Consider the following 69,655-nt stretch of genomic DNA (forward strand, 5'->3'; position numbering starts at 1 on the left):
TACCCCGGATAAGCCGGAGGACACAGCCAAGAAGCCCGAGGCTACCTCAGCGAAACCAAAGGAGCCCAAATCACCGAAGGAAAAGCCGGGCAAAGAGAAGAAACCGGTGAAGAGGCGGGAAAAGAAGCAACCCGACACACCGGCCCCGGCCGCAGCAACCAGCAATCAGGATGAACCCCCGGCTCCAAAACGGAAGACCAGATCGGCCAAGAAGCCAATGTTAACGGCTCAAGAAGTGCTCGAAGAGGCTCAAGTAGCCGAGGATGAAGCCCATAAAGATATCCTCGACAGAATTACCGAAGGACGGGCTGAGCTAACTTCAAAGCTAAAAAGCCAAAGGCTCGGAAGACACCCACTTCGGTGGGTGAGCGGCCATAAGCCAACTGAAACGCAGACCACCGTAGCCGGACCCCAAAAGGGACACGGCTCAGCACGGGCCCGGTGAACCTCAAAAACCCTCAAATCCCTGATGATTAATGACTTACCGGTAGCTGGACCCCAATAGGGTTAGGCCCGGTCAAATGGACGTGACGACGTCTTCAATATACGTTGACCTCCGGACAGAATTGAACCCCCGGACAGAAAAGCCGTAAATCGTCGGCTAACCATTTCGCAGCTCTAACCACGACTGGCTGTCAAGTAGGACGTAATGACGTCTCCAATAGAGACGCAGACGGACCCTCGGATAGGACTTAGAGGATAAAGACCGTCGGTTAACTACCAACCGGACTCTCAATAAGGGATACGGAGGTAGACTCACCAGACCGCGTTAACCACATCCGCTACCTTAACCGGACCCTCAATAAGGGAAACGGTGGTGGAATGGATACAGCGCCGTAGATCGCCCTAATAACCATGATCGGCTACCTGACCGGACCCTCAATAAGGGATACGGCGGTAGACCGACCTTGTTTTACGCCCAATGGCCCGGAACGGAACGTTCGCCCAATCAACATTTTCAAAACCGCAGATCGCGACCAACCACATTCTGCTACCAGGAGCAAGTCACAGTATCAGGCGCAAGTTCCAGAGAAGCCTCGGCTTGGAAAACGGAGAAAGAAGCGGACTTAACCGGACCTTACCTCCGCAAAATGCCGGACAGCCACCTTGTGAACCTTATAGGTTCTGAGGCAGTAGGCCCCAACAGGGATACCCCAACGTCAGACCCCCGGACCGGACGGTTCGAACTCCTTTGCAGACTGCGGGCCAGTCTTTTCACGGACCGAAACGGCTTCTATTAAAAGCCTCCGTCCCGACCAAAAGGCAAAATGGACCGGCTTACATCGTCGGCAACCGCGGCCAAAGAAGCCCAGACCAAAGGAGCCCGAATCATCGGAGCCGGACTCGGACTCCTGCCCGGAGGCTCAACCTCGGACACCAAGGCTACCCCCACCCAACCTCACTCGCCCGGCAACAACCCTCAAAAAGTTGCCCAATAGGCGACAGGAGACGAATTTAAGGGTGTTGTCCGGACAAAACCCCGAGGATCCAGTGTGGTCGACCTCTTAACCGAGGATACCCCGGATGTCACCGAGGCTACCTCGGACATAGAAGATAGCCCGGATCGAAACCTCGAATTCCGGCAATAACCCTTCCTTCGTTGCCCAATAGGCGACAGGAGACGAAACCAAGGGTTTTGCCCAGACGGAACACCGGGAATTCGACGTAGCAGGGTGCCTAACCAAGGCCACCCCGGCCACCGAGGCTACCCCGGATACGGAGCCTGCCTCGGACATGGACCTCGTTTAACCGGCAAGACCTCGTCAGTGTTGCCCAATAGGCGACAAACGACGATATTAACGGGTTTCGCTCGGATGGAACAGCCACCAGATCGCTCATCACCACTCCAACCGAGGCTACTTCGGATACCGAGGTTGCCCCGGTCCAACCTTCAAAGTCCAACAATACCCTCTCAACGTTGCCCAATAGGCAACAGGAGACAAAACTAAGGGTTCTGCCCGAAAGAACCTCCGAGGATCCAGCTTAACCGACGGCCTGACCGAGGCTACCTCAGTCACCGAAGCTAGCTCAGACAGAGAGGGCACCCGGGATCGAGGCCTCCAACCTCGGCGATAACTCTCTCCTTGTTGCCCAACGGGCGACGGGAGATAAAAATAATGGCTTGCCCGGATGGAAAATCGGAAATCCGACTCGTCAGGATGCGTAACCGAGGCTACCCCGGATACGGAGGCTACCTCGGACATGAACCTTATTTATTTGGCATCGACCCTCTCCATGTTACCCAATAGGCGACGGGAGACGTTAAAAAAGGGCTTTGCCCGGGCAGAACGCCCTAGGACCAGCCTTACGAGATGCTGACTACCTCACCACCGAGGCTACCCCGGAAACGGAGGCTGCCCCGGGTAGCGACTTCATCTTATCGGTAAGACCCTCGGTACAGTTGCCCAATAGGCGACCTACACCGCGAATAAGGGTTTCGCCGATATGGAACGATCATCGGACTGTCAACCGCCAGTAACCGAGGCTCGGAACCTCGGATACCGAGGCTCGGACCCCGGATACCGAGGCTCGGACCCTCGGATACCGAGGCTCGGACCCTCGGATACCGAGGCTAACTGACCCTCGGACCTCAACTTTTAAAGTCTGGAACCATCTTTTCCGAGTCACCCAATAGGTGACAGGAGGCGGATTTGAGGATTTCAACCGGACGGAACACCCAGCATATCGCGGAACTACGACCTACCAGTACAGCCGAGGGTACATCGGGACTTTAACTCGAGTACCGAGGCTGCCTCGACCCTTCGAACCCTGGAGATCATCCTCCCCGGGTTACCCAATAGGTGACAGGGGACGAACTTAGGATTTTCGGCCGAGAGGAACATCACCACATCCGTTTGCCAGTGCAGCCGAGGATACCACCCGGACTCTAACTCGAGTACCGAGGCTGCAAATGGACTTAGACTCAGCGACCGAGGCTGAGCTTGGACTCTGACTTTGCAACCGGAGCTGACCCTCGGTCACCGAGGCTACCATCGGACTTCAGAACCTTGAAGTCAACCGGATACAGGGTCGGACCCCCGCACAGAGACCATACCACCATTCGGACCGGAATGGAGACCAGGCATTAACCGGTCCTTGTTGCCCAATAGGCGATTGGACACAACATTACGGTTCTGCCCGGATCAAACCTTGGATCACCGGACTTTCCCGGAGGATCCACTGATCAATAGACCCAATAGGTCTTATCCTGCACCCAGAGAGGGTACCTTATGGTATTCGCGAATGCGACAGTGCCTCTCCATCACCCTTACACGATGAACCTCGGCTGGACGTAAGTACGAGCTGTCTTACCTGGCTACAAAGGTCTCAATCAAGCCTTTACCGGAGGATCCCAGTCGAACAGTGTGTTCCACGCCCGTTTCACACCCGACAATGGAGATCCATACCCTTTACCCGAAGTCAATGGGGTCGAACCTCTGACCCTCGGGGGTCGAACCTCCGACCCTCGGTGAATTGAACCGGTACCATTGGGTATCCCGAGAACCGATGCCTCGGACCTAGATGACCGGACTTCCAGTGGACTGGAGCCTCCGTGAGCGGACGAGCTCTAGTCGGAATAAGCACCCGGCCCAAAGCCCCGGACCAAAGACTTTGAGTTTACTTTTCTAATCTCGGAATGATGTTCTTATTTTATTGATCTTTCAACCTGCTCACCAGGAATTGTTATGTTTATTTTTACTAGAGAGACAGAGATGGAATAATACTTTATTTTTTTTCTTTTTTTCTATTTTTCGCCGTTACGGATATCATCAACAGACGCCTACACCGGTCCAACAACACAACCGACCGACCTTCGGATTTCGGCCATGAGTTGTATCGCCACCACGGGTCCGGAGGAGAACGCGGCACCGAGATACCCCCATCATCGGACACCTCCGAGGCGCAGCCACCGACCCCAATAGGGTCGTGTGCGGAGCGGGCACTGGAGCGGTATGAGGCCGGTCCTTCGCAGGGGCTCGGACTCCCGCCCAGAGGCATGTTGGGCCAGTCGCTATGGCAGCCTACGAGCAGGCAGCCAGCGACAGTCTCGCTTCCGGTGTGCTGACTCACACCGAGTCGCACTCGCCGTCGAACGCCAGATCGGCCTCGACTCGGGCAGCTATCCGCCCAGCCTTACGTCTCGGCCAACCACCGGCCTCGATGTAGGCGGAGCCACGCCTCCTTTCCACATCTCGGCCTATCAGCGTTCGTTCGCTCGTGTTGGATCTGCCCAGTGCCGCATTAGGCTTTTTCCCATGTTATGGCTCGATGTGCCGTTCATTCTTATTCACTAGCACACATTCGGGGGTTTCGAGATTTTCCAGCTCACATCGAGCTTTTGTGTTTGGGTTTTCTGTACTTTATTGCTAGACACAATAAAGCCTCATGCACTCACTATCGTGAGCCCTCTGTGTTGTGCTGCTGATAGTCTTTACCATCCAAAAATTTAATAAGAACAATTATTATTTAATCGACGTAACAAGCAACGATGTTGAAAATAAGTACTGTTAGCAGTAACTAGCTATAGTAAGCGTAAATGACATCACAGTCACTATAGAGAAAACACCACTGCAGCGAAAAAGCTAGCGTTTGTGCGCGGAACGTAAGAATATAAAAATACTAATTTAATATTTCTCAGATTTAAATATTCAACAGTGCTCACAAAATGAGGCTGTAATAAGAAAGAGGCAAAGCTTTTATTTACGGAACATCCGGCAATGTGCAGGCCCAAGGTTTGCGCTTCGGGCAGACTCCAAAACTGCCGCTATGGACAGTTGCCGGAGTTGCTCAATGCGGAAACGCTGGAGCTAACATTTATTAGTAACAAGTTATGTATCGTACAATGCATGATTCCGGTGCTTTAAATAGGAAACGTCTAAACTGTCATCCACGTCCTAGTACAAACATTATAAAATAGTTATATACTCACATATAGAATAAACCAGATACTTATAAACAATCGCCGGCTTGTCATATTTCACAGTCTCTGCAGAAAATCCTTTAACGGTATCTCTGGAAGGTAAGAAAATGACATCGAGTCGGACATCCTTAAAGTTCGAAGATGTGTTCTCACAGAATTAACCAACGACAAGCCGTTTCTTGAACCAGTTGGTACCTCTGCCGAGTTTTTAATCATTATTTACACTGAGTCAGATCATTATCGTACCCTCACCAAGCAGTAAAGAAGGCAGAAATTGTTACGTTAGCGGTGCCGGCATCATGCTTCCAGCAATCAATATATTTCAGGGCGCCAAAGTATCGGAAAAGTTGTAAGATTTGATAAAAGAATCAGTAAAAGCATTTCCCCAGACAGTCAATGGCAGCTCACAATCGGCTTGGTGGACTGAAGGTTTGGACCACAGCTTGTGCCGACAATGCATTCTTTACTTATGGTCCGGAAAACCGAAAAACGGGAAGATCGCCTTTTAGCGGAGCTATTAAGTGTTTACCCTTTAGAAATGGCCGACCGGTGTTCTGTTTGAGACGTGGCAGTAAGTAATTTCTATGGCACTGAGAGCTTATATTAAAACAGATTACGAGAAGCGTTACTGTGAGTAATATCCAGAAAACTGCACAAAGTCCGGCTATCTTAAGAAGTCGAGCCAAAATTTTATCGACATGATTTCCCATGCAGCACGCACGAGATTACTCTCAGTGCCGGCATGTGTTCGCTGCACGCAACCGGACAAATATAATTTTTTAATGGAAGCAGGTTTAAAACGAATTATTTAATGTAGGATTATTTAAAACGAATTATGTGAAACCGTCCTATCATGAAATAGTAACAGAAATCCGTGATTCCGCTTTCAAAGACAACCACAACTGGTGACAGCGATGACGACGGCATTAAGTAGGAGCCGAAACCGATGCCTTCGTGGGAACTCGCGTTTATTTCTCAGTGAACGCACATTCCACAACATCAATGCCTAAACCGTTATGGACGGAGTCAGGCAGCAGGGTCATGCTGAAACGAAACCTCTGATCGTCAAATGGGCTTGTTAATGGAGCGTTGGGACATGTCAGGGACATCGTGTATGAACCAAGAACATCGTCGTCCGATTCCCTGACGCACGCAACTTTTGTGGAATTTACAGCCCTGCTAAGTTGGGACAGTTGCACAAAATAAATTATAAAATATTTGTATTCATCGTTTTACTTGTATCCTTTAACATTACTAGTGTAACTTTTTATTACAAATCCAGAACTGTTAAAACCATCAAGTTCGGGTCTGCCAGTGGCGAGCCAAGCGGTTATTTAGGGGGCGGGGTGGTGATCTGTTTTAGAGCTCTTATAATTTCCCATTTAAAAAATTCACCGATCGATATTTTCTCGAGGACTTTTTTGAAATCTATTGACAGACCCAAAAGGTGTCCATCGCAAGTTGGCAAAAGAATTGTGCTCAATCAATGCTCGCGGTCGGTACGAAATTAAGGGACGTTCCGGTAGACAGCTATGTTATAACCAATCATCGGGAGAACTGGGTTGCCTAGCACACATAGTGTTGTATCCTCGAACTGATATTTTACAAGGATGACACAGGGATAACGGCATTCAAATTTAATATTTTGAGTGACATCTATTGCACAGAGGGGAAGAGGGTTGGTCCGAAAGAGGGAACAAAATATCAACAAAGCTGCAGATAGAAAACGATATAGTTGCTGTCTGAACTCTCTTTGACGGAATACCCCGGGCTTATTGTGCGGATAGCGAGAATTAAATTGACACTATAAACTTCCTGAACGAGATTTTACCAAAACAGTTTACATTCGGCACCTTGCGACTTTATGGCGAGCATGCAGAGAAAGTCATCCTCCAGTTTTCGGGCACGTGCAGTCAGACCGCAAAGGTCACTCACACCTGGCTGAAATTGACTAGCATACTGAACAGGTTGCAAGAGTACTGCATCGCGAACAATCTAGAGTTACCACTTTAAGACTATCACACCAAAAGAATTTTTAAACAAATTCTAAATGGGAACTGTCCAATCAGATCGATGGATCAAGTCATATTTTCCAATTAGTCTGCTCTAGTTTTAATCTCATTATAATTCGAAACAAGGTTCCAGCATAAAAACCTCAAATGCAGAAGATGTTGGACAAACATAGGGATCATGTGAACATTTGATTAGTTTTAATATGGTGTAGGCTGATTCATGAGAATTTTTGAGAAAAACTGTCCCAACTTGGCGTAGCAGGGCTGTAATAAGTGCAATTGGCCAACATTTGCAAATAATTGCGTGCTTATAACGCTCATAACTACAGCCTGTACCTAGTGGACGGAAAAGTCTCATAGCTGTTCCACAACACAATTCCCATTAACACTGGCTTGGGCCATTACAATTCATAAAGGTCAAGGGATAATATGCGACAAAGTCGTGGTGCATATCGGAAAACGCGAATTTGCGTCGGAACTCATTTACGTCGGATTTTCACGCGTTAAAACGTGGAGCGGTTTGGCCATTGAACCAACCTTTGCATTTTTCTGTTACAGTCATTAAAACAGAAGAAGGCCACTCAACAAAGAAAGCGAGAATCAGAGCGGCTAAAACGCATGTCCTAAAACTGAACTAGCCAATCTGTGTGTTTACGCATAATCAAATCCATTTCATTTTGGCCACTCTTAACTGTGCACGTTAATACAAATCCTTATGCAATAAATTTACTGCAAAAGTTCTGGGATGAAAATGATGTCTAGCTTCGCTTCGGTCTTTTGCTAGCCTTCAGCGGTGCACTTTCCTAGTTATGTTTTCTCTGCGAAATCCAACCGTGTAAGAATATTCTGCCTCCCGCTGAGACAGATATCGATCAGGGAAACGGATATTATTGATTTTACTGTGTGCTTCGTTTGTCCTATCTGTAACGCTAGTAGCGCGGCTGGGTTTCAATCAGCACGTAATCGAGCGGATGGTACGATTTGTGATAGTCGAGCGAATGGGACGGTCTACGAGACATATTCAGTTAGAAGCGGTTGTACTTGCAACCCCAGCTCAACCTATCCCATCCAACCATCTGCTGTCAATCCGCTCCGTTGGTTCACCAACTCAGCCAGCAATCCCACCTGTCCACGCCGCTGTCCTCACCACGTCCTCCCACACTGACATCCTACTTCCTCCTTCTACGAAGGGTCAGCCCGCCGATCCGTATGTTGTGGCAACTGACTCACCGTTGGTTCAACCCGCACACCGGTCGGTATGAGCAGTCGGAGTGGTGGACTGCTTGCAGTCATAGCCCCTCCTCCTGCGGAACCTGATCCGGTATAACTGACTCACCGTTGGTCTGCCGGACGGGACAACTGCGTAAAGTACGTAACTGACTGAAAACTAGAGCGATGAGTACGTCGAAATTATCGGGTAACAGTAACGAGACATCGTTTGGACAAACCGCAACAAGAAGGTCAGTGGGGTACAGGAACTGCTACAATTTATGGTAAATCTGTTCAACCCGGAAACAATGGAGTAGGAATACGGAAGAAACGATTAAAGAACCATCTTTTCCTCAAAACGGTCCGGGATTATATGCAGCCGACCTTCCTTGTTGATACGAATAGCGACGAAGCCATTTGAACTGCTATGCAAGATGTGCAAACCAAAGGATCCAGCGGGGAATCCCGTAGTAAAATTGCATAAGAAACTGGACGCAATTTACAGTGCGCCGAGTTACTGGATCGCGCAGGGAGCGGGCTTTTTCGGTCTGCGGAAGAGGTCGGATGAGTCATAAGACCAGTTCGCTTGCAACTTAAGAAGCAAACTGGAAGAGTGCGGACATCGACTGTGAAGTGGAGAAAAACCTCACTGCAGCATTTGTGATGGGACTAAAACTGACGCGACCCGGGATACTACCTCATAAGTGCGAAAGTACATGTACAACGTGGAGCACTGTACTGTACTGTATGAACTGCACAATTATATTGCAATATGAGATGACTGCAAATACAGAGATACCGTAATTATATTATTTATATCGTATCTAACCGTTAACGCGGGGCCAATATTATGCCACAGCAAAGGTGGCTACAGCTGATATCTACGTAAAGCCCGCAATTAACGGTTCTTTGACAATATCGGTTTTCTTCGTCATCTCGTACTAAAAGATGTCAAATACTTCTCACTGATGACCCGGATGAAAATGACCATGAGAGTGAATATCTACGCATAGGACAGCTTTGCCACCTTTGCAATTCCGAATTAAACTAATAAAAGGAGACCTTCATAGTTTTTCCAAACTCATCGCTTGGGAAAGTTACTGTTTTTCTGAGCTCGTTGCCTGGAAAAGCTATCAGCAGCCGATCACCGATCTGTAGTACAAAAATTAATACAAATCTGCAGTACCAGTGTAACGCGGCTGGATATTCCCGTTGCAGACTACAAATTCTAGCTGTCGAACGATACATGTCCAATCTCTCTGTAATGGATGAACTCTACCAGTCCTTCAAATGAATTTTCACCGAGGTTTACCAGTCCTTCATTCAAATACACAAATTGCCCTTACTCACTCCGTTGGTGTCGTCTTTGCCCCATAATACGATATCCAATAAAACAAGTCACAAATCCTGTCACTCTTTCTCAATGGTGGAGATATCCAACTAACAAATCAAGTTCTGTCGCTGTTTATTTCTTTAAATTCCGCGTTCTCATCGAACCCCTTGCTGGTTCATCAGGAAGATAATCTATGTATTGAGTTTTTACTTTTTATGTTTATTACCGCGATTAGGATACTTGTGGTTGGCCGTTTCTGCAGAGCAGTCTCTAGTGAAGTGGTTACCACAGTATTTCCTACATGTCGGAGCGGTTGCTTGGTATTCTTTCGTCTTATGACCATATTGATGACATTTGCGACAAGCGTAGGGCACACCAACACAACCACACCAATTGCGTTCCCAAAGGTCCCGGCCACGGGCTTTGAAAGAACATAACTATGACAAGGAGCGCTCGAAAAACCTGTGGGAACTATACCCGAAAAACCGCACACTGTCGAAGTCCGACTTAAGAGCACGTGACTACACAGAAAAAAGAACACGGCATTCCATGATGAAGGTATTTCAAAAATATCAGAACAGAGTCGACTAGTAGTAGATTTTCGGGGTGCTTGCTGCTTATACTGGAATGACACAGGCCTAGCGAATGTTCAAAAACAGGAGGTCAGACTGAAAACTGGAAAAAGTGTAATCATCAAAGAAATTCATAATATTGGTACTAGAAAAGATGTCGAAGAAATAAGCGTGGTAGTGCGAGTGTGGCAGCTGTCCTTGCCATGGACAACCATAACCCACCGCCGTTTCGTCCATATAATCGCCATACGCCCCACCGCCGCCTCCCTACACCGTACTGTATACCGCCGCACCGGTGGCGAGCGAAGGGATAAAGGCGACGTAAGTTTTGGAGCTATTTTTATTCTTGTGGTACTTTTTATGCGATTTTGCTTTTATTTAGCGGGCAATGGAGCGGTGCAGATTAGATCTACCATGCTTGCACCATTGCTGTTTGCATATATCGCCATTACGCGTGATCTGTCCGTGCCTCGTAAGCTTTTTGTTTGGTTTGAGTACGATCGACGTTTCCGAAAAAAAAACGGCCTATTCCAATACAGCATGGTTCTGTGAAGATTCCGACGATCATGGCAGACGTGATCCGCATCGTTCCATTGCCCGATATTCACAGCAGCAACTCTCCGGTTCCTTCATCCGCTACTTCATCCGGCATTCCGCTACAGGGCTGTTACATCTGCCAAGATCCATACCATTATGCAAACGGTATGGATCTTGGCTCCACCATGCGGACACGAGCTACACCACGCTACTCTGCAAACTCCAGCGTTTCAGTTGCTGCTACACCGCGGCAGCGGGTGTCGGGGGGCTGTTACAGCAACCTCAACGAAATCCACGCATTACGATTTGCCGCGACTACAGCAACGGCCGATGTAAACACTCGTTCTCCTCAGCGTCGGATTCATGCCACAATGCCACATATACATGCGACCAATGCCGCGTTGGATTCGATACCACACATACATGTGTGGCATCGAAGAAATTTTATAATTAAAACATTATGCAAATTTGCACCTGCGGTATTTGTGTTGTGTTTTTGCTCTCATTTGCTCTCATTTAGCGTACGCCCACCTTCTGTGCTGACCGACCTTGACACCGACAAGCACCGCGCCTTGCTAATATGTAAACAGTTTGTACACGAAGGCCCTACAGCTCTTAGTTTCCATGTGCAAACCTAAGATGCCGTCCGACTTCACATTGGGTGAACTGGTCACGAAGCTGGAAACTGCCTACGTACAAGAACCAAATAACCGAATGGGCACTATTCTTCAGTCTTCGACAGGACGAAAAAGAGAGCCTGGTGGACTTCGCGACGCGGTCACGAGACGAAACGATCCCCTGTGATTTTTCGGCAACAGTGCTGGAGAAGAATTTAAGTGCTGGTCTCGTCGCAGGCGTCAAAAGCGCAATGATGCTACCTAATGCTGCAACACCTGAAGACGTTCGAGCGCCGCCCTACAAATCGCTATCAAATATGAAAGAGCGGAGAAAAACTAATGTAGAAGAGAACGTGGTAGCAAGAATTGCAAAGCGCGAAACAAAAGGGAAAAGAGATAAAAAGAGCAGCAAGAAGAATGAAGAGAATGAGGACCAAAGCGGAAGTGACGAAGAGACGCAGTCCCGGCGTAAATGCAAAAGATGTGGATCCTGGCGGCATTCGCCAGAAGAAGGCTGGTATAAGAGCACCAGATGCAAAAACTGCGGTATAAAGGGACATACAGAAAGAGCGTGTCAACAAAGGGATAAGAAGAAGGATATGGCAGATGACGATATTACGTTGTAGCAATAAGCAACCGGTTGGCGGTTTGCATGCTGTGCTATCTTAAACAAATACGACTATAATACCAATTATACGGACAAAAAGAACATAAACTGCTACAATTATAGCAAAGCAAGCAACAAGTAGTGCGAGAAAACATTTCAGAAAATAATAGCACCGTCCGGTGTGCTGCAAGCGTGGTTGCTCGACTTTGGCGTGGAAAAGCAGAAATGCAAACTTTTGAAGTAAGCAAAAGCGTAAACATTTTTCGTTTAAAAAAATGCGTTTGTTTCAGAATTATTATGCATATACAGTAATCGAATGATCTTTTGAATTTGAGTAAGCGTCAAAATCTTTGAGGCTGGTCCACCAAAGTGAAGTATGCGGAGCACTTACTTGCAGGGTCATTGGGGTGGTGCGCAGTACATCAGGATAATTTGTCGCGAACTTTCTAAAGTTCCAGCGTTATTTCGCACTATGCACGTATTTTACAAGTCCGTGTTGTACAGTAATCGTACGTAGAAAAATAAGTCTCTCCATTTTTACGGTGTATGCCGTTAAAACTGAATTTTAACAGAGCAGATCATCAAGATATACCTTCACAATAATCACTCATGCAGTAATATTTACCTAACAATTAGGTAAATGCACATAGATATACAGAACCTAAATAGAATAATTACGAAGATGCATTCTTTCAAAGATTACTGAGTACTCATTACTTTAAAGCACCTGATAAATTACTGTACTGATTAATTCTTTATCGGGAGCCTCCAGACAGGGGCGGCTGGAGCTTCCCGGTTTGGGGTGGGCCAGCACTATTGGCTTTGGGGTGGGCCAGGCCCATAGACTACTATGTTAAAAAATTTTTTTTGGAGGGGGCCATGGCCCCCTGGCCGAGGGGTTCCAGCCGCCTATGCCTCCAGATAATGCCACGCACTGTCTAACAATCTTATGCAGTCGGTTGCTATGGCAATCGATGAGCTCCAACTAGCAAATGCAATATAATTGATTACAAGCCCAGCGCGGATGAATAATGTCTGATGATTTTGAACATGTAAAAAGGTTAACCGCATAATAATAAATATTTAAATAATTGCTGTTTGCTGCGAAATAAATAATTGCTGTTTGAGTTGATTGGCACGATGTTTATTACATTAAGTTGAATTTTTGGAAGATGTTAACAGAGTGGCTTCTGTGCCCATAGTAAGTTACAATCTGGGGATTTACAAAAAGCCCATGTTAAGCTAATGGCCACCATGGTAACAAGCTTTTGAGTGACCACTGGACTGTTGGGATTGAGCTTTCCAGAAAATTTATGATGCAGGAATACTCTCGACACTGAGAGGATTCTCTAGCACTTTAGAGCGTGCAGATTGGATGTGTGGAACGGGAGAACATAGAGTAGAACGGCAAAGTGTCGAGGACCCTTGTTACTTAGTTAGTATTCATATAATTAAGTAAATATCGCAGCGGAGTTCGAAATTCGAATTAACATCAGCTGGTAAATGGCAGTAGTATGTACTTAGTACATAAAAAACAAAATGTTACGTAGCAGTCATTCACGGGAATGCGCGCCGATTGTATCACCGTTTTGCGTTGGAGTGCGCCGTTGCGTTGTGAACCGGTCAACATGACCTTAGTAGGTTATAATTTGCATCGAGCGCAGCGAGATGCTGCTATTAAGCTACCTATAAGCCTTCGTCGTGAGCATTAAATTTGTCTGACGCCACAAAGAGCGTACGTCACACTTTTCCAGTTCCACGAATTCAGTATTATCATTTTGCTGTGGTACTGAAGCTCGCGCTCGTGCAATATTATGTGGTTAACAACCACCACTTGTTTACTGGTATTGGTCCCTAGCTTTTTTTCAGTAGTTTGTTGTATGTAACGTGTTAATGTGATTTGAATGATGCTGCAAGTACGGGCGGGTTCAAAATAAGCACTGTAACTATTTGTACATGGCGGCATTGAATAGTATACTGAACAGTGGTACAAAGTAGCAGATTAGTATGGCGCCGCTGACAGAGAACTCCTCCGGTGTACATCGGTTTGATAGTTTTCCATAACTGTTGGTTGTTAGTGGCTTAGTGCTGCTGCTAACGGCTACGTGGAATTACCGAAAAACTTAATTTTCTCGTTTGCGTTCACGAGTCCACTTTGCAGAGCAGCGGAACATTTAATTATGTAAATACTGAATAAAACCTGGTATTGTTTTATTGTGCGTGGACACGGTAAATTATCAATTTAAAAACAATATGTAAATGAGACTCTGTATAACACTGTGTGATTAACTGCAACATTTGGACTGTAGTGCAAAATTTACAATTTAGGTTACGTGATGATACAGCATCCAGATAGCTGTTAGCATTTTCCGTTGTTTTAAGTCTTCTTTCTTAATAGCTAAGCGGCCACCAAAATACTACTTATTTTTCGGTTAAGAAGAAAAAATTAATTCTTTCCGCTTCCAACAGTAAAGTTCAGTAATGCGTGTGCGGTGCGCCGTGTGGTGTGCTTCCAGTACGTCAGGATTCGGCAAGCATATGGCTGTATCCCATAATATTTTTTCAAAATTAATTTGTTCATTTTTATATCAGCATTCTGTATTTGCAGTGCATTCTGTATTCGTTCATTCATTTTTTATATCAGCATTCTGTATTTGCAGTGCAAAAATATAGTATGTACGATGTCGGATGTGCAGTAGTACTGTACAATCTGACTAAATGAGGAGGCTACGGTCTATGTTAAAAAGCCAGCGAACAGCCTTTTTTGCCCGCTGAGGCTGGTTGATCAATGCAGCCTCTCTCTGTTGTGACTATAAATAGACTGAAGACAGCGCATTCCGGTGCTGCCAAAAAAGCGCAAGCGGAGTGCTGCCTTGCTGTATCGATCGATCGCGCACATGTGTGTGTGAGTGGGTAAATCCGCTCGCATTCACTTACACACGTATGAGTGTGGCTGTCTGTGCGCGTACTAGCTGTACAAACCGGTTTTCGCTGTCTTCGCTACAACGCATACCCTAAACCCGTAGCTTCCTTTCTTGCTCGCATTGTATGTATCGCATGTGTTTATGAGGGAGTTTATAGCGGTTGCTACAACTTTGTGGCTACGTGCTATCCCCTCCCACGATGCACAAATGCTAGTCTGTTCGCATAAACTCGTCGCCAGCTTGCTACCCTTCTAGCTGATAGCAAGAAAGTAGCCAGTTCACAGCGGCTTGCTACGACTAGACGGCACCCGCCCGGTGTGACCGTAGAAGGCAACCGCCCACAGTAACGGCAGGTAGCAACAGCAGCGCCCGCCCACCGCTACGGCAGCGGACAACCTCTTACGGTGGCGGGTTACTTGACTATGGCAAGCCGATATTAGGCTTATGGCAAGCCGACATTAGGTATATGGCAAGCCGACATTAATTACATTATGGCAAGCCGATATTAGGCGTACTCGTAATATTGCTATCTTCTGGAAATTATTTTAATCCGCTTTTAACTTTTTAATTTATTTTACATGTGAAACATTTTTTCTTTATTTGATTTGTTTCAAGATTTCATCTTCAAAATCTAAATTGAAATCTTTGAAAATTTTAATTTTAAAATTTCAAGTTTAGTTGTAAGTTGAAATTTTAAAAAAAATTTAAGTTACTACTTGAACTTGAATTTTAAAAAAAATACAGTTTAACTTTCAAATTTTATTTAAAAGTTTAAAAAGTTGAATTTTAAATTTAAAAAGTTTCATTACATGGTCGTGTTTGTTAAGTCGAACTTGGTTTCAGACTTTTTAATGGTTATTGTGTACTGTATCGAATTTTTCCGCATTATCTGCGAAGTTGGTATATGGATTAGCAACCTCAAGAGGTTACTACATGGCTTAACCATTGTCCTTTCGAGCTAGCAATCTAGTCACGACTACCAATAGCATCGTCTGTTTATGCAGACATTTGCGCTACATAGTCGGTGCTACATAGCCAGCTATGTAGCAGTAGTCAGCCAGCATAAACTCATTTTGTGGAACTACTTGCTACCAAAACGGCTACGGGAGACCACGCCTCCGAAAATGGTAGCAAGTAGCAAGTAGTCAGGTCCGATAAACTGCCTCTATATTCGACTGTCAAGTGTCAACACGACTGCAGCGTTCGCTCGCTGTCGAGTAGCTCCTCTGGAATGTCAACTAAGGAAGTATACGAATTAAACCGGCAAAAAACTAAGCCGATGTTGCATTGCAGTATGAATTTCTTATCTCGACTACGTGAAAACATGCAAAACAACTCTAGTCTGTACTGCATGCACCACGATTGCTGTAATCGTGATAATAAAAACTGCTATAATATTAGTGGTAATCAGACCTGGCTAAACATTTGGCAGATGTTTTGGCTGAAGTAGGGCACAACGCTCCGTTGCGCGCCCGTGAAAGATAACGCGAGTTAGTCACCACAACATTCTCAAGCCGAAAGCTAACGGCTGCGCTTATTGGTCCGCTACGTGATCCACAGATGAATTACAAAACGCAGCTTCGAAGCTGCGTTTTCTGTTTCACATACACTTTCACCTCCGTTGTTCAGTATAGCCAACAGAGCTTTACACAGTGGTCACCCGTAACATGATGAAGCGTTTTAATTTTATTAGCTAATAAAAATTGATGTGATTGAGTATTAATCTGTATTAGTGATTAGCCCCAGTAGCTAAAAGTTGCTATTAGTACTAGGCTAATTGCTAATTTAGTAATTACGATTATTAATTAAAGTAATTATTACTAGTGTTTCTTATTAGGATTAATATTACTAAATTATATCAACAGTGTTGTTTAGGTTGCTTTACTGCGTAATTAAATCTAATTACTTTAATTAATTACGCTGAGTAATTAGTTGGGTTACACTGAGGAAATGGAATTACATTAGCCAGTAAAGCTAAGTTAATAATTACTTATTAAATTAATCAATAGTTACCATCAAGGATGCTGCATGCGAATTAATATGCGTCTGCGGCCCTGCATTAAATTCATTTGTGTTTATGCAAATACGATTCATCTAGCAGTCAGTGCTAGCGTTTCATCTGCTGATCCACTGCTTATTACTGGTCCAACGCACTCTCATTTTTTGCAGTGCGTCATCCAACAATGACGCATAATGCTTTCACATTTTATTTCGCGATATTTTTCTCCAGAAGTTTAGCTAGGATTGATCGGGCCTATTGTTGCTATTGGCACTTGTACAGACTTCAGAATGATAGAATCTCGGAACGTGCGGCATGATCTCAAATGCGATGATTTCAGTTTAAACTGAAAAGCTCATTGACTTCTCTTGCTGCTTCTTGAATGCGTATCAGACATTTGATTGGGCAATGTTTCAGAAAGCACACCAGAGAAATAACACGTAAACGTCTTCGGTAGCTCTAGCTGTTCACTGCATTGTTTCCTCCCACAACGTGCGGCTGTTTATCTGCAACATCCTCTGGTATATTGTAAGCTGATTCCCGTAAAAACTCCGTGGCTGTTTTAATTCATGATTTATTGCATTATTGTTGTGCTCCTGGTTTCAAATGCTGCAACTTACAGTAGGGCAAAAATTTTGTTTTTCCCGAGTATGTGTCAGTCAATAATGTAAAATGTATTTGTATTTCGTAAAAATCAGTACGATGAACAACTTCGCTCAGAATTATGCGAACAGGTTCTTAGTTTCTAGTCTACGATTCAGTCATCATGAACCCAGTACATCAGAATTATTGTCGTAAATCATTATGATTTTTCAGTTGGCATACCGCAATTAGTTTTACGCAATGGACAAAAAGCGCAGCGTTGTGAAGCACACAGGAAAATTGCTGGCCGTCTCCGCTCTGGAGATCATCTTGGGGAGTGTCGGATTTGCCACAAATTTCTACACTCTGTTTTATGGTAAGTAATTCTTGAAAACCATTTGTGTAAATCAGTTACTTAAAAAAATTTTTAAATTTAAATTTTCAATCTTTTGCTAATTTTTCTGCTGCTCGATATACTGTATTTTGTTTACAGTCATACAGACCGTATCTCTTTAGGCGTCAGTCAAAATATGTCAAAAGGTAAATGAGAATGCAAAGGTCACTGCGCATATGCAAAGGTCACTGCGCATACACACGTGCGCGGCATTATGTGTTTAGCAATTATCATAATTCAATGTTTGCAGACCGGTTTTACTAACACAATTTTTTGCCGCTTCTTCTTTTTAACTATAACTATTTTATGCCAAGTTATTTTTCTGCTGTACGGTACTTTGCAATTTTGCGGCTGTTTTCTTCAGCATATACATGAGGCATAAGCTAATTCTTTTTATAGGCGCATTATCGGTCAGCAATACTTTTCCGCTCTTTCAAGTGCTGACCTTTACCGTCACCCTACTCGGATTTGTGCTACAGCTGCTCAGCGGCGCCTATCGCGCCCTGGCCTGCCTGCTGCTCCGCCAGGGTCACGAGGACACCCCCCTCGATATGGTGCATGTACGGGACAGCGACCTGCGCCTGACCATCTTCCAAGGCGTTTATGCCACGTGCCTCCTGGTTGTGTGGCTGTGCAGTGTGGCCATGCAGGCCGACAAACTCATCCCGGCTATGGATGTGGGGGCGGCCACCCATCGGGTACTGCAGGATGATCCCATCGGGCATCTGATCCTGCTGTGTCTGGTGCTGTCGCTGTTTGCCGGTATGGATGTGACGGTTGTGGCGGGCCGGCTGTGTCAACGCATCGCTGATGGTCTTCAGAAGCCGAGGCTGCAGACCATCGCTATCCAGCAACAGCAGCCGGAAACGTTACCGTCAGCTTAGAAGAGGATGATGGGAGGATGCAATTGTTTTAATTGCTAATACAAAATATGGTACTTCGCTTTGCTGACATGTTTTAATCGTTTGGCTTGTTTTTATCCACTTCTTTTCGAACTGCGTCTCTGTACGCTTGACATGCATTGGTATCACCGTTATGTCCAAAGTCGTCGACCGGGTCAGTTCACCTGATTCGGCGCTTCTACAGCTCTACAACACTACAACATTTTTTATTGTAGCTTTGTGTAGACGCTATTGTTAAGCTTTTTTTATAACAGTTTCATGCGGAATGGCTTCCAAATTTATAACATTGGTACACCACTACATAAGAGCCGATTACGATTCTCGGCTGGTGCGTTTCGAAAACTTTCTTACTCTTATCCGTTCACAATCTTTTATATCAAGGCACAGCCGTGTTACAGTAATGATCAAGGGAAATGCTCGAAAAATGTTACCAAAATTTTATACGTCCATGAAAACGTGAAAACTTGCGCTGCTCACGCAATCCCGAACAATGTTTTTGCGTTGTTTATTACATGGCAAGTTGTATATTGTATATATGTACTCGTATTATGTCTATGAAAATGGCAAGTTGTGGGCGCAGATCCCGCTGTTGACCCAGGTGAGATATGGCAGATACGTAGTACTTGCGTACATCGTTGCCCACTCGTTATCATAATTTTGATTTGCCTGAAATTGTCCTACAAGTGTGCGAGCACATAAATATAAAGACTTGAAGTTAATATATCAAACTACCGTTTGTATGGCCAAAGAATAAAATAAAACTTTAAATGACCGGAACCGAATGATTAGAAATCCAAATATTTACGAACTTAAACAATGCTTAAGATCAGAAGATTTACGTACTTATAGAATACTGAGAATCCAAATATTTACATAGAATATTTACCATTTTAATTTTTTATCACCATCACACTACTTAATTTAATTTTCAACCTTGAGTATAGTGGACAGCGCCACAAAAATAATATTCACTAATCAAATAAAAAAACGATCCCAGTTGGAGCGTGAGGAGACGGTCGCCAAAACCAACTGAGCATTACCACGCCAAATCTCTAAACTTAGCCGCTGAAACAAAAAAGAGGTAGATCGGGACTCGCCAGTTCGAACAAACAACCTCTTCCCGATTTCTTTAAAATCAACAATGGCGCCTTCACACCATGTGCCAAAAGACTCGCATGCCAAAGGTACAAAATTGCATCTATCCAAAATGCTGCGGTACTTGTTCATCTTTTTCCCGAAGGCCTGTTCAGCGGCGGCTCCTGCTAATCGGGACGTAGCTCCTACATATGTGTCATACATCGTATCGCGGCAGGTAACGTCCCACACAAGTGGTAGTCCTCGGAACCATGTACATTTTTAATCAGAACATCTACGTACCGACAGCAACTGTTTAAAACTGCAATGCGATTAGATGCGTAAAGAGCAGAGCTAAATCCATGTACTGTATATGTGTATGTGCAGAGCTAAATCCCTGTATCGGGCCATGGTGCCTAGTATTGCCTGCCATTATCAAGTATCGTAATACCGGCTTTTTGTTTGATAGCAGAAAGCCTTATGTTGTGCCTGTTAATTTGTCGTTGTTGCAGTTCGTTATGACAAGAGGTGGCTGAATATCAGTAATTCCCATCGTTGGCATGTGATGCCCGAGCCTCAAATATCGATCAATCACTACTCTATGTGGTTAAGTTGCTAACTTGTCCCTCTTTTGTACGAGTACATCTTAGAATATTGTTATATCAAGGTGTTGTAATTTTCGCCTGCCTGTGTGAGGAGGCCGTGGATGTTGGAAAGTGGTACCGATTCTCGTATAAACTGAAAGAATGCGAAGTTTACGTACTCTTATCGTGCGAACGTCATAAGTAAATCACGGTCGGGGAAAGAGCATGTGCAATAAAAGCAACATCATTACTGCACTGAAATATTGGACAGCTGTTTTACATTGAACGATGACGGCACAGCTTCTTGCATAATGCAGCTTTAAATTATGTATTGTACGAATGCAACCCTAAACCAATTAAAGCAACGCAAGTCCCATGTTCCATGCTTCCGGCGAGTGCGCAGGATGTTTAAGATATCGTCTAGCTAGCGCACAACTCATCTGGTACCCTGCTAGAGTGTTTGTGATAGACGATTAGAGCTGCCTGCGTTCCGGGTCCTCGAAATTTCTCGTCCTTCGAAATTAAGTACAGCTTACAAAAGCTAGCGCTACGTAGACATTGAAATCGCGGTAAGTAAAATTATATATTAAAGTTTTTACATTACTCTGTTTCCGAAACAGTATGCCGGTATCGATTACGTAAAACAGTACCAGTAGTATTTTGCAGGAAAATGGAAAACATACTGGGCAGCTTCACACCGGATGGAACAGGCCGAATGCTGGTTCTCTGCATTGTGGACGTGGTCTTGGGCATGCTGATAGTTCCGGCTAACTTCTACATGCTTTTTTATGGTATGTACGCCGTGAAGAACGCTTACGGGGGGGGTTACAATGGCCGCTACCGCGATAATGACAAGATACGACAATTAATTTCTGAATTAATTAATTACCAGGGTAATAAATCTTTGCTGACCACCCCGTACTCACCTTTTCACTACCTTCTACTCCGTACAAAACCTTTCGCGCTACCTTTTATTCCGTGCACAACCTTTTTGCGCTACCTTGCATTCAGTACACTATCTTTGTGTGCACTACCTTTGACACCGTACACGACCATTCGGCGCTACCTTTATCTGTGTGCACTACCTTTTATTTTTTAAATTCTTTCATAGCAGAGTTCTTTCTGGAACTGCCGTTTTTTCGTTAACAGCTGTTATAATGCTGCATAATTCAAAGCATCATCGGTAGTTATAAAATCAAACACCCATGGGTAAAAAATTGTAGGCGCCCGTGTGCCGGTTTTTCTTCGCAGGCTTTGGACAGTGCCGTTTTTGAACGAATTTTCGACCCAGTTTTATAGGTCTCTCCCTGTGTGAGACGTTGCCGTACATAAAGCGCAGTCTCTGTCGCGAACAACAACGCGTAAAACGCGCAATCTCGACCGTTCTCTGCTTTTCTGAAGTAGTATAATTGTTATTTTGGTGGCTATTGCCTATTAAAGAATAGTACTAGGTATAAATTTAAATATTTCAAGTACATATATGTAAAAGTATGGTAGTGCACCCAGGGAAAGGTAGCGTGGATTGGTAATGCACCGGGTGAATGGTAGTGTCAAAGGTTGTCTCCCGAAAGAAAGGGAGTGCCCGAAAAGGTACTGAAAGGGTGTTTACGAAGTGATCACTTAGATCTTTCCTACGGTCTTGATTTCAGGAAGAATCGATTTTTTTTGGAACGTTTGGGCATTCAGAGAAGGGTTTTGTTACGTATGCACTGAATGTTTTATGGGCTAGCGCTTTGCAGCGGTTCTATTCGATAGTTTTAATGATAGGAGGATTTATGTATTGCCGCTTCCTTTACAATTCACGCATCACTACCTAAATTCGCTGCTTTTCGTAAAGTAATAAGAGTTGTGTAAGATACATACAGGCCGAATACACCACAGTCCACAGAGACTGTACCCTGACATTTTACCACGAACTTTAGCATGCTAGTGCTGTGTTTTAGTTATTTACTAATGCAGTTTTTCACTGTCTACGTTCCAAATGTGTCTTTGTGTTGGGTGGGCTTTTAAACCGGGGAGGACACTAATTGTGACTGCGGTATGTTTGTAATGGCAGGGCGCGGGAAACTCCGTTTGCACTCTAGTGAGTAAGTTGTATTGTGTACACGTACTGAACAACAAGGTTGCGAGTAAAATATGCTGAAAACTTGGGATTATCGTTAGAAGTATTAGTTAACATTATTTATTGCTTATCTGTTCAGTATTAATACTGTTTGGTTATAGGAGAACTGAGCAGTGGCAGTGGGTGCCCGGCTCTGCAAATGATCGTCTTCGTCCTGACGTTGCCGCTGTACTGGACACCAGTGGCGAATACCTGCCGGAAAACCAAGATTTATATGCGTCTACGCCGGGGTGCACTGAATGTGGTTGAGTTCTATTTTCAAGCCTGCGACGACAAATACATTGGCTGGTTCGCTTTTGGCCAGGCCGTTTACATGTTGTCTGTGGCCGTGATCGGGTTCATTCGGGTTGTTGCTTACGTTGCGCGAACCCTCGCTGTGATGGATTCGAGTGGATGCAACTGTGCATGGGTCCTTAAAGTCGAATTGGTTACGAAGGCCTGGATGGCGGCGTTTGTGGTGCTGGGTGCTAGCAGTTTCCTCGTGGTGGTCGGCGTCCTGAATGGGAACGACCGCTTGCTGGCTGCAGCGGGCTTTGAGATGAAAGTGTTGTTAGACAAATTCCGACGGGAAGAAAAAGCCAAGAAAACCGGCTACGTTGAGGGACGTCTTCAGTTGGACTATGTGGAAGATGCTGATTCAAGAAAGGAGAAGACTGCTGAGATCCAGCCGGTGGACGCATTCGCCGTGAATTTGATTGATCTTGTTTAGGCTAATCCAGAATCCCAGATCACATATTTACATTTTCCTGATTTATTGGCAGATAATACTTACAAGTTACCGTACTGCTGCGAGGGAGACTGTCTGCATCTAAACTTTGGTTGTTGGTTTGCTTGGAGTGTTGAATATCCGACACAATTTGCGCTGCGAGTCAAAGGGCCGCTCGGGCCTTGTATTATAATCTTTGCATATTAATTTTAACACTACAGTGTACAATGTAGGACTAAATGGTCGCATAGCCCCATAGCCAGCATTCTGTACGCAAGCGGTGCAGTGCACTTGTACGAAACGGATATTTTGAACTCAGTCGTACAGTGCACTGCGCTGCATTCGTACTGGATGTGGAGATGTTGGGTATGCGACCATTTTGTCCTAAGCTGTATGTGATCAGTACAAGTTAAAGTGCTTCATTTTATCGCATTTTCTGTGAACGATGCTCGCCTGTGCCGGCGTAACCGCATGCCTCATAATTTTCTGCACGAGATGGTAAGCGATCACTACTCCTTCGAAACATTTTGCCAACTCTGGATATTTTGTTTACAAACAGAACAACAAACTGCATTTCTTGTATGTAACTTAGTAAACATATAAATGAGAATGCGAGGGTAACACCAGCGCATGTCAGGCGTGCAGATACGAATTCCATAAGAAGAGGATAAATACAACAAACCAAACCAGCAGCTAGTAAAACATGATGGCAAAGCAAGAGTGTCATAATTTTTCCAGCATTATCTGTCAAACTGACGTTAACGTTTCCGGTGGCTCTTGACCAATAGTATATATGGAACGTTTCGTACCAAAGAAAAAAATTGGAACGTTTTTTTCCTTCTTGTAGTCACTGTAGTCATCTGTAGACAACCTGTAGACACCCTTCTTAGGATGTATACAGACAACCTGTATACATCCTAAGAAAACCTAAGAAACCAGGTGACTACAGTATGTCTACAGCGGTGTCTACGGGCTGTCTACAGGTGACTACCGGTGTATACAGGCAGAGTATCGAGCTGAACCTAAGAAGTGCTACCTGTATACAGCGGTAGACATCTGTTAACAACCTGTAGATATGCTGTGGACAGCCTGTAGACAACCTGTATACATTCTAAGAAAACCTAATTGTAAGAAACCTAAGAAACCAAGTGACTACAGAGTCTACAGTATGTCTACAGTGGTGTATACGGGCTGTCTACGCATGACTACCGGTGTATACAGGCAGAGTATCGAGCTGAACCTAATAAGGGCTGCCTGTATACAGCGGTAGACATCCGTATACAACCTGTAGACACCGTTGTAGACACGCTGTATACATCCTAAGAAACCAGGTGATTACCGATAGGTCTACAGGGTGTCTACAGCATGTATACAGATGTCTACTGTGACTACAAGGAGCGAAAAAACGATTCACTTTTTTTCTTTGGTACGAACCGTGCCACAGGTGCCCGATGGGTGGTCGCCCACGCATCCATATCCGGAATCAATTTGTCGGGCTGCAGCGCCACTCTGCTCAGCCACACGACCAGAAGGCACGTACCATACACGCCAGGCGTAGATCGTTGTCCCATATCGAGGCAGTGGCTTGGTGTTGCATATGTCACCAGATTTTTATGCGTCCATGAAAATGTCGTAAAAAATGAAAATTTCCTGCTTACGAGGTGTTTCTTACAGAGATAATTTCTGTATTAATATACTGTAAGTAGGTACTCGTGTCCTTCGGCTATGAAAAAAATCGCGAAAATCTCGTTCATAGCCAAGAGAAATATGAAAAAATAGTATGTAGTACTGAGAGTACTCCAGTAAAACGTTGAACACTATTGTGCTCCTCATTCGTTGTTATTTGCTTTTCCTGAAACTGGCCTTCAAGGTGTGCGAGCGCATGGATATAAGGACATTTTCAAAGCACAATGCATATTTACCTACCCACAGCAACTGTTTAGAACGCCAATGCGATCTGCTGTTGTATGCGGATTAAAACCCATGCAGCGGACCACTTAAGGTAGAGGCACCTACCATTAACTTGTATTATCAAATATCGACTATATCGTAATACCGGCTGTTCGTTTGTCGTTGTTGCATTATTTATAGCGACAAATCGTGCATGGCGATGTAATTCCCATCGTTGGCATGTATTACTCGACCCTCGGATATCGATCAGCTACTATATGTGGTAAAGCTGCTAACTAGTCCCTATTTTGTACGAGTACCTCTTTAATACGCCAAGATGTTGTAATTTTCGCCTGCCTGTGTGAGGAGGGCATGAAGGTCGGAAAGTGGTACTGATTCCCGCAACTGACAGAGTGCGAAGAGTACGTACCCTCATCATGCGATCCTAATACATTGTGGCTCGGTGAAGAACGAGTACCTACAATCAACATTATTACTGCACTGAAGTAATGGGCCGTTGTTCTACTTCCAACGATGACGGTGTTACTTCCTCCACAGAGCAGCCATTATTAATAAGAGTTGTACGGGTAGGCAGCTCCAACAATCAAAGCCGCGCAAATCCTTGTAGCCATACAACACGTTTCCGGCGATTGCGCAGGATGTTAAGACATAGGCAGATAGGCCAGCTGGAGCACAGCGTACCTGCTTCCTGCAAGTGTGTTCGGGAATAGACGATTAGAGCTGGTTGCATTTTGGGTCTTCGATCTTTTTCGTACTGGGAAGCGAAGTAGAGTTCACAAAAAGCCGCACACTGGATTTACGGTAAGTGCTGTAAACATTTTCTAATATTCAAGTTTCAGAACAGAATGTTGGCATCGTGTTACCTGCTGTAGTACCCGTAATACTTGCAGGACAATGGACAAGCGACTGGGCAGCTTCACACCGGAAGGAATCGGTCGAATGTTGGTTCTCTGCGTTGTGGACGTGACCATGGGCATACTGACAGTTTCGGCTAACTTCTACATCCCTTTTTACGGTATGTATGTGTTGAAAGTACGGAGTTAGAAACATTTCGTAATTACAGTACAAAATTCAGTAAGCGTGATACACGCCTTCCAAAATGGAAACGCTCATAAGGGGAATGGGAGACTCAAAGGGATTTAGTGGGAACTTTGGAATTCTAATGACGGCTACAGCGATAGTGAATAACTTTACGAATTTTTTTCTTGGGCCTGTCGATATCTTTAAGATTGTTTCTGTGTATTATTTATACGTTGTTTAGCTCAGAAAGCGCCGTAAATGAACAACGACTCTAAGAAACTGCACGATGTGCGCGACTTTGCGACCCTTTTCGAGTTGTTTCAAATCGATATCTAGCCACATCTTTGTTTACGTAGATGATGCAGGTCGAGATCGAATAATTGCGAGACATCGTGAGCAAATAATTGCGAAGCAGCTACCGTCAGAAATTCTAGAAATTCCCGTAATTCCCATCGTTGGCATGTAATGCCCAAGCCTTAAGAATATCGATCACTGACTACTCTACGTGGTTAAGTGCTAACTATTCCTTGTTTGTACAAGCACATCTTTTGTCATTAGTACGCCAAGGTGTTGTAATTTTCACCTGCCTGTGGATGAGGCTGTGCAGGTTGGGAAGTGGTACCAATTCCCGCAACTGACAGAGTGGGAAGCGTAAGTACTCTCATCGTGCGATCCAAATAAATAACTCCCGGTTAAGAAGAATGACAGCACATGCAATAAAACCAACGTTATCACTGTACTGAAATATTAGAGCGCTGTTTTACGTTGAACGATGGCGACATAGCTTTTGCATAGCCAGAGCAACCATGAAGCACGTATTGTACGAATGCAATCCTAACGTAACACTTAAAGCAACGCAAGTCCCATGTTCATGCTTCCGGCGAATGCGCAGGATGTTTCAGATAATATTATGGTCTAGCTATGACACAGCTCACCTGTATCCTGCTAGTGGTTTCGTGATAAACGATTAGAGCTGCTTGCGCTTTGGGTCCTCGAAATTTTTCGTCCTCGAAAGTTAAGTAGAACTTTCAAAAATCCAGACATTGAATCCGCGGTAAGTGTACTAAACGTTTTGTGTTATTCAATTTCCGGAGCAGAATGCCGGTATCGTGTTATGTAGTAGTACCAGTAGTATTTTGCAGGACAATGGAAAACATACTGGGCAGGTTCACACCGGACGGAACAGGCCGAATGCTGGTTCTCTGCATTGTCGACGTGGTCCTGGGCATGCTGATAATTCCAGTTAACTTCTACATTCTCTTTTATGGTACGTACGCCTCGAAGGAACGCTTAAGGAAAATTGCCCGGTACATAGCGCCGAAAATGGGATACATCCGCTAAATCTTTCACTTCCCGCAATCCGAATCAGATTTTGTAATACTTTATGTCATTCTAAAGCTTAATGACTTGTTTATATTGTTCTGAAAATCGTTTGCGCGCGCAGCATTCGGTTGATGAGAAATGGCGTACTAAAATGGGCGTAAAGTTTAAATGCATTGTTGTGTACCAAAAGTCTGGTTATTATCCGATCTTCTTGAAACTTGGTGATAAAAGACATATGGCCATAAAGTCGAAAGTGAACCATGGCATTTTTTCCCGATTTAAAATGAATTTCAAAATGTTTAAAATTCATTTAAAATTACGAAAAAATGCTATGAACCTGAAACTGGTTCACTTTTGAAAGTGAGTGCGCGAAAGTAAAATTTTGGATGCCATTTTTGCATGTAATCCCATTTTTGACACCATGTACCGGGCCATTTTCCTTAACACATCACTTCTCAAATGATTAATAAATACTGTACCCGTATTAAGAAATTAATGGGATTGCAATGGCCGCTACCATAATAATAATGAACAAAATACGACAATTAATTTCTTGATCATTAATTGTGATTTTGCGTGTTTTTTCTTTTTGTAATCAGTTTTGTAATCAAGCGCAGAATGATATTAGAGCGCCGTGGCTGAAGAACAGTGAGTAAAATTGGATGACTTTGCAAACAGCGATAGTTTTCCCAGTGTTGTTAAATCGATAAGCACTGTTTAATCGATAAAGGCTAACATCGCGAGCACTGCGAGGCAGCTACTGTTTTTGGTTCTGTATTACCGCTTTCCGTATAATTCACGCATCGCTGCTTTCCTTAAAGTAATAAGAGGTATAACTGATGTATAGTACGTATATAGATATAAAATACACGCTAGAATAAATCACAGAGACTTGTGTCGTGACTTTTTACCACGAACTTTAGTGTGCTGGTACCGCTGTTACTAATAAAATACCACTTCTTTACTCTCAAAGTTTCCATATCTGTGTTGATCTGAAATCCACTGTTAATTGTAATAATAAATTTGCTTTTGTATTGAAAAAAAAAAGTTACTAACGGTACGGCATGGGTCTTTGTCCATTTCAAATCGGGGAGGTTACTGAATGTATGTTCGTAATGGCAGGATGCGAGAAACGCCGTTCGCAGTACAGTTTGCAAGTTGTATTTTGTTAACCGTGCACGTACTGACCATCGAGGCTCCGAGTCAAATATTATGCTGAGAAATCTGGGATTATCCATATTCGTTAATATTATTGCTTATCTGTTGAGTATCTTTACTACTGGTTTCTTAGGTGAAATGAGCAGTGGCAGTTGGCGCCCGGTGGGGCAAATGATCGTCTTCGTCCTGACGTTGCCGCTGTACTGGACACAAGTGGCGAGCGCCTGCCGTAGGACCAAAATGTATATGCGTCTACGCCGGGGTTCACTGAATGTGGTTGAGTTCTATTTGCAAGCATTTGACGACAAATACAGCAGCTGGTTCGTTTTGGGTCAGGTCGTTTACATGGTTCCACTGGCTGGGATCGGGCTAATTCGGGTTGCTGTTCGCATTGCGCAAGCCCTGACAGTGATGGATTCGAGCTGCGGCTGCTGCATGGGGATCTCCAAAGCCGAGTTGCTTATAAAGGCCTGGCTGGCGGCGTTTCTGGTGTTGGGCGTTAGCAGCAGCCTCGTGGTGGTCGGCGTCTCACATATTAACGGACGCATGTTGGTTGTGGCGAACTATGAGATAAAAGATTTGCTACACAAGATACGACGGGAAGAAGAAGTCAAAAAAACAAGCCGTCTTGAGGGGCGCCTTCGGTTGGACTGTATGGAAGATGCCGATTCAGGAAAGGAGAAGACTGCTGAGATCCAACCGGTGGACGCATTCGCAGTGAATTTAATTGATCTTGTTTAGATTAATCCGGATTAGAGATTAACATTTGTCCGAATATTCCTACCGTACCACAGCGTTTAGACTGTTTGCATCTCAACTCTAATTTTATTTTGCTTGCGTTAATGAATATCAGACACAATTCACGCTGAGAAGCAAAGGTCATTCGTAGGTAGCGGAAATGCGGTTGCCTGATGATAGCTTTAGCCTTTAGCTGGAATTTTCTCAAGGATTAGCCGCCCGGATAAAAATCTCTGCCTTCATTTTGACACTACAGTGCACGTAATTAATAAAAGTTAGTGCTTCATTTCATCTTGTTTTCTGTGAATGATGCTCGCCAATGTCGGCGGAACCGAATATCTCATTATTTTCTGTACGAGACGCGATACTAATCAATAGATCACCCAGTGTAACTGAATGGCGCCGACTAACAATTAAAGAAGACAGATACAAATCTCAAGAACGATTACCAATAAATTATTTCTGGTCACCTTCTGTAAAAACATGGAGCCCAGGGCGTTAACACCCAAAACCCTTAATAATTATTGTGCCGAGCCATGTTCATCGTGGGTTTTTTTTTATTTTCGTCATCGTCGTCGCTTTCGTGCCAACGCGGTGACTGAGAAATACCTTGCTCTATCTGTATACAGGTGCCTTTATTCGCACATTAGTTTAATGTGCTTTATCATTAAGTGCAGTTTTTGTATACTGCGAATATATTTTTGACATTTTAATGCTATCGTCTTTGTGACTTCTCACTCTTATGAGCGATATATCACTGCATTAATTCGTAGTGTAGTGGCCAGAGTATGGTAAAACCTTCTGCATCTGTGCAGAATATTATAATTAAAGCCGTAAAAAACCAAATGCTGCTCTAACTGTTTTTACAACGGACCACTATTATTTTGTGCAGATTTCATGTGGGACCTCCGGAACATGATACGAGGCAGGAGCGGTTGTTTTAAAGAAGACTGGCAGGGCAGAGCAGGAGAGATCAGCTCCCATCGTTTTTTGTTTCCGCTTAGAAAGCACAGGAATCAAGGTCGGTAATGCGATGAGCTTTCGAATGTTAATTAGAACACAGTAATCTCCGCGTTGTTAGCGTTCCACAAGAGAAAAACGTTTTAGAAATTCATTGCGTGATAATTATTGTTCTCCATCACGTAATCCTTTAGACAAAAGTACATCATCTTGCCTGCTTCAATAAAAATGCGTCTCTGTACATGTACATACTTCATGCCTGCGTAATACAGCCAGCCGTAGAAATCAAAGCACTGTATGCATACAGTATACTTTCTAACATAATTATGTAATTAAGCAGTAATTATTACAGTAATCGGCAACGTACGAGCGAAATTCCACTAACCAGCTGTCACGGTCAGCTTCAATCTTAACAAGCTTATTTACCAACCACCAAACACGGGCACTTCCCACCGTGTTGCTCCCGTAAATTGTATTAATTGCGGGCAACACCCCTTCTTCGCGGTATACACTTATAGGGCATCGATTATTTTCAGCGCCTATACCGCGCTTTCGGGGATTCAATGGTGTACGAGGTGGGTGTAAGAGGAGACGATAGCGATCTTGATTACTGGAAGAACATGAGATCGTGCGCCAGCCGGTTTCCGGTAAGCAGGCACCGGTGTCACATCCGGTTTGTTAAAACAGAGCCACAGTTCCAGTTTCTTCTGCCGGCGTTTGTGTGCGTGTGAAATGCATGTTTTATGAAACACTGTTATATTATGATCAGATGACAGTGTTTAATGAACGATGTGTGCAGCACCAGGAGGCGCTCGTCAAGGTATCATTATGATGCAAATATGTACGCGGTACACTGTGATTTGCCATTTTCTGTACAGTATCACTTCCGTAGGCTGGACTTCATCGGAATGCAGCCGGCCGAATATTCCTTAGAGTCTTCCTTTAGTCTGCTAAGATTCCAGTGAATATTATTAATCTATTCCGCAACTAAGCGTGCACCACGCTCAGTTATCTTTTAAACATTCGATCGCTTGTGCATAAATACGGATTCTTCTTACCATCATGGAGCCGATGCTGCGCAATTATACCCCGAAAGGGACGGGCAGAATGCTCGTTCTCTGCATCACGGAGGCTGTCCTCGGAATGATGACATGCCCCGCCAATTTCTACGGACTGTTTTACGGTAAGAAAGGTCGACATGCCATTGTCGTATTTTTTGTTGATACAGTAATCTCTAATTATTTCTGTTAACTGTAGTAATGTTTATGACTCAATGTGATCGCCCGTCGTTTTTATGTAACAGTAATCCGCGTAAATGGCAAAATGTGATTACGTATCTAAATCAGCCGCTCGTGCTCATATGTTACGTTTGGAATCTGCTTAATTGAGTTTCACGAGACAAGATTTTTAATATCAGAAAATGAATCGTGGAATATTAATTTCAAAGTTTACGAATTAGAGTATACAGTAAAGTTTATGCAATACTTCTATGGATATGAAAGCAGCCGCAGCCCACTGTGCAATAGTCAGCAGAGATACCGATCGATGAGCCGCTCTTTTTTTGGCCGGTCTTTCTGCCTGTGGCCACGGCTGCACCTTTTGGTTCTATTAATTAATAATTCGGATCACATTACACTTTTACTTGTTTTGGCACTCGCATAATTCAAGTAATCACAAGATTATAAATAAACGGAGAGACATGGAAGAGAGATTTATCAGAGACATTCGTAATGACGGATAAATATAATTCCGCCGACGTACTGATGAATAATTAATTAATTTCAAGCACGCTCTGTAGGTGCACTGCACAGCGGCAACTGGTATCCCGTAGCGCAGATCATCGTCTTCGTCCTGACCCTCCCGCTGTACGGGGCGCAGCTGATGATGGCCTACCGTGGCATCCGCACCTGCCTGCGTCTCCGCGCCGGTCTTCTGGATTCCATCGCCTTATCCCGGAAAAACCTGGACGACGCCAATATCGGTCTGGGCATCATCCACGGGATATACGGTTTCGCGTTGGCTATAGCCTGGCTCATTGTTGTGGCTCTGCCCGCCGGCCGACTGATCCCGGCGATGAGCGCCTGGAGCGCCACGGTGCATATCTTCAAGCAGGATTTGACGGCACAGCTGGTCATGATCGCGTTTATCATCCTGACTATCGCGAGTTTGTGTGTGGCTATCCGTGCCGGGAAGGAAAGTATAGTCATGGGAGAGGAAATGCACCGGGAGGAGGTGAAGGAGTTGGAGCGCCGGCAGGCGCTATTGTCCACTGTTGACTCGCCCAAGAAGATCGTTAAACTGCCGCCTCCGTATAGATTCACGACAGCGGAGGGAAGGCGGTGCAGTTGAACACGATGAAGTTGGTCACCTACACGGTCGCTTGATGCTGTTTATGTTGCGACTCACGGTGCCCTTTCTGCTCTCGCATCGCATCGAGCATTTTTTGTAAAAAATTGTGAATACCAATGTAAGGTGCGATATTGACCTTAATACAGTTTATACCTTAATGCAGTTAAGGTCAGATCTCGGTGTTGCACCCAAGGTTTGATAATGTTAGCGTTACTGAGGGATCCTCTTTTAAGATCGCCGGTTTATTTCGATACTGTTTCTAATTTACGGAAAACAAACCTGTTTGGATTGATGCAACATACAGAGTGCAACATAAATATAATTAGTGCAACATACAGAGTACGACAACGTTTAAATTTAAAATATGACACTTTAGAAATTCCGAGTCAGAAAACGCCTGTATTCTTCCTTTACCTTTTTTCATCTTATCACGCTTTTTAATGGAAGTACAGTGCATTTTGCTTGCTGACCATAATGGTGCTGTAAACCTAGCAAAAAGCGATTTTGCCACACCGTATAATTTCCGGTTAAAGAGCGCATACCGACTGCTACCCCTACAAATTGCAGTACTATTGTAAAGTGTGTTTAAGGAAGATTTTGCAGTTCGATAAACTCGACTGGCAGCTAGTAATCAGATCATTTCTCTGTGACTGGCTCCAAAGACCAACCAGGCGTTATCATTACTAGTCAACACTAGAGTCAGCAATCGGCGAAAGAATCCGCCTTTGACATATTATTATCAAGGAATTTTATCTTTCGTCTTGCCACAAGTATGGCAACCATGTTATGCTTACAAGGTGATATACACAAAAACACAATGGTTGCAAAAAAAACACAAAGTGTTCACTTACCGCGGCACAAGAAATAAAAACCGTGTCTGACTAAAATTACAACACTGTAGGGAGAAGACCCAGAGATCTCTGTAAGAAATAACGCGCATCTTAGTAATGTGAACTAATGCATCGGTAGCGTCTCGTACTTCGTTCCCACGACATGCATGCGGTTAAATGAGAGCTAACAAATTAAGACTGCTTGTTTACTGATAAAAACTACTGCATCAAAAACGCTCTAAGCTGCTTTATACAGCAAGCTAAAAAGTTTGCACTGTGCTCTGATAATTGGTACTACTACTAATTCATTCTCGTAAAACGTCGCACACAATACTTAGCAGACTAAAGGACTAAAGGATGGTATGCCAACACATGGGCTGGTTGATTGTCGCAGCGGCAACTCTAAGTGCGTTTCTCGGTACGCTAGTCACCGCGGAAACTTGCGAAGAACTCAGGGCACAATGTGACGAGCTTCGTCGCGATGACGATGGCTACCACAGTCGCATGCTGCCCCCTACTGCCAACCACAGCCTGTGGCCAGTGACCGCTGCGGATCTGGAGCAATATCGACCGTTTGGCGATGCCTATTGCCGGTATATGCCAAAATCCCAGAACAACCAACCGAGTAATGAAATACTGTACGGATTGCCTTTGTTGTAGACGGGGCGTTGACTTGGGAAACTGCATGAAAAAGCTGTATTCCCATTGTCCCGAGGTATATAACGACGATAAAACTATCTATGATGGTTGGTATACACCGGAATGGCACATTGCCATGGGCTTGCTGTGCAATACCACCATCGGACCGGTGAAATTAATCCGCGCTGCAATGCACTGTGCTCAACAAGATCGGCAAAAGTTCATCGCCTGTTGCTATCTAGATTCGTCTTCCTCGCATGAACAGAACGGAAATTCGTCCGCTGCCCGTCAGAATATTTGCGAGTACGTCCTAACAATTAGCGCCGGTACCCATGAAACTTACTAAAGATCACATTTCGGTTTTAGTGTTATGCTTATTTAAATTATGATCCTTTCAAATTGTAAATTAAAGATATTACTAAACTAGTACTGATTGGTAATTATCAAGCTAAATTACTTAACTAAATTGTTAAAATTACTAAATTAATTTTTAAACTAACTTACCAAACTTCACGACTAATCATATTATTGGTGATTATTTCAAACTGTAACTAAACACCGAGTCCATTAACCTGTTAACAGTTTGAATTATGATACAAGCACATTCTATCGCTAGGCTAATATTGCGTAGCACAGCTCAGCTGGCGGTCGACAGCCATCAGGTACAATCGCCGCAGACAAGCGGTGTATATAGGGGGCAAACCTAAGCGTGTTCCACGGTTCCCCTGTATTGCTACCGTCACCCGCCTGGAGTGTGATGTTACGGCAATACATATGGTTAAATCTGGCGCGGTACATAAGCGCCATGTTCAGCCACAACGTAAAACTCCAGCCGGGTGACGGCAGCAGTAGCCGGAAACGGTGGAATACGTTTAGTTTTGCCCCCTATATTAAAGCAGTTATTACGTTCACGACTCACGAGTATTGTATATAATGATCGTTCTTTATTCGTATATTCCTATATATTGTTTTCTTTCAGGAGATTGAAAGTAATCGTGGAACGCAGCAGCGGCACGGAGGGTACCGAATTGGGCAGCAAATGTGGTCAAGATACTATGGAGACGATTAACGAGGGAATCCGGCAGTTACATGCCGTTTACTGTTCCAAGCCATAAACGGCTATTCGGAAACCATACATCTGCGCTTATGGCCCAAAGTTCCAGGCCTGTCAGAATGGTTGCGATCACAAAAAGCAACCGTGCGCCCTGGTCCTGTTAAAGCACGAACGCATGCTGCCAGCAACGCCAAAAACTTCAAAGGCTGCTGGGAGCGCGCCTCACCATCAGTTCTGAAGTGCTTGTATTTTATCTGCTTTTTTCATTTCGCTTCGAACCACGGTTCTAACGTTTTTTTCACATTTTAAAATGAATTTCGAAAATTCTAAATCATTTTAAATTCATTCTAAATCATTTTAAATCATTTAAATTCTAAATCATTTTAAAATTTGAAAAAAATTATGGAACTCTGGTCAGTGTAGGAACGACCTTCATAGAATTATAGTAATGTGCATTTACGGGCAAAATTGAAGGAAGATCGGATCATAATGAAACTTGTCACTTCTGATACAATTGAAGTGTATGGTGTAATGCATGAATTCAAGGAATTCTGACGACATCGTCACTAGTCGCATCGCACGACCATTAGTCACCGGAAGCCTACGTGCAGGTATTCCTGCGCGGAATACCGCACATTCCCGCGCGGTCATATGACGTAACGCTGACCGCATATTACATCATCATGCCGTCATGCACTCTGTCATTGGCTTGTCGCCACACCAGCCCTACCCATGGCAGCCGAGCCCATCCGGACCAGCGCCATATATAAAGCACCCCTCCGCACCGTACCAGTCAGTAGTCCTGCAGTAGTCTACCAGCAGACTCTCAGTAGACTCCCAACCTACACCTGGTTCACCTAGCATTAGCATTCTTATTGTGGGCATAGTGTTATATGCCTGAATAAAGGTCACTGTCTTACGGGTGCGTTACCTAATCGTTATAGGGTCACCTAGGTAACACATAAAGGTCATCGTCGACCTGTACAGGTGTAGCACAGGTGCGCTTAAAGGAGAACTCTATATGGTGCGACAGAATGCACAAGACCACAGAAAGCAGCAGTCTAGCATATTCTTCCCATATTCTGAAGTCTGAACAATGCTAAAAAAATGCAAATTTCTGTTTGCATGATATTACGACTGAATGTACTGCATTTGGCGTTGATTGAATAAATACCGGTATACCGTGCATAGCACTTTAAAGTATACAGATATGTGTAACGAGTTAACCTGGATTGCTGTGTACCGTACATGTATGGATAAGTTTCCTTAATCAGCGTCTAAGCAACTGTTACTATTTTACTCGGTCACTAACTGTCTGGCCAAAAGCTTATGTGTTAGACGATTGTTAAAAGTTGCTGGCTGTTCCTGACACTTTTTCGGTTAGGTTTTTACGTGCACAATTACCGGGACTGTAGTTTGTACCATGTACCAGGAAATACGGTATAAAAACCGTATAATTCCATGTGTTTTATAAAGCCGATTGTCATCATCCACAGATGCATTCGCAGGTTGCAGTAGTGGCTGCGAAGTAGCGAAAAAGGGTTTGTAAGCTGTGCCGACTGATGATTATATGCCGGCATCTGCGCCTAGATGGCCGACGGTGGAGCGTGATACGTGAACCGTACAGACCGAGCGATATCGTAATGCTATGGTACTCGCACTTTTACACGAAGTAATACTGGACTGTAAATATACAGTAAAAATTAATTACTCATGGTACAGGTCCTCATCATGAAAGCATTCACCCTCGTGACCACGCCTCACCGCATGCCTGTTTGAACAGTGTGCACTTTATAAATAAGTGACTTGCTGTTTTTAACGTTCTTCAAGGTTCAAGCTGTAGTTCTGTTGTCATAATATGGCTTTATTCTACACGCTTTACAGACAAACCACCAGCTGAACAGCGAAGACTGCGATCCAGAAATACTATAAGGTACTGCCTACGATACAATTACTGTGATACGAAACTGCATCACTAACTAACTCGGTTGGTATAGCCAGTGACGTGATAACTGTGTGTAGTTATTTCGTTCTAGAAAATGCTGCATCTCTCGCTGTTGGTCCTGCTGATAAAATCGGCAACAGGTCAGTGGATCACGAAACCTGGCGATCCCGATACTGCACCGTATTTCCCGCATCCTCTCTGCCATTACTCCGACGCCTATCAGCTGACATGCAGCCATGCCGATCTGCATATACCCCAAAATTTCCGCACGAGTGCTTTGTACTCCAACACCAGCCGAATTTATAACGATGTGATGGACCTCGTCCTTGACTGCCCGACCAGTATTAATCGCACCTACTGTAACACCGTTGGTCCAAATGCTACAGCCCTTTCGTCCAATTACTGGATCTGGTACGTTACGCTGATTGGCTTCCAGGCTGAAGGGGGCGGTCGAGCGCCCATCGACGTTCTGCTGGCGGAACTGCGCGGTCTTTCTCGTCTGCGAGTGCATTATTCGAAAATCGGCACACTGGACCGACATTTCTTCCGGCATTTTAAAGACCTCACAAGGCTGGACATTCGCAATAATGACATAAGAGTTATTGAACTTGATGCTTTCGACCCCTTTTTGCGACTGTTTGAGCTGAAAATGGGCGGAAACGCTTTGCAAACCCTGGACTGGAGTGTTCTGCGACCCGTGTCCACAAAACTAGTAAGCGCATAATTTACCCGATTGCAGTAAAATAACCATTGCAGTACTTGTTTAAATTCATTTTGGACAGAACACATTGGAAGTCGACGCACAGACGCCACCCCTACACACTCTGCGACGCAGTGGGTCGTTGTTTTCTATTAATATCACCACGCTGTCCTTGAACCAGAGCCATTTGTCATCCCTTCCCAAGGACGTCGTCGACACTTTCGATGTGAGGCAGTATGGGAATGTGCTCGTAGATATTGGCAACAGTCCAGTGTGTCCGGACAATGCAGACTGCTCATGTTGCGCCATGAAGGATCTGGCCGACTGGTTCGCAAATCGCACCGCATGGGCCGCCGGCGGAATCGGTCAGTTAAAGACGGAGACCAGGAAGCTAACTGTCAAGGTCACGTGCGGATCGAGAAAGAATGCCGAAACCGGAAATGCAGTTAAAGAGTTCTCGCTGACAAATCCCTTGCTGCCCAGCATGTATGCGAACTGCCAGTGACATTGTTTTGTATTTTTTCAGTACTTCTATACATAGTGCACTTAGCCGGCAAAAGTTACACCATCGAAGACCAGGTGGCGCATGCCGGCGCTGTGTTGTCTGAACGTTTCTCGTGTTTGCTTTGACATGTTCTCAAGCGTAGATTTGGCAGATTTCATTTAATAACCGTTGACACCAAACATTTGCAGCATTCTGCGTAGAAAGGTAGTTAATCCGTATGACAGTGCTCGAGCTGCTGTCATTTTTTTGTTGTTCTGGGGTTTTCTGCAACCAACTGAAATGACCCTGGACCGCTCTAGGGGCTGGAAAATACGGACAAGGCGATTCAAAGTGCGATGTCCAAGAAGATTTTGCAAGTGGTAAACTGGAATGGGGTAGCAATTAGGCGATATTATGTCTGCGGTTGCCTGCAAAACACAGCAAACCTACTCAGTACTCGTATTATCAGATTTAGCATCCCGCAAAACAGCTGCTATCAGAGAAGCTGATCTTGCAGAGAAACTGCTATTGTGTATGAACATAACGCTACAGACACAGTAGCACTGGCATAACGTTTACTCTGGCAAAAGAAAAATGCCTTGCAGTATTCGGTATCAGTGAACCGTACGCAGTCGTTAAGGTTTGATAACATACATATTTTCCAGTCTAAAAATTATACTTAAGCTTTATGTAGTACTTCGGTAGTATACTCGTCTGATGTGTAATACGGGCTTGTATGTATAGCGCGTGCCTTAATGGAGAATAAAAAAATTGCTTTTGCTCAGCCGCAGATAACAAATGGCGGGCAAAAACTGGTGTAACAAAAGCGCTCAAGTCTGTTCGGCTTATACAGATACGGGCCTACACAGCAAACACTGCGTCTTGATACTACATATAATAGTAACATTCTCGCAAAAAGGGCGCATACACCGTTGACCATCAGGACTGAAGGAAACCACGTTACTGTAGCGTAACACGGACCGCGCAGTTGTGGAAACGCTAACGATATACGCTTTACTCGCTACGCCAATCGTCGGGGAAACTTGCGAGAAACTCGGGGCAAAATGTGACGCGCTGCACCACGATGAAGATATTTACCAAAATCGTCTATTGCCTAACCGCCGACAGCTCTCTGTAGCCGATATCCGAGGCGGATCCCAGAAATGCCGACCATTTGGGGGCGCTTACTGCCGGTAATCCATATAGCCAACAAAACACAAAAAACTTTGTTTTTCAGGTTTTTTGCCTTCACTGTAGTCGGGGCGTGGACCTGGGAAATTGCATGCAAAAACTATATTCCCGTTGTCCCGACGTTTACGACCGCACAAAGACTGTCTACAATGCATGGTACGGACCTGAATGGCAAATCGTTACCGGTGACAAATTGTGCAATACAACCGTTGGTTCGGTGAAGTTCTTCCGTGCTGTCACACACTGCGCCCGGCCAGATCATCGCAAGTTCTTCTCGTGCTGTTTTCTGAAAGCGCATATGTCCCGCATGAACAGAACGGGAACCCGAATATTCTGCACTCGGGCAATGATTTCCCTTGATGGACCGGCCCAGAACGGCAATTTCAGTGAGAACTATTATTACCGTAAATGGCCGGCCCGGTATATGGTACCCAATCCAAGTATTGTAGATCCTCTGCAACCTCAGCGTGAAGTGATCAGAAACATTTGTGACATTTTGCAACTGAAAGCTTTGGCCTTTGGGTACAATGAGAACCGTTTATGCGTGCAGCATCCGCTTCCAGTGAGATTTCCGAATTAACTCACTAACGTGCAACAGATGGCCATATACCTATTATCCGATTTTCTTGAAACTATGTTGCGGAACTTTCGCATTTACGCAGACGAATGTAAACCAAAAACCACGTTCATAAATTCATAATTTTAAAATTTAAAACGAACACCAAAGTGTCTGCAAACATCTGTAATTTCAAGATCTTAAGGATTGGCAGACAATACCAGTATACACAATTTCTACGTTTGATGGACTACTTTCTCTGTGTCCTGAATGCACTGGCTGCCACGCAGATCATTTTCCAAATGATAAACTACAGTACATGTTGCAGTATTCGCCAGATACCGACGGTTCTTCCTACAAGCCTCTCTGGTAGAGCTTCCCGTGCTTTTCTAATCGTAAGCTGCTTTACGTATATATCGCATTTTACGCGCGTTTTCATTATTAAAGCAGGCTTGTGGTGGTGCATTCTTTCGTCGAAAAGGTTGCGGCATGGAATTTTTGCTGGTAGCATTAATTGTACTGTATATTAACGCGCTATGCATAGATTGCGCGTATTACGTACGTACGTGTTATGACGTACGTGTTGTGTTTTCTGTTACGTACGATTTGCTGTTCTTATCTAACGGATTTGATCGCTAATTCCATCCATGATTTTGGTTTAATCAGAAGTCAGATGAATCAGTCTGAAGAATTAGATGAATCAGTCTGAAGTTTCTAACTTCAACTAAATCTGTGAGCTTGTTTCTAGCTGAAAGGTCGTGTGACTCTAGGTTAGAAGGAAGTTCATATCTCGTTCTGTTCCGTTCTGTTTGTTTGTTCGTTCAGTTTGGTGATTAAACATTTGGGAAGTTCCTGAGTGTTTGGGTTTCAGTAACTTTCGTTAGGCACAACAATCCGCTCGTACCTAGCGGAAGTAGGCAGAAGTACCACTTACGGAGTCCAGAGCATATTCCCACTCTACCGATTAAGTAGGTTTGGTCATCTACTGCGGTTGTCGCGGTGCGACTTCCGCATAGCATGTCAATATGTTAAGCATAGTTGACGCTTTACACACGCTTGTTATCCCTTATGGCTGACATAAAACTCAATGCTTCCAGTATTAGAGGTATCGACACAAAGCGCAGTTAGGGCATATCTAGCGGAAAACTGGTAAATGGACTGGCGTAATGGAGTCAGTGAATACGTCGGACTGTGGCTCAGTTCTCGAAGATTTGTGCATTCAATCTCCAATTTTTGTCTTTTGCATCTGTGCCGAAGCCGCGATCAGTTTACGCAGTGCGCTGTATGCAGTTGCTGGAAGACTTCCTTAATGGTTTCCACCGAGTCTTGCCCACATTTCTCAATCACTTGGCTCCCGCGGGGCCCGTTAATGCCTTCCTCGATAGCCTTGAACCGCCTAAAGGAAACATTGAGAATCTATGTGTTAATCATGCCATTACGATGTGGTTACTAATTCATCAGAATATGAAAAACACTGATTACAAAATAAAAAAGGTGTAACCAGAAGGTGATGACCGAGGTGACGATATCCGCCGAAAAGGGCCAACCTACCCGCAGATATTCTGGCGGGCGACGGTTGCATTCGGATTTTTATCGTGAAAATCAGACGGCGGGATAAAGCAACAGTCCATAAATGGCCCGCGACTGCGTTTAAAACAGTGGTCCACTGCACGAAAGAATTTCACCGCCGAGATTGTGGTATCGCACACCCTAGCCATGGCTAAGCGCAGCTCGGAAAAATACCATCCGTCGTAAAGTTTCTTCCGGATATTATAAGCGTCGGGGCACTGATCGTACAGATTGCTGACACAGTGCCCGCTATCGTTGGACCACCTGCAATTATTCCGTATCCACACTGAAGAGAGCTGTATTTTATTAACCTGTGACTCAGCGTTACTGTTTTTTCGTAAGGGTTTTGAACGGGGTCTTTATAAGATACAATATTCAGTGATTTTTGCCTGTACAAACTCACCGGCAATATGCGTCGCCCAACGGGCGGTCGTCCCGAACAACCTGCGTGGTCATATTGGGCCAGGATGAGTTGGGCTCCCGACCCATCAAGCGATTTGCGACGGAACGTGATTGGCGATATAAAGTCTCGCATTGCTGATCCAGTTCGGCGCAGGTCTCGTCGGCATCAGCGTAGCTCCACAGCGTTGACGCAATTGCCAGAAAAGTCATTAAAAGCCGGCAATCCATGCTGTCAAAACAGTACAGCCTTAGTCTACGTGTAGCTCGTTGCAAAATGCTGACAAGCTAATATGCAGTTGCTTTCAGCATGTGATTTTTACTTATGTAGTGTGCTCCAGGCTGACTGCAGCATAAACCAAGATGCTACAGATACAACTTTCTGTGTAAGATTATTTAAACGATAAGCTGCCGGTGTTGTTCAGTGATAAAATTTTCACTGCAAATATTAACGACCCCGAAACCCGACTCGAACCTGAGAAATCGAACCCTGAGAAATCGTGTCGAAACCTGAGAAATCGTTAAAGCACATAGTTATGTTATGTACGAGTGAAACGAGAATGTTAGTAACGCTGCGTAGGCAAAGAATCGCCTGTATCGTCTGCACTCGTATGTATCGTCTGTATCGTTTACAGTGCGACTGATTTTCGCTGTTACGTAGATTTTGGTAGAGCTGAAAACGATGAAAGGTCATGGCACGGCTAGACCGACCGGTCGAGTATGCTCATACGTGGAAAACGTATACATTGGCCATAACGAACGAGACGATAATGCAAGTCGGGAATTGTTATTGAGGAAATAAATCAGACTGGCAATCGTGTGTCAGAAAGCGAGAAGCAGCGGTATAAGCAGGCAACAAGTGAAGAGGTACATCAGACCTTCAATCAGACTGAGGGAGGTCATGCTGTAACGTAATAGCGGACGGCTGCGAGGACTGCAACGAGTGTCAACTGGTGATGTGCCGAGCTGAGTGCAACGGATCATAATTTCTTACCTGTTGTTAGAAACACCGGTAGTTTAAGGTTAATAACCAGCTGCAACTTATTTCTGTGATTATCACCCAAAGGTTTTTAGACATCACATTATAAATCACAAAGAGCAGAATTGATACCTTCAGAATGTGGAATGGTTGCGGTCATTGAAAACGCATTCCCAGTTGCTGTATTTCATTGCCAAGACCTGTAGTAGACACTCGTAGGATCAGTGTCGTTCTTCGATAGCACTGTTTAACCATGTGCCTACTTCTCGCAACAATTTGATATATGCTCGGCCAACAACACCAAAAGTTTTAAAAAGCTGCTGTTGTAAGCTATTACCCCGGCTGCGTGTATAGAGCGCAACCGCCACTCCGATCTCCCACTCCGCCTCCTTTAGCGAGAACTTTTCTTTTCTGTGTTTCCTGTGGAAAGAAGTGTTTCCCCCTCTCCCCCGCCTCATACTGGTCTCTCAGAATCACCACGAGTAAAATGGGAAGATCTAAACATGGTTGTTTGGCTTGTTTCTGTTCATGTGTACCTATATAAGGGGAAAAATGTGTCTAGCCGAACCAATCCCTTGCAATTCTGATGTAAGCCAGCTGGTGGTTTACGTTGTGGCTGCACAGCGTTTTATGTTAAGCGCTGCTATTAAGGCTGTGCGGCATTCACGGTACATGTGGTATTAACTGCACCAGGCAGGTCCGGGCTATAATACAGTTTTAGCCTGTTTACCTGCAGTTGTACGCTGCTTACCTGTTATCAGTACCTGCAATCTTAATAGCAGCGCTTTACATGAAACACTGTCGAAACGTAAACCATCAGCTGGCTTACATCAGAAGTACAAGGGATTGGTTCGACTAGACACATTTTTCCCCTATATATATTTTTTTGCTTGACTCAGGTTGACTGATTAACGTCTGTTTCTTAATAGCATTTTTGCCCACAATTTGCTCCTGCTTTCCATCGTGCAACTCGTTATGTAATCTTTGTGCGTTGTCCACTGCTGTAAACGGCGTTCCTAAATCGCACGAAGACATATCAACATTTTTAGTATTCATAGAAACATGTGTCAAGTTGCGAAATACCGTATTTTTCGAATTTAAAGCCTTCTCCAAAATTGAAGCCTTCTCTATCGTATAAGCCTTCCCCCCCACCTTAATTCGAAAATTTAGTAGCCTCCTCAGTATCAGAAGCCTCTCTCTATACACGGTGTATAGCAATTACGCTAGTTTAAAGGCTTTGAAAATTTAAAAGCCTCCTCCACAATATAAGCCTCCTCTGCTGTATAAGCCTCTCCCCAGGCACCTTTGAAAATTTAGAAGCCCAGGGCTTCTAATTCAAAAAATACGGTATTCGCTGGTTCTTCTTCTTCCGCATTCCTGGCTGCTGATCCGGCTTTGACTCTGCTGCTGGTGACATTAGACTACTGTCTCCACGCATGTCACATCCCAGGCTACAAACATGGCAACTCGAGCTCCGGTGGAAAAAATGAATTCATCTTCCAATGGGGTGGCTCAAATGCAGGATGGCTGGGTGCATCAGGTTCCTGACAACCAGGTTCGTCTTTGTTGTCTGATGTCCGGCAACCGTGAAATGAGCCGTGACCGCGTTTCACCACTCTGACAACGTGCGGTAAGCAGTACGTTTTATTCCTCAGCCCCTATACTTCGCCCTACAAATACCGGTATATTCGTACTGTATAATACTCTGTACAATACACACAGCATTTTAAAGGCTGTCCATTCAAAAGTTCTTTAACGCCTCTGAAAGGTTACCAGTACCAAAAGTACATGGCTTTAGTAACCTGAGATTTTAAGCTGGATCATTTAAGTTTTTGGGAGGGAATAGGTGGCTGTGAACTGATTGCAAAACCAGGCAACACAAAAGTCGCCTCACGTTCATGTGGACAAATTTCTTTTTGTGAGACCGTCCGTTTGAGCGACTGCAAGAAGGTTTTAAGTTTTAATTCTTGTACGTCTGCACACACAATCCGGGCTCAGACTCAATCCACGGCAGCAGGTTTCGAACAGACTAGCCATTAAGTACTCTTTTTATTTACAGAGTACATGAAAATCCTCTGCAACGCCGATCGAGGATTTTCATATATGTACTCCGCAGATGAAAATTCATGGAAATAAAAAAATACCATGCTAACACGCATAGAAGTGACAATATGCAGAGCTTGTATGGTATGCTGGTTCAGTGGTTAGCATGGTATACATATCCAGTATTTCCACATGTCTCAGGTACTTTATCAAACATTTATTCCTTAATAGTTCATTTGTATTGCTGAAGTAAAACAATTTTAATTCTAGTGAATAAAAATTTTGTTCACCCCCGCTGCTGATTAAATCAATACGAAAAGTATTCAGTTGCGTATAGGATACTTAGAGACAAGAATGCTCCTGATTCCTGAATAACCGCTCTTCGGCTCTTTTGCACATACCGCACAAGAACAGATATCTGCTGCATCATATTCCTTCCGTAATTTTTTACGCGTCACAATTGTGCCTATTTTTAGGAATGGCCATACATGCAACCTATACGTCAGGATTGTCTCTGAACGCTTATAAACCAAAAGCCGACTGTCAGACGTGAACATAAAGATGAACAATGCTGACAGCATTAAGAACAGCTCATTATGGTGATGGTGATACCTCTTTAGCAGAACCGGGGCTGCCGCAACCGGCAAATCGATTCCACTGTCAGGCGGAAGTCAACCAGGCTCGCTGTGTACATATACGGTGATTACATGATGTACATCGATAGTTTTTCTACCCGGAAGATTGTCCTCCGCGGCCGACTAATGCCAGACCGTGTGAAGAGCATCCATTATGGCATCCGGCTTATCGCGGCCATTTGCCACGGGCTATAGATTCAGCGGTATTATGTCAATCCAGGTGGGACCGTTCTTCGGCTAATGCGGCGCTCCATTGAACACGTTACAGCCGCAGCAGGTAGAGTAGCGGCGTTGAGATTTATCCTTCGTGTTAACTGTATTTACCGGTTTGAATTACGCTTGTGCTGCACAGCTGATATTATTCATTATGCAACTTTAGGTAACAGCGAAGTCATGTCATTGCAGAAATACGGCAGTGTGCAGAAATTCGGCAGTCTGCAGAAATTCGGCAGTCTGCATACATTCGGAAGTGTGCAGACGGATATGAGCCGGACAGGGCTGCGGTATATTCCAAAAGGACACGATCGGTTGCTGGTGATGTCGATTTCGGAAGTCCTCCTGGGCGCCCTGGTGTTCTCCTTTAACCTGTATAATATTTTTTTCGGTAAGAAAATAACAATTTTCTTTTGCACTTATCAGAGATAAATATCTAACAATACTGTGTTGTTCGAACTTGGTGCAAAGGCAGGTATAACGAGGGCACCCAACCTATTTTGATTAAAGTCAGTTGCCCTTTGGTGTTAGTCGTGAGACAAAATACGGTGCAGCTGCTGCGGCACTGCTTACATAACTGCACAGTCCACTCATTTTTATTGAACATATTCTTTTTTTTATCATTTTTACAAATTTGTAGTATAATATTTGTGGGACACTCCTGATCCCCGTCCTTGTACAGCACATGCCAGATTTATATTGGCAACAATTTTTTAACGAGTTACCGTAATTTGTGGTAGTTACGTAGGTATTCTGATGCGACATTGCCCAAGTCTGATACATTGCAAATACACAATAAATGTGAATGGTAAGGCACTGGTAGCAGTCCTCACCAGCTAGGCCAAAGAGCTGGAAAACAGCTTTGGCAGTGTGCGGATTCCCCGTGCGTTTGTCATACGAGCCATGCCTACTTTGCTAATGTTGTTTTCCCGTACACCAGCTTTCCGATCTAGGGTACTTTGAACAGGAACCTAAATAATATCGGCCCAGCAATATCAGCCCAGCAGTTCAGTTACCGCCAGTTAAAATACAGTAAAACGGTAACTAATTTGTTTGGTTCGTCTCGAACGAATGACGATTCGTTATTGTCATAAACCGTAAAATGGCCCGCGTAAGATATTCGCGTAAGTATCTGCGGGACCGGCCAATGCGCTTCAGTGGACGCCGTGTTTCTGCACATGTATTTTATTGATTTATGTTGCACCCAGAACCTCATGGTGGTACAATAATATTCCGTATTTTACAGGTACATCCGCTCTGATTTTACGTAGAAGTATAAGCACTTTTCAGTACGTAGAAGTACTGTTCCAGTTATTTTATTGACTGTATTCGTGGTATATTGGTATATCACATGTAAACAAGATAATGCACACACAATCCCGACTGGTCCCCGACCAGTAAAAGGAATTACGTAGGTGTATCGCATAACTGCTGCTTAAGAAAAGCCGGTACGCTAATCTGTAGCCCGCTTTTTCTTCCAATAAGCGGTGGCATTCATCGGTTCCTGTCGCCGTTAGAGGATCATGATGCTTAAAACATGATGCAGTTGATTGTTTTACGGAAATCTGTGCCGTACGTTATTTATTGATTCTGTTCGTACAGGCGCCCTGCAGCACGCTCCCGGCTATCCTCTGATACACAGCGTCGTTTTCGTGACCTCACTACCGTCCTACGTGATGCAAGTGGTTTCCGGCTGCCGCGGGGTCATGGCCTGTAGGCGAGCGGTAAAGGGGTTCTTCCCGGAACCCCTGGATCGCTATCTGCCGGTTGTCTGCTGTAATCCCTGCCTGGCCGCCTGGCACTGTCTGTATATGGGATGTGCGCTCATAGTCTGGATATATGTCAAAAATCAGGTGAGGAACATTTAATTAATTTTCCATTATAAGTTACGTACTATTTTGCAAACTTTCTCGGCTACGTTAAGTACAGATCTGTACCATCACTATACTGTAGATATAAAAATAACTGATGCTTCGTTCTGACGCCTATCGCGCTGAACAAGCAGTTTTCTATTAAACCAGTGCTACTCATGCACACTGGTGCTCATGTTGTAAAGCAAAATGTTCGCGGGTTGTTTTCTCAAATTTTTTGACCGGGGACTCGACTGGCCGGTATTCCCGTTTTCCACTCCTAAATTTCCTTTCCGATACCGCATGTCAAAAATTTATTACAGGTTTCTTGGTGGTGTAAGCTGGCTGCAGCCGACAAACGAAAGTATCACTTAATTTGTACAAAGAACAGGTTAACAGCTGATGGTTGTAGGCGCTAGGCAATCGATGCCGGAAACCTGCGATTTGGCGGCGTAAAATAACGACCTAGGTTCTTAGTTTGCGTTTTCTGTTTTAATGTTTTATACTGTACTTCGCCAGTCACCTTATAAGGCTTATATACGTAGTCTTTCAAACAGATTAAATTATGAACAGAATGAGGTTAAGCTTTTGTAGGGCAGTCGCCCGTAATAATGGAAAGGTCAGGGGATTCTTCCCAAAAACTGAATTGGTTTTACGCTGTAGCCTTTGCAGGTGGATACGGTAGATCACGTGATGATGGCTGTGTTCGTGGTGCTGACCGTCGGCTGTGTGGTGGTGGATGTCTATTCCATGAAAATCATCCAGCGTATGAGCGACGAACTGCGATCGGATGAGCCGGAACGAAAACTACGCGAAGCGCACGAACTACTCCGCACATCCGCTTCGGTAACCACCATGCAGACGGTGCAGGAATGACGGTTCTTCGCTGATGGGCACCATAACAATCTTGCCGGTACGTGAAGATGCCAATGAAAAGAAACGCTTCAAAGCAACTGGACAACTGATCTCACGGAGATTTCCTCAAGATTGCAGCTCATCCAGAAGTGTGCTCTTCATTTTACTGCCCCATCCGCATAGTAATTTTGATAAGCCTGTACGATACACGCTCTTACCAGTGTGATGGATGGTCTGGTGCCGGTTTTGTTTGGGATTTCTTGTGCCAGTTCATCTGTCTATCAGTCAGCGTGCAACCACGCTGTGACCTTTGTGTTATTTTTAATATTATTTTATACCTGTCAGCCTTTCGCTGACCCTCTATTGAATATTGATTTTACGTACCACTACTTTCAAACCTGAAAAATTAGAATTTTCTACGAGTGATGATGATACGAGTACACCGTATTTTGCCATTACCAAGTTACCGTAAATGAATGCCAGCAGAAGCCGGTTACGCATTTTACAGACAGCTTTAAACACAAGGCATGTAAACCGCGCACAGAACTGCATAACGGATTCGTAGTGGAATGGCTAGTCTAGCTCTTATAAGTGGTGGCTATTACACTTACACTGAATTTCAATCAAGATAAAAAAATTTAATGTATTTGTTTTTTATGCTTACGCTTCGTGCTACAGACTACAGTTAAGTTATATTTGTAAAGTATGGCCCCTGCATTTTTGTTCTGGCTGCTCTGATAATTGGATTGTTTATTAACAGTAAAATTTTCCTTAATTTCTTATTTTTTCCTAACGGTGTCCGATGACGCGTACACAGTGTGTAGTTAGGTAGGGCGGAGTTGTGAACAAAAATTACTTGTTATTTTCTACTGCGTCTAAATCGTATGTGCTGTAATATCCACGGATTTGCTGCAACATACGGACGCGTATAAATATTCTTTTAAACAGTCAGGACGAAGTTGACGGGTTTCATCTGATGAGATTAAATCAAAAAGACAAGTCAGCATTTCAAACAGACGTCGGCGCTGACAAATCCGATATAGGCTGGCCGGCAACACTAACCATCTACATACTCTGTATATCAACACCGGCAACGGCTGTAATCGGCCGCTCCTCAGCAAAAATCCCTCGATTACTCACCGCAAATACTGCACACCACCGCTAACAGAACGCACACGTTCAAACTGACAAAATGTATCAGACTATCAGTCTATGTTTGGCAGATGCGTAAGAAATAATTATCATCCGGTGCTAACTACTTAGTACGTTTTCCGTTTTCCGCTCTTTTTGTCAGCTTTTTCAAGTCAATACTGTAGAAAATATTGTATGCTTAATTATGGATGACCTTACGGAATTACTCCTTGAAGTACAGTTATTAGTACTTCAAGATCATTTCTATTAAGCGAATAAAATAATTTCCAAAAACTTATAAAGGCCTCCTGATAACGGATTTTTCCAGAATTTCGTAGAGTGGTTTTCATTGATTTTATTCCATGTGGAGAATATTCGCATGACGCAGCGATGGAGCAGAAAATGGTGTTCTTTATCGTGTGGCTGGTCAGTTTTCTCATCTGCCTGATTTTCCTCTTCACCTTCTTGTATTTTTATTGCGACGGGACGTCAGCCTACGTGGCCACGCCCATCGTCCTGGTGTGCCTGTTGGTGTTGTCCGTCGGCGCCGCGGGATGCTGTCCGGACTCGGCCAACGGGGCGTTTCAGTGCCTCCATGAATCGTGCTGTTGCCGGTGTCAAGCCGATGACGAAAAGAGCTCCAAAAACTCCGCAACATCCGCTGACTCCACCCCGACAAACGTCCAGGAGGTTTAAAATAATCAGGAATTAATCGACAATTTTTTGGAATCTCATTTTGTGGATGGATTTAGTGGGAGGAATATTCCACAAGACTGAAAGTATTTTTTAAGGTTTTTTTCATGAGTGTGCAGTAAATAATAATTTCTCGCCTTCAGATATGAGGCAGCTATATTTTTACACTGATTTATCAATATCTCGCCATTTTTGTTCATTGTTGTCTATGTAGTATGTGATTGTTGTGTTAGTCTTTTATTTTTTTAGCCCTAAAATTTCCTTCAGATATGCGGCAGCTATTTTTAATTTTTACCCGGACTTGGAATTTTAATTCGTGTTAATATTTACCGGTACATTGAAGCGATTTATTTAAATTTATTTATATTCATATTTGTTGTCAAACGCTGCTTATGCGTTTTCGCGAAGTAAAATGTGTTTTAATAAAAACACCCAAAAATCGTACACCGATCATCACACTGGATTCGTTCTCGCGACTTATTAATTACCCGCAATATCACGATCATAATTTATATCCAGAACTTCAACACTGTCACAAACATTTATAAAAAAATCTGGGAATTAATTAAACAACAGAAATTTAAATTTTTCCAGAATTTTCCCCGTTGTTAAAGATTTCTAGGAAATTAGTTAAAAGAAATTAAAACAAGCGTCACCTATCCACCTAAATTGTGCAACAACAAAAAATAAATCCAAAATAAACAACAGCCGCTGTTCACTTGGTCATCGGCTGGGGCGGTCGGCTGCTCATCACCTTCATGATCCCGTCAAAGGCCCGCTGCAGCGCCTGCGTGAACTGGCGTCCATCCCGCGTCTTGGGGAAGTAGAAGGCCACACAGCCCATCCAGTGGTCCATGCACGAGTAGCCCAGTCCGTACCCGTCGGCCACCACCGGCGCGAACCCGCCCGCCGCGATGGCCGGACTCTGCAGGGTGGACGTCGACAGGATGTTGTGGTTCATGCGCGCGTACGCCGGATCCGTGAAGATGGGCAGCGACTGGCCTTCCGCTTCGGCCAGCTTGCGCAGGGCGAACAGATGCCGGTCGAAGCCCTGACCTGTTGGATTACACTGCATCACCGATAAATTTCTACTATAGGATAAGAGAAAATTCTTGTGCTAGATATGTATTACGAGAATAGATTGTAATAACCGGTAAATTTCTCTCATAAAATCAAACCAAAAACCGTATAAAATTTTCTAAACTAACCAAAAAGATTGTCCAAGAGCCTGGTAAGATACATCCATTAAAAGGAAGTGCGATAATAATAATTATACATTTAATATGTTAACTGCCCTTCCCTTTGTGATAGTACATCGGCAAATTTTACCAGTATTTTAACTACACAATATATACTGTACATAATTCATAATCTTTTTGACACATATTTACAGTGTCACGGACATTTCAGTAAACGGCTCAAAAACAGAATCTTCGCGATTAAAACACTTCTATGCCGTCACTAAAATTAATGATTGAATTTTAACAGTACAAACCACATTGTCCCTATTCCTTTCCGATCGTTTAACACACATTCAAAACTAATTTTTACTGCTGCGTTTTTTGTATCGCCCAGTTTTGAAAAAATTTTTAATGTTACCGCAAATCGTTTATAAGTCTTAGCCAGCAGAGGTACTGTACTGTTTATGCGTCCTGCAACAGATATCCTCCTTCCCCAGCCACTGCACTACGTTATCTCGACACCATGATATGCGTTTCTCCCGCATGCTACGCCGCTAAATTTCCAATATACAGCCAATGTTTGTTGGCACGAAATTAATAAATAATAAAGAATAAAGAGATAACTAATTTTTGGAATACTACAGATCGATAAGTAATTTTCCCAAGATTATTCAGCATGTTTTTCAGCTGACGAGGATGTACAAATTAGTGATATTCACTGCACATCGTCAATGATACTAACCCATGGCCGCCTCTTTGGTTAATTTCCCGTGATCCTGGCTGACATCGCGCAGCGTATAGTACAGCTCCGTTTCGTCGCGCAGCGGACTGGTGTCAAAGTACAGCTGGCAGAATTTCTGCGTGAGGGGCGTGGCCGAGCGGATGCACTCGGTGCGGCCGTGCCGGAAGGCCGCCGTACTGCACGATTCGTACGTCGGCGCCACTTTCCCCTCCGTCAGCTGATAGTACGCCATCTGCAACAATCATCCCCATAGAAACATCCGGGCTTTGTTCCAAACTTAGGACGAAATGTTGTTCTTTAAGAAAAACTACAAAAAATTTATTCCAGAAATTACCGAAAATAAACAAAAAACACCAACAATACACAAAAAATATACCTAAAATACGTATACCAAAAGTATGCCAAAAATTACCAAAAATATTCAAATTTTAAACAAAAACCAGGCACTGTCAACATTCAAAATCTTTGTTTTGGCTTTTTAATTATTTTTCCTTTGTGTCTGTTTGTTTACATTAATTTTGTTCTTTAGCTTTCTTTTTCAATTTTTTTTCTTAAATTAAAAATCGAATATACTACTTTATAAACTCTATTGGACCATGGAAAATCGATGCCGAAAACTTGAACGGATTTTACAACAGCCAACGTTTCTGACTGAACAGATTCCGTCTATAGAAGCAAATTAAAATTTCGTTCAGAAAACGTTCAGAAACCACATCATTCATCTTTTGACAGCAAAAATTATAACTTCAATAAAGGGCAATTAAGCTGATATTGCGAAGCATTCAATAACTGCATAAATAAAATACAGGGTGGCATGGGTTTCCCCGCGAGTCTCTCACCTGGAACGCCAACTGTATCATGCCATCGGGATAAAAATGGTACTTCTTGATGTCTTCCTTGCCGTATCCGTGATACTCCAGAATGCTCAGATCCAGACCGTTGATGCTCTTCTCGAAGGTCTCGCGCGCCGCGTGTATTTCACTGCGGATGTTGTCGTTCAGGACGAAATCTGCGGCAGACAAACGACGATAATACTATTTAAATATAAAATTATTGACCCGAAAAAATCATATCAGATTCTTATTAAATCAGTCAAATGAATCATGTTATTTTTAAATCAGTTTGTTCTAAATTCAACAGTAAATATTTAATTAAATACGACACCCGAATAAAAACGTTATTTATAAAACGACCGACCTGACAAAATTTCATGTATGATTTTTAGCCATTTTGCAGTGCTCGCAGCGATTATTAGTTAAAAATAGAAAAAAATCATTTTGATTTTTCATTTAACATTTCGCTTTATTTTGATTCAAAGTGTGAACAAATTAAAAATAGCAGTAACAGATAGAAATACGATGCCGCAATGGACCAACCTAGATGGTGCACATGCCGGGTAGGGTCCACGGAGGTGGCCGTCGGGGAGGCCAGGGCGAAATTGTGATTCAGAGCGTCTTTGTGGATTTCATTGACAAACCGCAGCACCGCTACCCCGTCGCCCCAGGCATGCTCGAAATTGACGCCGGCTCGTCCGGCCGCGTCCACAATCAGCGAAAACGACTTGTCGAACCATCTAAGCCCACACACCGGCACTTTAATGAAATCACACGGCAAACGCCGTATGAAACGCATGCTGCTATAATATGTGAAGACTTTCGTAGGGAAATGGCTAACCATCCACGCCATCTCATACATCGCGTACAAAATCTCAAACAAAGTCTCAACAATAAACAATCTCTGTTTATAAATTAAATATAATATAATTATCGTATTTATGTTTTTTATTTTTTTATCAAATAGAAGTACATGGCTAAAACGTTTGCGCAATTAAGTGAATAAAATTATTATTATCATACTATGTGTTGCTTCAGCTTTCAAAAAAGTGTAAATTTCAGAATTACCACGTCGCAATAAAACTCAATAAAATTGTCCTGAAAAGAAAAAAACAAACTGTTGCACAAAAGACTTCTGGAAAAAAGAAATCGCTGATTAATAAAAAAAGCATCGGAACTGAAAAACCAAAATTACCATTACTTCCAGTTGAAACGAACGTCAGCCAGAATCGGCAATCTACTGCCACACGGCCGTTGCACTACGAAAGCCGGTCAGAACCTGATGTCAGATTTTTATTTTCATTATCACGCGATTCTGGAAAATCTATCGAAAATATGACAAATTCTGGTCACTCTAATACAAACATTTTTTTTCAAATCTTCTTTGAGGCACGAATTAATATAACAGAATAAAATACAGCAGAATTTTGTGCAAATATTTACTACCTAATTTTAAAGTTCATCATAACACAAGTGAAGTATTCTTGTTGCGCAACATGTACAAAATATTTTCCCATCAACGGCTAATTTCACAAACCGTATAACACTTCGTAGTTACAATGATTGTATTTAACGGTTTATTTCATGCAAAGTTACCGTTACCATTATCACGAAAGAAATCAACCCAAATTTAATCAAAACATGTATTTCTCGTGGACGATTTTTACAGCTCAGAAAAAAAATAAAATTTATTAAATAATATCCAAAATAAAAAGAAACTTAACTTTTGCATGGAAAACATAAAACAACACTACCAAACAAAAAATAGTAAAATAATATAAAACATTCGATAAAACAAATAAAAATAAAATAAAGAACTCAATAATAAAATTAAATACTTAATTTGTTGTAGAAATATAGCGAATTACCGCTAGCGCGAAATACGCGCTGACTGTACCTGCTTATGCTTGCTTGATTATGCTGTTTTCTTTTATTTACTGCTGACTTTTTTTTGTTTTAATTTATTCAAAATTTACTTACCGGTTGTAGCCGTCGCCATGGAGCATTTCCTTGCAGAAGCGCGCCTTATCCTCGCTGTCGTTGGTGTCCAGACACAGGACGAAGAGCGCCGTATCCAGCTGACGGAGACGCGCCTCGTTACCGGCCTGCACGAGACGCGCCCGCACCGCCGCCCACCGATTCCGCTCGTCCGCCGACATGACGGCGATGGAGTCCTTGTTCGGTTTCGGCGCGGTCTTTAAAATGTGCCGGTAGCAGTTCAGAATATCCTTCGCCGGCAAAATATTCCCTACACCCGTTAATCCACCGATTTTATTCACAGAAATAAGCATTTCTATTTTTAATGTCGGATACTGTACGGGGTGCAGCTGACTTACAGTGTACACTGATTCACTGCGTTAAATTCACCATTTATACACATTTATCGCGGGTCTGTCAATTTCCACTGCTTTTACTCCTCCCTTATTCATACTGCATGATGTGCATATTTTCATTTTACGCAGGCAAAATAAAAAAGTTAATTTTCATACAAATCTCTCGATGCATCACGGTAAGTCAGCATAACCGGGGAGGCATTAAAGACGAGTTAGTAGTAGTAATACACTCACAGCCCCTGCACTACGTTTATCGTCTTGGGTCGAGTACCCGTGTGCGACTAATTAAGGTAAATGCTATCACTGAAATCATTACGTTTCAATGTTTAACATAATCTGTAAATACTGAGAATACCTATTACTGAAAATACCGAAAAATACTCAAATCGCTGTTTTTTCAATGTTTAAAATTTAATCATTTTAACTGGCGTAAATCAGCGCAGGCGTAATGTCCTTTACCTCTCCAAAAAGCAATAAAACTGTTCCAGTAAAATTTGTTCCAGCCGTTAAATTTCGCAACTAACGTGATACATGTACCTACTAAGATTTCTATAGAGCAAACATCGATAAACTCGAAAACAACCCGAAATATCGTTGCTTGAGACGGAGGTAAGTACAGCGTCCGCCAGCCCACTGTAATTCAAAAATCATCCAGAAAAATACAGAAATGAAAATCTTACGTACATTCTATTTCCTGTCTCAGTTTAAGAAGGAAGAAAAACAGTTAAAACACACAGGAACCTGCAAACTAACCGTTGGCATCGTACACGTCGAAGGTGTAGAATTCGCCGTTGCGCAGCACGGCCACGTGCTTGGCGGCGTCGTCCTTGTACAGTTCGTCCTTGTCGGGGCGGGGAATGCGGGTGGAGTTGAAGAGATTTTTATACTGGCTCATATCCAACGGGAAGGCCTTGTACAGGTACGCGCCGTACCAGGAGATGGCCGCCGGCAATAAACTATCAAGCAAAAAATCAAGCACTTTTTTCCATGTTTTTGCCAAAAAAATTTCCCCACCCACAGTTTACCTTCGTGTATCTACTGACTTCTGCACCGGTTGCTTATCACGCTTAAATCATTTTTTTACACTATGATATCCGATATTATCCATTAAAAATTATTTCGCATAATTACGGTAGAATAAAATTCTGCTCTATGTAAAAGTGTTGCAAAGAATATGCAGTAACGTGCACGAAAATAACACTTAGAAACTGTAGTACGCTGGATCAAGCATAACTTGCCCGGTAATGATTGACAAGTTAACAGATTGACAGTTTGACACGTATTAACATAATTTGGCTTTAAAGTCTGTTTTTCTCACCTAACGAATCGTCGAAAGGCCGGTGTGTCGGATTTTTTCGGGTTCAGATGGTAAACGTCGGGCTCCAGGAGATTCTGGCGTAGACTATTGCGGAAACGCAGCGCACTGAGGGTTAGATCAGCCGCTCGGACAGCCTACAACAAAAAATATAATAATCGAAAATAAAAACCAAAATAATCATAAAAAAACGAGCGGCACGGACGGAAGTGGCAAAATTTTCGGAAAATATCCAACAAACAAAAACGCAAAATCTTCTTTTAAATTTTTCCATCGAAATCATGGGATCACACCTTTTCTGCATTTTCGTATTGTACAAAAAAATTACAACTCCGATAAGACGAATTATAAAATGGGAAACAACTGTTTTTCTTTATTACGTAATCAGGGAAAATTCAAAACAGGGGGTACTGATTTCTTAATTAAACCAGCGAAAATCACGCGCCAACCTGGTCCATTTTGGCCTGGTTCGGGTCGTCGTTCATGGCGATAAAGGGAAGCGAAATTGATGACCAGGGGCTCACGGGCGCGCAGATACATGTCGAACCAGTAATCGGAGATGTACGAGGTGTGCTTGTTGTTCCGGTCCACCTCCAGTAATTTCGCATGTAATGCTATTACGAAGAAAAATTTATCCCAGATTATCCCAGTTGTTAACTTGTTATCCTTAATCACACAGTAAGTGACGAATATTAGATTTTTCTTATATCTTCGTTAGAATTCCATTATTTCCGTTTTTTTTGTATTTTTTAAAATTAAACATACCTTTAATTTAAAATGTATTTAAATTTGTTTTTATTTCTTGCATTTTGTGTTGAATATAAATACAAGGCTAGAATGTTTGCGCACTTAATTGTATACAATTATTATCATAATATGCGTTGCTTCAACTCTCAAAAATTAATACATTTTCCAAAATTCAGAATCATCACATTTCAATAAAACTTAATAACTTGTCCTGAAAAGAAACAACAACTGTTGCACAAAAGATCTCTGGAAAAAGAAACCGCCGATTAACAACAAATCGAACAAACAGAATTACTATTACTTTTTTTTAAGGTCATGTCTACGCGCGAGAATACTCTCGCGCTATGAGTTTTGGCTACGCGCGAGAGTATCTCGCGCTATGATATTGACTACGCGCGAGAGTTTTTTCCCGCCCAATAAAACTACGAACAAAACGTTTAAGAGAAGAAAAAACCGCGCGAGAATATCTCACGGAATATTTTCGACCGCCAGTTACGGCATAAACTGGAAATTGTACGGTTCTTTAATTTCATTTTTCGAACACACGTCCACGTACGTCAAAATTATTTTTCTTGAGGTGGTCAAGTTAAGAAACAAAACAGTTATTGTATCATGCAGTATGTGAGCAGTTCTCAAAGCGAAACTGTTCTGTATCCGCTGGGCAGATGCAACCGCCGGCGTATTTCCATCGTATCTGCTGCTGTTACTGTGCAGTTATGATCTTTCACCGTGGTTTTCGTTCGAGGATTAAGGCCCTGCGATCTGGGAGGAGGCGCCAATGTGCCGGTTTCGATGATGGTTAAAAACCAGTGGCGTAGTTCGTCCTCCCGGGCGTAGTTGGCGTTTTGAATCTGCTTGCCCAATAACAGGTCATGCGCAAAGGCAAACGAATATATAAGGCAGTTATTTCCTCCAGCGGATTGTCCGTAGACCGGGACGTACTCAATGCTGATCTACGGTCAGATTTTGTATTTCTTGCACTAAGAGGTGACCTTCCCGTAATTTTTGGTTGCCATGTGGTGATAAACGCACTGATTTAAATATTTGTTGGTAGTTTGTTTTGTGCGGGAAAAAAGTCTCGCGCGTAGTCAATACTCATAGCGCGAGATACTCTCGCGCGTAGCCAAAACTCATAGCGCGGGAGGCTCTCGCGCGTAGCCATTTCGTTTTTTTAAAACGGATGTAAAGCGGACATAACTCTGCCACACAGCCGTTGCACTACGAAAGTCAGTCAAGAACACCTTTTTAATTAACTTTTTAATTTTCATTATCACGCAATTCTGGAAAATAATCAACCCATCAATAACTTAGTTTTCAAGGAATACACGGAGCTGCAGCCGTTGTTAGAGTTACCAGTACTCGAAGCACAATGTCGGAAACGCTGGAAGCATCGTCAAAGAAGTTTTAACAGAAATTAATGCCAAAAGTGAAAATTTTTATAAGTGTGCGCAAGTGATGATCACACACAATCTTTAGAAACAACTGTTGGAAAAATTGAACTAAATAAAAATTTAATGTAACAAACAAAAAAATATTTAATATACAAACATTATTTAACACATATTTAAAGTTTAAACGTATTTAATACTTTATCATTATGATTTAAGATTTTCTATCGAAATTCTTTATTAAATGAAATATAAAAAACTGGCAGTATCTCTGAGAAGAAAGAGAAATTTCTTGCAATCAAGAATTTTAGAAAAATTTGGAATTTATATTTTAAAAAACTTAAGAATTTCTTTAGGGTTTTGGAAAAATTCAAATAATTTGTAAAAAATTTAACATTTGAACATAAAAATCACCCAGAAAATTGTTTAAAAAACTTACTGCTAATTCTTTATTAGAAAATCAACATTAGTTTTAGGAAAATTTTATAATAAACTAGTGCAAAATAACTGGCCATATCTACGGGGAAAAATATTCCTGAAAAAAAGGCAAAGGCAAACGCGACAAAAATTGCCCCGTCCCTCCAACACTCACCGCGTCCGTAGTTGTTGCGGAACTCCATGGCCGCGTTGACCGTGTTGCCCAGTGTTCCCGGGTCGCTGATGGGCCGCTGGGCCCGCACATAGCGATCGATGGTCTTATCCAAACCGGGAATGGGCAGACGCGGCAGGCTCTTCTGGAAGTGCATGGTGGGTACCACGCTGCGCTGCAGCAGTTGCAGTTCCTCCGGGGATTCCGCGGGCGCCTCCTGCACGGCGGGCTTAGGGGCCGCCGCAGAGGAGGCTGCACGGTACGCGTGCAGCAGGCGAACACGCTGCAAGGGTCCGCGGTGGTGCAGTAACATGTCGACGCTTGCTCTGCAGCAGCTGCACACAGACGGAATTCACGAATTTGCGAGATGGGAGACAAAACTGTCAGCGATGATGGAGAGACTGCAGATTCCGGATCCTTCAGTGTTCGTTATAAAAATTAGTACTGTTCCAGTCTTAACGCAGAAAAATTAAAACTGGAAGCAGTACGAGTACTGAGCACTCTGATCCAGGCCAAAAACGAGGGGGAAAGAAAAAGTTCAGAACTGCAGACGTCAAAATGTTCGCTGGTGATGGCAGCGGCGGAAGTTGACATTTGATCATAAGAGCACCACCCGATGGCGGACGCTAGCACCGCAGCCACCGCTAGAGCGCTTATAAATGTGGCTACTGATAGCCATGCCACGGGGCAGGCTAGGAAGAAGAACGATTTTCTATGAAAATCTACGGGAGAAACACCGCTCGACTTCCGTAACGTTTTTATTAGTCAAAATCGGTAATCATAAGAAATTCCAGAGTTGTGCGATCATAACTTCTCGACTAAAGTTATCTGCCAAAAACATCCAGCGGATCAGAACTTCAAAGCTCAGTGTTATCGCAACAGTGTAATGCTGATCGTATGTGTACTGCTCGTACCTGTCTTGACTATCGAGCCAAGTGCTAAACACGGTTAATGCGGTGCAACAGGTAATGATAAGACGTACGTGTAATGCTAATCAGTACTGCATATGCACGGGAGATGGTGACGTACAAGCGTCATCCCTAACACTACAGATACTGTAGCCGCCCGCACAAGTTGCTCCACAGAGTGAGGTATACGGATATTTCCACTCACATTGCTCGCTGTTTAGCGCAGCGTGTGCATGGAGAAGGCTACGGCCGGATCTGCCAATGGAGCAACTTGTGCGGGCGGCTACAGTACTTACAGTCCGCCATCTGAGAAATCTTAGACATACTCTTTAGTTTTTACTTCTATATAAAGTTGTCATGCAGTTTCTTGAGTAAAATATATTTTTCAGTTCCCAACAGTTCGTGAGAAATTTAATTATATATTTTTTTATGATTTATATCGCTGTAAAAATGGCGTGAACGATTTATTAGGTATTTGGTTTCAATGCAAACCGCGCGCGGGAGTAGATTCGAATTCATTCGATAGCCCGCCGCTTTCTGAATTTTACTTACAGGATGTGCAATTATACAAGGCAGTTATTCAATTTATAAGCTCATATTTATTTTATTTTTCTCTTATTAAACTTATTCCCGTTTTGCAGGTAGCAAATAGCAGTTAGCAGGCAACCGCACACGTGTGCTAATGTTGTACTTCTGCAGTGGCGGAGCAGACGAATGCGTGACCTTTAAAATGACCTCCGATATGTAAACCTTAACGAGCACGTGCTCATTCTTGGCAGCATATTACTTTTTTTATTTCCCGGTTTTCCTTTTTTAGCCTGTTTATTGCTTGGTTACCGTATTATTTTGCGGCTTTTATTTTCGTATCGTACTGAATATTTTCTTGCATACTTCGATGCTTCTTTGTGGTTTCTTCCGCCCTTTTTGTTTGTAGCCAATACTGCATAACTTTACGCAACCAACCAATTCAACGTGGCCGTCAATTTTATTGCCAGAACACTTTCACCGACACACGCATTTTACATTTCGTTCACTCTTTCAGAAAAACACAATTTTCGCATTACAAGACCAATAGTTTAGACCGCTGACATACGTGACGCACTATCCATCCGCTCTCCATCCGACCGTTCCGTTAATCCGTTGACCGTACTGACCGTGGCTGGTAGAACCTCCACTAACCCCAGTAGATACCGTCACCGTGGCCGCAGCAGAAAGCCATCAGGTAGCAGGGGCAGCGCTTGTTGCGGGCACCCATGGCCATGGCCTGGGCGTCCATCATCTGGCGGGCGGCCAGCGGACTGTAGGCGGCCATGGCGCCCCATTGGTCCTGGGCGTTGACGGTGATGACGGCCAGCAGCATGACCAGGGCGGCGAGTACGACAATGAGTTTGGCCATTATTACTAGATAGACACTTGTAGACTACAGACACTTAGTCAAGTATGACAGGAGATATTTCAGAGTTGGCTTTTGAATCGTACAGTAAAAATTTTCCAACTGAATCCCAATCGGGAAAATCTGCTGGCAGGTTCAGTGTGGTTGGGCAAATTTCACGCGAATGTCAACGGAAAATTCAAAAAGTGCCTCGGCAACCGAAATGGAATTCCAACAGCCGCTGGAATCGGTATACAAACTGTGCTCGATTGGAACTCCATAACTGCACTGGAATTCCATAAGCAGGTCTTGGAATTCCCAAAACGGTTGTCACAGTAATGTCCCATGCGACAGAAAATTCACGTGAATTCGCGATATGTTTTCCTGGCAACGAACAACTCCACGTCATCCTGCCCTGCGCTTTACCGTCGCCGGATAAAAAAAATTCATTTGCAAAAAAATTGTCCTAGTGATCACTTGATATTTTTCCTCATTCACTTGTGGTATTCTTCTGATTGTACTGTATCAGTACCAGTTAGTAATAGTAAGCAACATGGCCAAGACCGCTGTCGTACTCGCCGCCGTCCTCCTGCTGCTGGCCGTCCTGAGCCACGCCCAAGACCAATATGACCCCGCCGCCCTGACCTTCTACAACCCGGTGGCGGCCCGCCAGATGATGGACGCCCAGGCCATGGCCATGGGCGCCCGCAACAAGCGCTGCCCCTGCTACCTGATGGCTTTCTGCTGCGGCCACGGTGACGGTATCTACTGGGGTTAACTCGACATCACAACAGCCAGGAAGCCCCGTCTGTCCACCTCCCGGGGTTTGCAGCTTCAGTTAAAATCGATTTAAATTTTAATGATAATGTGAATATAAAGCGGAATTTTTTAAAGATGTTATGGAGTAAATCTTAAATAATCTGCGGAATATTCCATTAATTTACCTGCGTGTCGGCGTGTGTCAGCTGCTGATTTGTAGTATTGTCAGGTGCGAAGAAAGGTCATTAAAGGTCAACGGAGAAGAAGCCGCTTGGTGTTGTCATGAGAACAAAAATAAATAATATCGTGTTAATAGAAAACTGTTTAAAGGTCACACAAAAAGTAAAGGTCACACAAAAAGGAAAACACAATAAATAATAAAAAGATTCGATTAGTTATTACTACATTTAACACGACCTGAAGATCATTAAAGTGTCGACAGAAAAAACAGTGATTGCATCATTACAGTATGCCAAAAATACCAAAATATACGTGCTTAACAATTTAGTAAGAAAAAGCCTTTTATTCATTAAATACCAACGTCTGTGCATAATCTGCAAAATTACTTCCATTTTATTCATTACCCAACATCTCTCCTTATTTTTTGAATGAATATGTATATGGTCACTGTCCATTGACCATCAAAAAGCCATGATAAAAGCAAGCATAAAATGTCAAATCCAAAACGCAACCAGTGCTCATTATCCGATCATTCAGCGTTCCAACAACAGATTAAGAATAAAATAAAGAAAAGAAATCCCGTGAGATACACGCAGCAAAGCAAAACAAGCAGATCTCTTAAAAAAAATCACCGAAAATTCCCAACCGCCCACGGGGCCCATCCCGCCCCCATTCACCACGCAGCCGTGATCACCGCCCGCAGAAGGGTCAACAACCCGTCCTTTCCGGGGACATCCCAGCCCCCCATCAATTCCCGCAGGTACGCGGCCCGTTCGCCGGTCTCCATCTCGGCTCTGACCACCCGCTGCACGATGCCCTCGCTGATGGTGGTCAGATGCAGGGCGTCGGCTTGTTCCACCAGGAGGCGGCAGTTGGTCGGGGTCAGCTGTTCGTTGATGAGCACGGTGCTGGCGAAATCCCGCAGATCAAAGAGGAGGAACTGGTCGCTGAGCTGCACGAGATCCAGGAGAGGGAGGCCGGTGGGGTCGGTGAGGAGGGTGTCCAGATGCGGACAGGAGGTGAAGCGGCAGCCGCATAAAACGTGCACGATACCCTGCAACAAACGCGCTATAACATAATCACTTTTATTATTTCAAAAATTATATGGTGTTTATTTTAAATTTATTTTCATTTTACTGTCTAAACGCTCAATAAATTACAGGTAATTAGTGCCGGCATTGTGCCAATTATTGGCATTTTAAGAAAACACTGGTGGATGAAAAAGAACACAATTCTGTATGGTTAGAGTGGAAATTTCGTAGTGGGACGGCATGGTAAATCACTAGATAACGAATACGGTGTTTCGGATCCGATAAATCATAAATTCAGTCATTTGGAACCTGTATTTTTTGCTTCGTTAGGGAACCATTAGTTGTAATTATCTGCGTATTTCGAATAAAACAGCGCTACTCAGTGTTCACCAGCAGCTGAAAAATTATAACAAAAGTTAAGTAATAAAACAAGTGAAAGAAATAAAATAAAATCATCAAATAAATTACCAAATAAAACCCAATTAAATACCCACAAACTTAATAATGAAATAAACAAATTGTTTACGTACGCACCGTGAAGGCTTGCGCTTCGGTCTGTTTGATGGGGACAATCTGCTGGCGTCCCTCGATGAAATTACTGCCCAGCAGCGCCGCAAAGACATCGGACGCGGCGGCTAATTTCTCCCGGTTGACGGGGACGATGGTGCCGTCGTCCAGCTGGCACACCGCGTCGTTATCAACCGCCGGCATCTGTTCGTATTGGCAGCCGGTTAGCGCCGCGTCCCGGAAACTCAAGCCCATCGGATCGTCGTCCGCGTCGCTGGACAAATTGGCGAAGAAGCCGTGCACCGCCTGCCCGATGACGCGGGCGGTTTCCTCATCGGCATCTACGGAAAAAATCATCCACAAATAAAGCCAAGAAAAATTCAGATACAATGTAAACAGAAATCCCATTACATACGGATCTTAAAACATTTCAGCAATATTTATGGTAGCTTTATTATCACAGCGCTCTGCCATCACACTACGAAATGGGCACCTTATAAACACGTGCTAACAATCACCAAAGGCACTCACCAAATAAATCGAGGATAATAAAAATCGAGGATAATAAAAATCACAAAAAAAGAGAAAGAACAAAGTCAAAAATGTTTAGAACAACGAAACCGTCCAGTAAGTACGCAAACAACAGAATGCAATCCTTCAGAGAAAAACATCATCCATGAATACATACAAAAATACAACAAAACACCGTCAAATGCGAATTTTAAATTTAAGTGATATCGAGATACAACACAGTTTGTAAATACGATTGTGTAAGCCAATGTGCCATTACACTACGCGATGCTCAATTTCAACAAGCGATCACAATCACCAAATGCGCTCGCAAAACCGAAAAATCACAGGAAAAAGGAAAATAAAATTATGAAATATTAAAAACGAAAGTAAAAAACAAATATATATTCACGCTAGCAAAAATAAAAAAACGACAAGAAAACAGAAAACGAATCAAGTAAAAATACTGGACAGACCAAGAATCAGTGATTCAGTATTTGACAAAACTACTTACGCAAAAAAAAAACAGCAGGAAAATGCTTAAAAATTATTACTAATCAGTGTGACCGCGATTATCATTCAGCGCCTCCATAACACAGTAAGAAACAATGACAAGGAAATACAGTAAAATAAAACAGAAAATAAATTAAAATGTTAAAAATCACAACAGAAAGTAATAAATACTGTATAAATCACGTCATGTTAGTTCAGTGTTTAAATAAATCCGCAACAAAACGTTTTAAAAAATGTTAAAAATTCGCATAAAAAAGTTAAAAATTTAAAGAAATGATAAAAACTAATTAAAAAATTACTCAATCGTACCGTGAATCTCACTGAGCGCCTCCATCAGCTGCTCCAGCACCCCGTTCCGCTCCCACAACCGCATCCGCTCGCCCCGCCCGCCCAGCAGCACCGCCGCACTGGCCACACACGTCATGCGCACGGGGGCGGGCGCCCGCAGACACAGATGCAATAACTCGCCAAAACCGAAATCCCCTTCGGCGCAGTTGCGCAGACTCTTCACCAGCTCCTTCTTGGCCGCGTCCACCGCGTCACAGCGACTGCGCTCCACCAGCCGCAGCGCCAGCCCGCTCTTGACCACGTGCTCGAAGGCTAAACGATCGCGGACGATGCGCTGGATGATCGAATAAGGTTTCACCGGGTTCCCGATGGTGTCTGTCTTCTCGGGGTGGTAGTACAGCTCCATGCAGGCCAGGAGCCCGGCCAGCAGCGGTTTGGTCGCCAGGAAGCGTGTCAGTTCCGCTTGGTAGGAGATGGACTCCAGGAACCCCAGGGCGTAGCGCAGACACTTCTCGGCGTCGGTCTGGCTCATCGTCGAGGTGGTCCGGGGCTTTTTTGTCGTCGGAGGGTCCTTGGCGGCGCTAAGGGACCGTTTTAGTGACGGTTTGTCATCCTCCACGTCCATCAGCACCGGAGAGTACCGTCCGGAACCCCGGCGGGAAGCAAACGGTCCCGGAGATTCTCCAGACATCCCGGAACAGCTCGGCGAGCTGGGACTATCCACACGCACCGGCGAGTACCCTCCAGCGGGTTCCGGTGACCCTCCGGGAACCAGGAGCGCACTTCCCAGATCTCCAACGCTGTTTTCCAGGCGTCCGGGACTTTCCGGGGATGCGGACGTCCCCGGGGGGTCGTCCAGGACCGGGGAATATCGCCCCGTGGACGGACCGGGTGTCCGCGGTCCCGGGAACCCGCCCGGGGAGCTGGGATAGGGTGAGGCGTTCCCCGTGTCCATAGGAAGACGGCCCAGGTCCCGCTGGAGTTCTTCGGAGATGGAGGGCGGGGAAACGGCCGGGCTGGGCGGGGGGAGGTGGCGGAGACGGGGCGGGGAGACCGCGAATGTAGATGTCGCCGCGGTTGAGGCCGGCGCGTCGTCCACCGGCGGGTTGGGAGATTCCGGAAGTTTGGAGACGGAAGGCGAGGATGATTGGCAGACGTCGATGGCGGCCGACATGTACTCGGCGACCAACGGCAATACGCCTAAAAATTATGTGCAAGATTAGCACTGTATTTCCCATTATCAGCAATCCGGATGCAGAAGATCACTTGAATAATTCTAATATTTAATACTAATAAGGCAAAGAAAAAGAAAAAACACCGCGAATTTTCAAAAATTAACTGCAAATACAGTTACTGGTGAGACCATAAAATTCATTCGTCCTTTGATCTTACTCAATCCCACGAACTTGGAAAAAATATTTTTACAATTTAATTCAGCCCAGAACTTGTAAAACGATGACCGTTGTACAAATGTTCGGATAGGGAGAGGTCGATGGCAATACTAAACCATTGCACTACATTTCCAGCGATAAATTACGCGCGTTAACCATTAGTCCATTACTATACCTTCACTACGAAAGAATAATCTAAAAATATATGTAACCAAATTTAAAATGGAAATTAAACAAATAAATAGTCATCAACCATCAGACACAGCCAATAGTAATCTTTATGAATGCTTAAAAATTTAAAATACTTATGCATAAGAAAATAAAAAAAGCAAATTCAACAAAAAAGGTAATGACATATTCTATGAATAACACTGAACACGGTGACAAATTGAAAGCATCCGACTCACCCAGCTGAATCAGCTGCTGCATGGTCGTGGAATCATGCCGGAACTCCGGTAAACACGCTAAAATATGCAGATGCACCGTCTGGTACAGCACCTGTCCCAGCATCCCCACCAGCACCCTTAATCCTCCCAAATCCACCAGTTTCGCGCGATTAAACCCATCCCGACAGCACAGCGTCAACGCGAACGCCACCTTCCGCTGCAGACTATCCACCGTCGTCTGCCGCGCATCGAACCCCAACTGCTCCAGGAAACACGCCACCACGCCCTTACTCCCCATATCCAGGCGTAAACTGGAGCTCCCGGCCATCCGTGTCAACAGATCCACCGCGGACTGCTGCACCCCGGGGGCCTCGTGCCCGGCGAGGGTCACCAGCTGCGCCATGCACCCGCGGAGGATGCGCGCCGTGTCGTCGTCCACGGGCTGGTCACCGGGCGGCAGGAGGCCGGTGATGGTCAGGAGGGCGGACTGGAGGATGGGGGGTTCGGAGGAGTCGGGGTGCAGGAGGCTGAGAAGCCGCGGGAGGGTGCCCTGGCGCAGGAGGGCGCGCCGGAAGGGCGCCGAGGCCGGGGAGAGGGCGCGCAGGAGGCGGATGGCCGGGTCCTGGAGGGAGGTGGTGTCCAAGAAGGCCGTAAGGGTCGCGGTGAGGGGGGGCGGTGGCCAGGAGGGTGACCAGTGGGGGGTTGGTGTGGAGCAGGGTGAGAAGGGTCCGCAGGGTGCGCAGGTGGAGTTCCGGGGAGTATTTGGATTGTAGCAGGAACACTGCAAATTAATTTTTTTATTTACGACCTTTTTCCCGCTTTTTTTTCGAAACTTTTAATATCGGGATTGATTTTTAATATCAAATTTTTTTATTTTTGATGCATTTTTTTCGAACTTTTTCATTATCGGGATTGCCGTCTTTCAATTATCATAACGGAACACTGCAGATTAAGTATTGTTATTGTTTTCATCATCATTTTTGTTTTTGATATTAATTTAAAATTTTTTAACAATTTTCAAATATTAAATAAATAACTGGCGGAATCGGTGTTAACTTAACTTGTTAGTCCAGTGCACGTGCCAAAATCGTAAATTATTTTTATAATGGTTATTGGTATCTGGGTTGTAACAGAAAATTGCACATCACTTTTTCGCTCAAAACTTTGACAATGTCGTAGTGCAGTGGCTATACAGCGTAACGTTCAATTTTAGTGTTAGAGCTTGGTAATGTCAACAGACAAACTGCCAAATAATTAGTTTATAAATATTTTTTTAAACATAATTTACAGCTGGTAACAGCGCTTTCCAGAACAGGATCAAACCAAACCGGATTTTGCTGTAATTTCTAAAAATATGGGGACATATTCACGGCGATGGACGTACCGAATAATTTCACGGCATTCTCGTTGTTTAAGCTGACTTTCGCCGGCTGCTCCGTGGCCAGAATCATCAGCAACGACAGCAGACTCAACACCACCGGCTCCTGGTCTGACGCATCGGACACGGTCCGCGAAGTGTTGTTACCGTCTTTGGCGGCGAAAACGATAGACTGCAACAGTCGCGTCACGGCCGCCACTCCGCCATCGGCTACCGCCCGCGGGATCTGCGCTTGATGGCGCTTCAGGTAGATGCGCAGATTGTCGACGATGGCCTGCAGACTGCTGCTGCCCGGCGCCACCGTCCGCAGACGATGCAGTAAATGCGACAATTTATCCGGTTCATCCATCACTCAGTTTCATGCTGAAACGCGAAAGAAACACGAAGCTACATCAAAAGGCGAAAGACAGCACAAAGATGAACACACAACCAGGCGCATCACCCTACAATTCTGTGTTCAGCAAAGCAACAGCCTGCATAAGTACAAAAATCACATCAATATGAGCCGTATTGGAAATTCCCTTAATCGTCACGTGATTTTTTAATAGCGTTTCTGTGACATAGTCACGTGGGTATCAAGTACCCAGAACCGAGGAAAATTACTTCTGTTGATTATTAAAATTATCCAAAACCAATTGAAATTTATTTTTATTGTACAGTGTTAAAATATCAAAATGCTTCGATGACAAACAACCTTGAAAAAGTAGAAAAATGAATGAGAAGAACGAAACACATACCAATGACACCAACAAGTTCGTGGCGGATTTTCTCGGTTAACACGCTTCCGTTTCGCTCAACGCAGGTCTCCAGGATAAGCATAAGGGTTTAATAAATCAAAAGTCATCAATACGAAGCAGGAAAATCACGGGTGAACGAAATCCAGGTCATGAAAAATCAGTCCACGTTGTCGTAATCAAACGATTCCTTACGTTGCCATATCGCAGCAAGTGGCGACTGGCGAGTGTGCGTGTTTAATTTCGTATA

At 43.8% G+C, this 69,655-nt stretch overlaps 8 protein-coding genes across 12 annotated transcripts; 5 read left to right on the forward strand and 3 right to left on the reverse strand.

Annotated features, from left to right (window-relative positions):
* Nucleotides 1-17,087: 17,087 nt before the first annotated feature.
* Nucleotides 17,088-18,875, forward strand: LOC129596119 (uncharacterized). Of its 4 annotated transcripts, none has more exons than XM_055493309.1 (3): nt 17,088-17,379; nt 17,548-17,689; nt 18,107-18,875. In XM_055493309.1, exons 2-3 carry the CDS (start codon nt 17,575-17,577, stop codon nt 18,589-18,591), a joined length of 600 nt encoding a protein of 199 aa, XP_055349284.1. In that variant the 5' UTR covers nt 17,088-17,379; nt 17,548-17,574; the 3' UTR covers nt 18,592-18,875. The 4 variants fall into 4 exon arrangements, with proteins under 4 accessions (XP_055349284.1, XP_055349285.1, XP_055349282.1 ...); XM_055493310.1 differs by having other exon boundaries at nt 17,088-17,352; XM_055493307.1 differs by having other exon boundaries at nt 17,088-17,259.
* A 12,069-nt stretch (nt 18,876-30,944) lies between these two features.
* LOC129596133 (uncharacterized) lies at nt 30,945-32,675 on the forward strand. The gene is made up of 2 exons (XM_055493322.1): nt 30,945-31,388; nt 32,004-32,675. The coding sequence occupies exons 1-2, from the start codon at nt 31,268-31,270 to the stop codon at nt 32,552-32,554; spliced, it is 672 nt and encodes a 223-aa protein (XP_055349297.1). The 5' UTR covers nt 30,945-31,267; the 3' UTR covers nt 32,555-32,675.
* An 845-nt stretch (nt 32,676-33,520) lies between these two features.
* Nucleotides 33,521-35,535, forward strand: LOC129596129 (uncharacterized). Its single transcript, XM_055493319.1, has 3 exons — nt 33,521-33,977; nt 34,045-34,326; nt 35,003-35,535. The coding sequence occupies exons 1-3, from the start codon at nt 33,742-33,744 to the stop codon at nt 35,136-35,138; spliced, it is 654 nt and encodes a 217-aa protein (XP_055349294.1). The 5' UTR covers nt 33,521-33,741; the 3' UTR covers nt 35,139-35,535.
* A 1,241-nt stretch (nt 35,536-36,776) lies between these two features.
* Nucleotides 36,777-38,555, forward strand: LOC129596115 (uncharacterized). Of its 2 annotated transcripts, none has more exons than XM_055493301.1 (3): nt 36,777-37,010; nt 37,100-37,734; nt 37,805-38,555. In XM_055493301.1, exons 2-3 carry the CDS (start codon nt 37,117-37,119, stop codon nt 38,225-38,227), a joined length of 1,041 nt encoding a protein of 346 aa, XP_055349276.1. In that variant the 5' UTR covers nt 36,777-37,010; nt 37,100-37,116; the 3' UTR covers nt 38,228-38,555. The 2 variants fall into 2 exon arrangements, with proteins under 2 accessions (XP_055349276.1, XP_055349275.1); XM_055493300.1 differs by having other exon boundaries at nt 36,778-37,010; nt 37,114-37,734.
* A 2,199-nt stretch (nt 38,556-40,754) lies between these two features.
* LOC129596127 (uncharacterized) lies at nt 40,755-42,236 on the reverse strand. Its single transcript, XM_055493317.1, has 3 exons — nt 41,926-42,236; nt 41,505-41,786; nt 40,755-41,349 (listed from the first exon to the last, which is right to left on the reverse strand). The coding sequence occupies exons 1-3, from the start codon at nt 42,150-42,152 to the stop codon at nt 41,217-41,219; spliced, it is 642 nt and encodes a 213-aa protein (XP_055349292.1). The 5' UTR covers nt 42,153-42,236; the 3' UTR covers nt 40,755-41,216.
* A 3,734-nt stretch (nt 42,237-45,970) lies between these two features.
* Nucleotides 45,971-47,571, forward strand: LOC129596126 (uncharacterized). The gene is made up of 3 exons (XM_055493316.1): nt 45,971-46,182; nt 47,394-47,464; nt 47,509-47,571. Exons 1-3 carry the CDS (start codon nt 45,972-45,974, stop codon nt 47,569-47,571), a joined length of 345 nt encoding a protein of 114 aa, XP_055349291.1. The 5' UTR covers nt 45,971.
* A 3,245-nt stretch (nt 47,572-50,816) lies between these two features.
* Nucleotides 50,817-60,476, reverse strand: LOC129596083 (carnitine O-palmitoyltransferase 2, mitochondrial-like). The gene is given in 10 exon segments (XM_055493253.1): nt 50,817-51,376; nt 52,244-52,475; nt 53,083-53,252; nt 53,620-53,816; nt 55,057-55,324; nt 56,163-56,365; nt 56,728-56,861; nt 57,174-57,221; nt 57,223-57,338; nt 59,452-60,476. Coding segments are annotated over 10 exon segments (2,019 nt in total). The 5' UTR covers nt 59,762-60,476; the 3' UTR covers nt 50,817-51,035.
* Nucleotides 60,477-63,050: 2,574 nt separating this feature from the next.
* Nucleotides 63,051-69,590, reverse strand: LOC129596086 (uncharacterized). Its single transcript, XM_055493259.1, has 6 exons — nt 69,409-69,590; nt 68,678-69,034; nt 67,315-68,074; nt 65,538-66,716; nt 64,233-64,546; nt 63,051-63,721 (listed from the first exon to the last, which is right to left on the reverse strand). Exons 3-6 carry the CDS (start codon nt 67,694-67,696, stop codon nt 63,341-63,343), a joined length of 2,256 nt encoding a protein of 751 aa, XP_055349234.1. The 5' UTR covers nt 67,697-68,074; nt 68,678-69,034; nt 69,409-69,590; the 3' UTR covers nt 63,051-63,340.
* Between the last annotated feature and the right edge of the window lie 65 nt (nt 69,591-69,655).

Source organism: Paramacrobiotus metropolitanus, unplaced genomic scaffold (assembly GCF_019649055.1).
Source record: "Paramacrobiotus metropolitanus isolate TYO unplaced genomic scaffold, Prichtersi_v1.0 Parri_scaffold0000086, whole genome shotgun sequence".
NCBI lineage: Eukaryota > Metazoa > Tardigrada > Eutardigrada > Parachela > Macrobiotidae > Paramacrobiotus > Paramacrobiotus metropolitanus.

Excerpts from the sequence above, each read along its gene's own strand:
- LOC129596119 (XM_055493309.1), top strand. The coding sequence starts at position 17,575 with ATGGACAAAAAGCGCAGCGTTGTGAAGCACACAGGAAAATTGCTGGCC. Across the intron at positions 17,690-18,106 it reads TTTCTACACTCTGTTTTATG|GCGCATTATCGGTCAGCAAT; the intron begins GTAAGTAATTCT and ends TTCTTTTTATAG.
- LOC129596133 (XM_055493322.1), top strand. The coding sequence starts at position 31,268 with ATGGAGCCGATGCTGCGCAATTATACCCCGAAAGGGACGGGCAGAATG. Across the intron at positions 31,389-32,003 it reads TTTCTACGGACTGTTTTACG|GTGCACTGCACAGCGGCAAC; the intron begins GTAAGAAAGGTC and ends CACGCTCTGTAG.
- LOC129596129 (XM_055493319.1), top strand. The coding sequence starts at position 33,742 with ATGGTATGCCAACACATGGGCTGGTTGATTGTCGCAGCGGCAACTCTA. Across the intron at positions 33,978-34,044 it reads TTTGGCGATGCCTATTGCCG|ACGGGGCGTTGACTTGGGAA; the intron begins GTATATGCCAAA and ends CCTTTGTTGTAG. Across the intron at positions 34,327-35,002 it reads GCCCGTCAGAATATTTGCGA|GAGATTGAAAGTAATCGTGG; the intron begins GTACGTCCTAAC and ends GTTTTCTTTCAG.
- LOC129596115 (XM_055493301.1), top strand. The coding sequence starts at position 37,117 with ATGCTGCATCTCTCGCTGTTGGTCCTGCTGATAAAATCGGCAACAGGT. Across the intron at positions 37,735-37,804 it reads GACCCGTGTCCACAAAACTA|AACACATTGGAAGTCGACGC; the intron begins GTAAGCGCATAA and ends CATTTTGGACAG.
- LOC129596127 (XM_055493317.1), bottom strand. The coding sequence starts at position 42,152 with ATGGATTGCCGGCTTTTAATGACTTTTCTGGCAATTGCGTCAACGCTG. Across the intron at positions 41,787-41,925 it reads TTGGGCGACGCATATTGCCG|GTGGTCCAACGATAGCGGGC; the intron begins GTGAGTTTGTAC and ends GAATAATTGCAG. Across the intron at positions 41,350-41,504 it reads GCCCGCCAGAATATCTGCGG|GCGGTTCAAGGCTATCGAGG; the intron begins GTAGGTTGGCCC and ends TGTTTCCTTTAG.
- LOC129596126 (XM_055493316.1), top strand. The coding sequence starts at position 45,972 with ATGTCATTGCAGAAATACGGCAGTGTGCAGAAATTCGGCAGTCTGCAG. Across the intron at positions 46,183-47,393 it reads CCTGTATAATATTTTTTTCG|GCGCCCTGCAGCACGCTCCC; the intron begins GTAAGAAAATAA and ends CTGTTCGTACAG. Across the intron at positions 47,465-47,508 it reads TGACCTCACTACCGTCCTAC|GCGAGCGGTAAAGGGGTTCT; the intron begins GTGATGCAAGTG and ends CATGGCCTGTAG.
- LOC129596086 (XM_055493259.1), bottom strand. The coding sequence starts at position 67,696 with ATGGCGCAGCTGGTGACCCTCGCCGGGCACGAGGCCCCCGGGGTGCAG. Across the intron at positions 66,717-67,314 it reads GCAGCAGCTGATTCAGCTGG|GCGTATTGCCGTTGGTCGCC; the intron begins GTGAGTCGGATG and ends CATAATTTTTAG. Across the intron at positions 63,722-64,232 it reads CCGAAGCGCAAGCCTTCACG|GGTATCGTGCACGTTTTATG; the intron begins GTGCGTACGTAA and ends CGTTTGTTGCAG.